The sequence below is a fragment of the Carassius gibelio genome, chromosome B16 (assembly GCF_023724105.1).
Source record: "Carassius gibelio isolate Cgi1373 ecotype wild population from Czech Republic chromosome B16, carGib1.2-hapl.c, whole genome shotgun sequence".
Classification (NCBI taxonomy): Eukaryota; Metazoa; Chordata; class Actinopteri; order Cypriniformes; family Cyprinidae; genus Carassius; species Carassius gibelio.
In genome coordinates this window covers 8,325,604-8,397,014 of record NC_068411.1, presented here as the reverse complement: position 1 = coordinate 8,397,014, position 71,411 = coordinate 8,325,604, and the positions used below count along the sequence as shown (strand labels likewise).

General features: G+C 39.7%; 4 protein-coding genes, 1 long non-coding RNA gene and 1 pseudogene across 7 annotated transcripts in view; 4 read left to right on the top strand and 2 right to left on the bottom strand.

The window, feature by feature from the left end:
- The window catches only part of LOC127975330 (protein SOGA3), a 10,520-nt gene extending 2,693 nt beyond the window's left edge, over positions 1 to 7,827 (bottom strand). For both annotated transcript variants that reach the window (XM_052579294.1, XM_052579293.1), the window contains exons 1-6: positions 7,728 to 7,827; positions 5,235 to 5,918; positions 3,834 to 4,058; positions 3,496 to 3,654; positions 3,063 to 3,131; positions 523 to 1,710 (exon numbers count right to left, since the gene is read on the bottom strand). In XM_052579294.1, the coding sequence (XP_052435254.1) occupies positions 523 to 1,710; positions 3,063 to 3,131; positions 3,496 to 3,654; positions 3,834 to 4,058; positions 5,235 to 5,885 (2,292 nt within the window). In that variant the 5' untranslated portion in view covers positions 5,886 to 5,918; positions 7,728 to 7,827. The remainder of the gene's footprint in view (positions 1 to 522; positions 1,711 to 3,062; positions 3,132 to 3,495; positions 3,655 to 3,833; positions 4,059 to 5,234; positions 5,919 to 7,727) is intronic.
- A 795-nt stretch (positions 7,828 to 8,622) lies between these two features.
- On the top strand, positions 8,623 to 11,153 carry LOC127974908 (uncharacterized). Its single transcript, XR_008157406.1, has 3 exons — positions 8,623 to 8,730; positions 9,986 to 10,069; positions 10,489 to 11,153. It is a non-coding gene; the product is annotated as an uncharacterized LOC127974908 (long non-coding RNA).
- A 3,823-nt stretch (positions 11,154 to 14,976) lies between these two features.
- LOC127974904 (elongation of very long chain fatty acids protein 4-like) lies at positions 14,977 to 26,451 on the bottom strand. Its single transcript, XM_052578478.1, has 7 exons — positions 26,198 to 26,451; positions 25,736 to 25,826; positions 24,208 to 24,395; positions 22,727 to 22,807; positions 17,733 to 17,904; positions 17,486 to 17,613; positions 14,977 to 16,979 (listed from the first exon to the last, which is right to left on the bottom strand). The coding sequence occupies exons 2-7, from the start codon at positions 25,800 to 25,802 to the stop codon at positions 16,677 to 16,679; spliced, it is 939 nt and encodes a 312-aa protein (XP_052434438.1). The 5' UTR covers positions 25,803 to 25,826; positions 26,198 to 26,451; the 3' UTR covers positions 14,977 to 16,676.
- Positions 26,452 to 27,080: 629 nt separating this feature from the next.
- Positions 27,081 to 30,871, top strand: dctn3 (dynactin 3 (p22)). Its single transcript, XM_052578489.1, has 7 exons — positions 27,081 to 27,275; positions 28,433 to 28,517; positions 28,604 to 28,690; positions 29,858 to 29,941; positions 30,074 to 30,132; positions 30,242 to 30,301; positions 30,439 to 30,871. Exons 1-7 carry the CDS (start codon positions 27,171 to 27,173, stop codon positions 30,523 to 30,525), a joined length of 567 nt encoding a protein of 188 aa, XP_052434449.1. The 5' UTR covers positions 27,081 to 27,170; the 3' UTR covers positions 30,526 to 30,871.
- A 565-nt stretch (positions 30,872 to 31,436) lies between these two features.
- LOC127974898 (dual specificity protein kinase Ttk) lies at positions 31,437 to 42,003 on the top strand. Of its 2 annotated transcripts, none has more exons than XM_052578463.1 (25): positions 31,437 to 31,630; positions 32,150 to 32,246; positions 32,542 to 32,764; positions 32,985 to 33,091; positions 33,181 to 33,324; positions 33,624 to 33,720; positions 34,120 to 34,201; positions 34,286 to 34,395; positions 34,881 to 34,977; positions 35,108 to 35,213; positions 35,304 to 35,523; positions 35,597 to 35,703; positions 36,010 to 36,153; positions 37,315 to 37,439; positions 37,529 to 37,659; positions 37,741 to 37,870; positions 39,427 to 39,519; positions 39,601 to 39,758; positions 39,842 to 39,993; positions 40,426 to 40,550; positions 40,637 to 40,708; positions 40,788 to 40,964; positions 41,044 to 41,140; positions 41,226 to 41,308; positions 41,500 to 42,003. In XM_052578463.1, the coding sequence occupies exons 2-25, from the start codon at positions 32,159 to 32,161 to the stop codon at positions 41,581 to 41,583; spliced, it is 2,952 nt and encodes a 983-aa protein (XP_052434423.1). In that variant the 5' UTR covers positions 31,437 to 31,630; positions 32,150 to 32,158; the 3' UTR covers positions 41,584 to 42,003. The 2 variants fall into 2 exon arrangements, with proteins under 2 accessions (XP_052434423.1, XP_052434422.1); XM_052578462.1 differs by having other exon boundaries at positions 31,495 to 31,630; positions 41,223 to 41,308.
- Positions 41,598 to 63,475, top strand: LOC127974300 (2-oxoisovalerate dehydrogenase subunit beta, mitochondrial-like; annotated as a pseudogene).
- The last annotated feature ends 7,936 nt before the right edge of the window (positions 63,476 to 71,411 follow it).

Genomic DNA, 71,411 nt, shown 5'->3' with positions numbered 1-71,411 from the left:
ACCTAACAAATATCAATTTAAGATTTTATTGAGGCAAACATCATAGTTAATTGGTTCCCAAACTAAAGAATAACCACTGGATTTACTAATTTTTGCTTACTTTAAGAGTTAACAAATGTTTATGCAGTTTTTTTTTTTTAATCGTGCATTTTATACCAAGCCTTCTGAAGTCAGACGATGGCCTTATCTGACATACAGACCAAAATGGAAGCCATTTTTTTTTTTATTCTCTATTCTCCACCATTGCTGTCCAATCAAAAGGCTATATTCAATGTCAATGACATCCGCAAACATGCAATATGCAAACAATATCACTGAAGTCAGACCTGATGCTAGATTTCATTTCATGGCAGAATGCAAGGATTTGCAGTGAATATATTTGTAGTGTGACTGTAATGCGATGAAAATAAACCTGTAGTATTACTGTAGCATCAGAATGACACGAGAATTGGTAAATAATGATTGAATGTTAATTTCAGACCAAATATTCCTTTAAACAGACTTGGGTTTATTCACACTTACTGACAGAGGCTCTTCAGTTTCTCGGTCTTCTGGTTTTGGGACTTCCAGGCGGTCGATGAAGTTCTGCAGCTCCTTCCTGAAGGCTTTCATCTGAGCATTGATGCGGTAGAGCAGCTCGTGCTCTCGTATCCGGCCGCCCTCGTCATCCTCATCCATTCTTCCGAACAGCTCTCCGTTGGTGGCGTAAACACGAGCCTCTGCGATGATGGTGCTGGTGTCAGCGATGAGTCTGTCGATGGTCCTGCTCAATCTCTCCGCCTCCATGCGGATATCCATCATCTGCTGGCGGTCTCTGAAACCTCTGGATAAATAACGTCCCTCTGGGGTGTAAAGAGAGCGGGTGGGAGTCAGGCACCGGATGTTGAGGACCTCATCGGGGTCACTTTCTCCGCCGACGGGACCCTCACGTTTGCGATGCGGCGTGAGACGAGAGCAGTCGTCGTCGCTTTCCCTGCGGCCGCAGTCGCTCTCTGCGTCGCTGTCTCTCGGGCTGCTGCGGATGCCGAGGTGAGACGCCAGATCATAGCGCTGCATGTTGGACAGCAGAACACGGTTCTCATACTGCAGCTGCATCACTTTCCCACTCAGTTCGTTGATCTGTAGCCTAGCGGCTTTCAGCTCTTCCTGCATGGCTTCAACTTTTGCCCCATCGACTGCTCCACTGCTAAAGCGCGATCCCTCGTGTGACCCGGCCTTGTATTTGAGCTTGTTGAGCTCGTTGGTCATCTTCTTATTCTGCTCTTCCACGTCAGCCAAGCTGCGGCGCAGGAGCTCAGCCTCGTCCTCCACCAACTGAAGCTGCTGACGGAGTTCGGAGAGCGCCGCGCTCTGCTCTCTGGACGAGGGGTCCATCGTTCCTCCAGACAGCTCATCCCCGCGCATATCCTCCAGCTCCGCCTTCAGCCCACGGTTTTCCACTTCCAGCTCCACGATTTTGCGGCCTAATATATTGGCTTCTTCTTCCACCAGCCGCAGACGCAGCTTCAGCTCGGACTCTCTGGTGGTTGGAGGACCTCCGGCCTCACCTTTGGGGAGAGGACTGTCTACATCACCGTAAAAAGAGCGGTACTTGTGCAGCTCCTGCTCTAAACGGTCCTTCTCTTTGTCTATCTTAGCCATTTTCTTCCGCATTAAGATAGCCTCCTCTTTGATGAAGGCCAACTGGCATTTCAGATCTTCATTTTCCTCCTATGGAAGAAAACATGGTTTTGAAATGGTGTTTCATTTACTTTCAAATTGTCCATGTGTCAATGCAAACCAAAAAGTGCTATGCTCATTTACATTTACGCATTTGGCAGACACTTTTATCCTAAGCTACCTACACTCAGTGCTGTCAAGTCTGAGGTTTTCCCATGGAATTGGGCTACTTTAGCCACGGGTTGTTTTCCATGTGTTGGGGTTTAAGCAAACCCAATAATGTGATAGTTACCCCCTCGAAACTGTGATTGAGCTAGTTTTGGGCTAGGTTTGAGTAGCAATTGGGCAGGTTTTGTTGTAAAAACCTGGCAACCCTGTCTACATTGCATCCAAGGTCAGCATTGCCAGAATGGAATGATTTCCGCCCAAATATGCCATTTTTTTTATTTGATTGTGCTGGCTAAAATTGCTTTGGTTGTGTGGGAAAAATCTGGGCTGGTTTGGGATCTATTTGGTGGGATTTGATAATTATCTATTACAAGTAACATGAGTTACTTCATTAGATTACTTTTTAAAGTAACCAGTAAAGTAATGCATTACTTTTAATTTGTCATTTCACTTTTAGTGTGAAAGAGGCTTTACAGACGGCAAAAATATAACCTTGGTTTTTTGTTTAAAAAAAAATAATGATAATAAAAAATAAAAAAAATAGGCAGGCCCAACACAGGTAACAAAGTAACACAAAATTAACGCAATGCATTACTTTCCATTAAAATAACTAAATTATGCAAATAGTTACTTTTTAATGGAGTAATGCAATATTGTAATACATTTAAACTGTACATTTTAAAGGCAAACTGGTTACCAACAAACCCTTAGTGTCCAAATATGCTAAAGTGGCATAAATATAGGTTGTGGCTACAGTAATATAAGTTTGAATATAAGTAAGTTTGTACTACAAAGTGAGAGACTGAACCCAACTTTTGTTCTGTTTGAAGTTAAAGCACAGAATGAAGGTAAGAATATTATTATTGTTGTTAATATTTTTAAGCATGAATGAGACACATTTTCAGCACTTTTGGCGTGTGCATGATCCAAAACGTTATCTTGGTGCACTAATTATGTTGCTTAATCTGATCACTTTTACTGATCACTTATCTTCATTTTAATTGGCTTGATTTTGCTGTTGAAAAAGATGCATGTGTGTTTCCAAGAGTTAAGGTCTGTTAATGTCTGTGAACATTTTGGGCTGGAAATCATCAACCTGGTGTGGCAACACTTATCAAGGTACACATGTTGTCAGTCCTTGCATTCCCTGGGAATCAAACCCATGACCTTGGCTTTGCTACAGCACCAAGCTCTACTGTTCGAAAGGCTCTGGATGCAAACAGCAGTGCTCTTACCTCTGATGGGGTTTGAGGAGTCCTCTTCTCTGATTTCTGTGCATCTTTTCCTCTTCGTTTCAGAGAGAGCTGACAGAAATAAGATCGCATGTTCATAATTTGCAATATATTGGAAATACAAATGAAGGAACTTCATCATTTATACAGAAAGTATCTGTATCCTCAAAACAAATGATGCTTGACGTGTCTGTGCATATGTTAAATGAGTATAGGGAGACAGGTTGTTTTGAAGTTGTAAATACAACAAAGAATATATTTTACAAGAAAATACAATGACAGTCTCTCTGCTTAAAAATGTCATACTTAATTCAGTAATCAGTATTTGTAATTTTAATCCTAGCAATTGAGTGAAAATTGGTTAATTATATACCTTTTTTTTCATTGCACTGACAGTGGCTTAGTTTGTCATCTGGATACTTCCAGACACTCTCACCTCTTTGGTCTTTTCCAGCTCATTTTGTAAAGCCTGTTTGGTCACCTCCACTTCAATCAGCTGTTGCCTCAGTCTATCATTCTCTTCTTCTGTTTTCGTTCGCTTCTCCTCCACATTCTCCAGTTCGTTGTGTAGACGCACAGACACATCCTTGGCCACCTGGAAGAGGAATTAACTCTTTAGAGATGATGTTGTCTTTTTACTGTCACCGTCTCATTCATTGTTGATTGTGGTTTTTAGTCTTTTTTGACACTGGCAGCAAAGTGAAGAATGTCATATCTGAGCTGTGTATTATTTGTTTGCATGCATTATAGTTTGCCTTGAGGATCTGACTCTACCTTTAGGTCTTGCTCCAGGCTCCTCAGCAGTTCTCCGTCAAATTCACCGGTTTCTGCGTATCGCATCCTCTTCCTCTCTGCCTTTCGCAGGCGATACTGAAGGATTCGGCAGTTCTTATGGGCTCTCTCCAGTTCACGCCGCATGTCCTGCAACTGACAGGCGTCTTCCTCATAGAACGTGTCCCTCATCTCATCCATCTCTGCTCGCATTTCTTCAATTTCATGCTAATAAATCACAAGTTCACGTCAGTTCAGATGCCAGCACACAAAAATATGCATAACTCTATTCAATAAGCATAGTGCTATGTTGGTCAGTGACAAATAATGGTGGAACAATAAATTTTTTGTTAAATTGCCAATGTTTGTGGTGTTCCCACATGGCTTTGATCAATGTTTCTGTTGAGCTTATGAATGCAATAGCCAATCAGAGGTGTTCAGATGAGTCATCGCTGAAACAAGTTGTGACTGCTGCTGACTGAACTCTAAACTCTCCTGAATTCTGTCATCATACACAACAAAGTAGAAATGTACATACGATATAAGTAAGAGATTCATTTGACATTGTAGCCAGCTTTATTGATTATAACGGGGGAGTTTTTGAGCATGCTTAAACTCACACTAGACTGAAGTCAGTTGTGTTCTTTGCTTGCGCTGTTTGAATAACCGTGGAAATGAAAGCGTTATTATTTGTAACTTACAATGTTTTTATTAAATTATGATCATGTTACATACCAATTCAGACGTATTAAAACTATTTTGAGACCTGACGCCCATATCTGGTATTTATGGAAGCTTCTTTACGCCACTTAAAAATAATAATTGGACAGAATTAGTCAGAATTATCTATGAGATATAAACTCACAATTGCGAGAGTAAAAATTCACAAAGTCACAAAGCTTGTTTTATTTTTATTCAGTCGGTAAGCCTACCCTATGTGCTTGCCTAAAAGACAAGGTTATGATGTGCGAGTTAATAGGATTATACTAACATTAGGCAAATTTTAGCCTTACCCTGGAGTTGGTTAAACCTCCCCCAATGCGGGCTACAATAGAAATAATTAGGGAATAAATAAAAACAGTTAGCACTATACCATTTTCAGCACATGTTGAAGTAGATTTATCTCTCGCCGTCTCTGAGAGACAATATGTGCACCAGATGCTGAAGGCTCCGTCATTCTGTTTTCACTTTCAACAACTGACTGAGATTAAGACGTTCACCAACATAACGCAAAGTGTGTACGTTGCTTAGTCCTGTGGGATATCATTGGCTCGCCTTCATGGGTTAAAACAGAATTATTTCCAACATTGTGACGTAAGCAATTACCCCCCATCCCCCGAACCATGACTTCGTGTTATCGAACCGAACCGTGAATTCTGTGAACGTTACACCCCTACATCCTACCTTCAGGTATTCGTTCTCGTCCTCCAGTCTCTCGATCTCCTCCTGCAGCTCCAGGTTTGGTGGCGGTGACGCCTCTGAGGGCCGGTTTGTGTCGGCGGACGGCGGCTGCGGCTCTGTTAGCGGTGAGCTCGGCGTCTTCACCGGCAGGCCGCTTTCTTTCTTCAAGCTCTTGTTCATGTGAAACTGTATGAGCTCCGACTGCAAGCACCCCTCCCTCCAGAAGCCCGGGCCGCAGCCTACAGAGCTCTTGGCCGTCTTGCCTCCATCGGCTCTCGCCGCCTCTCTCTTGCCCTGAGAGGATTTGGTGGAGCTCGGCTGATCGGACACCACCCCCAGTCCCGACTCGTCGGTGGTGTAGGGTTCCTCGGTGGAGCTGCTGCGATCCTCGATGCTCTTGCTCTTCTCCGCGCGTCTCAGAGTCGGGCTTTCTGCTCCGCTGCCGTGGACAGCTGCCGCGCCTCGGGCCACATGCCGCTCTTTGCTGGTGACCGGAGAATTACTGCGGCTGCTCTTACCACTGCTTTTTGACGTGCCGCCGGAGGCTTTGCCAGACGCGCTTTTGGAAGCCGCTTTGGACGGCGAATCTTTGAGTCCGGCTGGCGAAGAGGATGCACGCTGCTGCTTCATGCTGCTGTTTTCCACAGAGTCCATTCTGTCATCTGTGCGAGTTATCCATCGGTGACCCTGGAGCACGAAACCAATCTTAAGTAGCGCAGGTATATTTGTAGCAATAGTCTACAATCAAAATGATCGATTCTTCTTTTATGCCAAAAATCATTCGGATGTTAAATGGATAGTTCACCCATTAATTACTCAGTCTCTTGTCTTTCCAAACCCGTAAGACCTTCGTTCATCATCGGAACACTAATTAAGATATTTCTGATTAAATCCGAGAGCTTCGTGGTGCTCTTGATAATGTCAGAAGATGGTATTTGGAGGAGAAGAATCGTTGAATAAAGAATAAAGTTATTTTTATTTTCTTTGCGCAAAAAAAAATATTCTCGTAGCTTGATAAAATTACTGTTGAACCCCTGATATCACATGGACTATTTCATTGATGTCTTTACTATGTTTCTGGGTCTGGGAACATTTCAGTTGTGTTGCTGTCTATGGAGTGTCAGAGAGCTCTCGGATTTCATCAAAAATATCTTAATTTGTGTTCTGATGATGAACGGAGGTCATACTTAAAGTAAAGATCATGTTCTGTATATTACCTACCGTAAATATATCAAAACTTTTGATTAGTGATATGCATTGCTACGAATAATATTTGAACCACTTTAACGGTGATTTTCTCAATATTTAGATTTTTTTGCTCCCTCAAGATTCCAGATTTTCATATAGTTGTATCTCAGCCAAATATTGTCCTCATAACAAACCATACATCAATGGAGAGATTATTTATTCAGCTTTCAGATTGTTTAATCTCAATTTAATCATTATATTGGATAACCGAGTTAAGACCATAATGGAAGTTCATTATTAGCTCAGAAATGATCTACCAGACACAATGACCAGCATGGACCGGGAACAGTAGAAACCAGCTAAAACAGATTTCCCAACCCATCGCCCAATAGCCCAGTCCACTTTAATATGGACATTAATGGGGATATGTCTTTTGTCAAGTATTATTTTGTTTAAAAATGGTTTGAAGAATGTCACTGCTCTGGTAAAGGGTGTCTGATTGCCCTTATGGAAATTAGCCATGGTTTCACTACAAATTAAACCAACATTTTTTTTTAAACCACAAATTAACCATGGTTGTGCTACACTAAGCATAGTTCAACCGTGGTATTTGTAGTAAAACTGTGGTTAAAATGTTAATCAGTGTGCCATAAAACATGGTTACACTTTAACTACAATAAAACCCTGGTTAATTAAAGTTGATTAAAGGGTGATTGGTCTGAAATCCGGATGATATAATGGCAGATCAGATGTTGTCTTCATTCAGTGATGGTGAGGCCTAGTCTTCTCCAGTAATCTGATCTGATCAAGACACACACACTGTATTATATCAGCTCCGAGTCTTCTTAATAAACACTTTATTACTCTGTTCCGGTTATCCTTCTATGGGCCCGAGTCATGGACGGCGAAATAAATATAAAATAACAAAGACATCGATCATGTATGTGGCAGCAGATGAGATTCAAAAATGAATGAGAAGCATCTTAAATTATTATTAACTAACGTTATATGCGGAGACGATGCGAAGCACCAGACTCATTCATTACGGTCACATTAATTCAGTTAGCCTTGGGCTATTATTAACATTTTGATTTTAAGATTGCACAGCTTCGTGTCCATGTAAACCAAGACTTTATTTCTCTCATTCTTACACAGACTGGGTTAATGTTGTCGTCGCGGTGAGGTGTTTTCTTATAACCTTTCCAAGGTGAATGAATATTTGAAGCCTTTCTTTGTACCCAGCCGAGTAACAGACGCACTGACAACACGCTAAACCATCCCATAATAACAGACGAACACCATTCTTACCTTTTAACATCTCATCTTCTCATCCTCATGGTGCGGGGAAGAATAATGGCAGCGCAGAGCGTCTAAAAACACCATTAAACTGATCAATATTCACGCGGTGACGTCATCGCGGGGCGGGGCCTGGAGCATCAGAGGCGTATCTATCTGTCTATCTGTCTGTCTGTCTGTCTAATCTATCTATCTATCTATCTATCTATCTATCTATCTATCTATCTATCTATCTATCTATCTATCTATCTATCTATCTATCTGTCTATCTATCTGTCTATCTGTCTGTCTGTCTGTCTAATCTATATATCTGTCTAGATCCTGTTATTTGTTCACCTTAAAAAGTAAATGTAATATTTTAAATAACATCTAATAATAGGCTAATTGTATTTAGCTCAGTTTATTTAACACAGAAAAATACAGTCTGTTGTTATTTAAAACGAAATTTAAAAAAGGTTTGCCTCTTGGAAATTTTCTTAAGAAGGATAAAAAAAAAGATTTTAATGCAACTGCATTGTTCAAATTTGAGAAAACATGCATAGAATCTTAATTTCTACATAACTTTTTAATATACAGACTGTGCCAAGTAATTTTGTATTTAATAATAAAGTAAAATAAATTCATTTTACAATGATTCAACCACTACCACACTGAAAATAATGACTTTGTGGTGTGGTAAAATCTATTACATTAATTAATGTAATTTATACATTGTAAAATCAAGATTAAGTTGGAACTATAATATCTTAAGTAAAAATTACACTATTTATTCATGTAATAACATAACTGAGAAGAAAGAGTAAATTGTATTATATATTTACAAGTACTATTTAATGTTTTATGGTCACAGCACATTCACCTAAAAATATTAAGTAAATGTTAATCTGAAAAGCTAAGTGCGTTTGAATCCGCGCGCTTTTTTTTTTTTTTTTTTTTTTTTTAAACAAGATCCTTCTGGCAGTGGCAGAGACGGTTGGTTTGGTTTGGGCGGTCACTTTTGGCTGACTTATCTTCGGTAAGTTTTGACTTTTCTACTTTAGATTTGTGATAACAACTATGTGTTCATTTTCATGGTTTGATTATTGCATAGACGTTACGGTTCAAAATTATCTGAACGTAAGTTTTAATCACGCCATTATCCACTTCTATAAAGTTGAGACTGATGGTTAGTCAAAACTAAATGTAGTTAGCCGCGTTCTTGTAGAAAAAGTCACCAAGTCTGGTTAACTTCAGAGTAATTTAATGTTAGCTGGCCGTGATTAAATTCAAACTGTCATGCGTTATGTAAGGAAATCGATGTAACGTAACATTAACGTGCTGACTGCCTGTGTGTGTCCTATCTAATGTTAGCCTTATTTAAAAGTGTCTAACGTTAACGTTAGTCGTTTTAAATCCACTGAAAATTTCGCAGCAAGTAACGTTAGCTTATCAAAGTCTGCATCAAAGAAGGAACTTTGGAAAAATGCAGTAACGTTACTATGGCAGGTGAACTTCGCTACTAATTACGTTAAACATTGATGTGTAGCAGCAAGTGCTTGTATGAATTCACTCATTTTATTTTAATAAGCTAGCGGTATGAAGGTACGGTCATCAAATCCTAACGTTAGACCACAGCCTTTCACGGCTTAAGTGAGGGAGGTTAGCATCAGTAGCTTCATCCATGTGAATCTCCGTCTAGGAGATGAAGCAAGAACCGTTATCTTTTAACGCAATGGGCGGCAAGCGTCTACGCCTCGTTGCCATGCAAATTCATTTCCAGGCACAAACTCGTAACAAGTTCATTGCTGTATTAAAAGCAATTAAAACAAAATGTAAATGAGATCTCAATGACACAATTAGTTTCTCTCAACAGGTAAAAGAACAGTACAGGAGTGCGTGCGATATCTATCTGGTCTGACACGGCAACATTCAAATATTTGTAATAATACTATAATATTGCTGCTCTTATTTCTCAAACTTACACACCAAGGAATCTTTTCAAAAAATGTCTAACAAATATATAAAAATGTGACAAATAGATAAGTAAATGCATGTTTTTGACAGGTCATAAAACTGTAATGGATTGGAATATATATATATATATATATATATATATATATATATATATATATATATATATATATAAAATTTTATTTTTAAAAACTTAAATTTAACTTGTTAAAATCTGCAGAATACTGCACACAAGACAAACTGCATGCAGGTATATATGCAGAACAGCTCCTCCTGCTTGTAATTCACACAGTATTGACACATTATCAATCTGTTCACAGTACCAAAGCAGACGTGAAACTGTCATCCGCAGCCTTATCCTGTACCTCAGTGAGAAAGAAGAAGAGCTTTTTGAAGATTGCCTGGTAAAGCATGATTTTTTTTTTTGTCATAAAAATCATTTTTAAGCGCAAGTGAAAAAGTAAGACACAAACATGAAGATTTTCCACTCAGCAATTGTCCAAATTATGTGCAGTCACAACTTAAACGTAGTCTGGATATTAAAAAGGGTTTCCTGGCACTGTAAAGGTACAGAGCCACACAATGTATGGTTTCGCACAACATTCATTTTATGGGTACAATCTGTGAATTGCATCTGTCTTGCGCAATGTTCTACTAACTTTTTTACTTATGTTGACTCAAGGTAAAACACATTATACTGAATTTAACAATGTGAGTTATGTTAAGTAATTTTTAGCGAGCATGTTTGTTCTGCATTGATAATTAATCTCTTTTGTATTTGTGTCTCAATAGAATTGTGTTCTTTCTTTTTTATAAACTGTAGGAGGACACTTGTAGTGATGCCGCTGAACACACCCTTAAGATACTGGTCATCCATGGTGCTGATCAAGAGGATCCAGTCGATGTGTCCATCATGCGGCAGTACTGCTAAAGCTTGCACACTGCTGATGGGGCTTATTTATGCCCTCAACCTGGCATACACCCCAACACTGCTACACCTTTGAGGTGTTCCAGAAACATTTCCTGGACCTGGATGGTGTTAAGATGTCCCCAAAAGTGCAATCTTTATAGTTGAAGTTGCTCTCTTAAATGCTATCAACATGGTACATGCTGTACAATCGAAGCTGTTGGTAGACTCCAAGTTACATCTCCAGTTCAAATATTTTTTACAAAATCTTGACTAATTTTTACTTCTTGAAATGTTTTAATGTGTTAAGGTTTTAAGAGCATAAGGAGCACTTAGTATCGGTTTGAATGTTGTTATTGCATTAAAGGGTTAGTTCACCCAAAAATCAAAATTAGGTCATTAATAACTTACCCTCATGTTGTTCCAAACCTGTAAGACCTCCATTTATCTTCAGAACACAGTTTAAAATATTTTAGATTTAGTCCGCTCTCAGACTAGGACTTTATTCATCATTGTCTTCTCTTCCGTGTCTGTTTTGAGAGAGTTCAAAACAAAGCAGTTTGTGATATCAGGTTCGCGAACGAATCAATTCGATGTAACTGGATCTTTTTGAACCAGTTCACCAAATCGAACTGAATCGTTTGAAATGGTTCGCATCTCCAATACACATTAATCCAAATGAAATCAAATGACTTAAACTGTTAACTGATGAGTCAGTCTTCTGTTTGTTATCTAGCTTGGCTTGGTGTTAATCTTCAGTTCTCTCTTCACAGCAGTTCAGTCAGTTTACTGTTTGAGTACATGAATTACTCCGGGATATTGGTTTGTTTGAACTCAGAGGGAGTGTCAGCCACATTAAAAAAGTGAACAGCTTAAGTCATTTGTGGATTAATGCATTTTGGAGACGCGAACCGTTTAAAACGATTCAGTTCGATTTGGTGAACTGGTTCAAAAAGATCCGGTTACATCGAATGATTCGTTCACGAACCGGATATCACAAACTGCTTTGTTTTGAACTCTCTCTCACAACAGACACGGAAGAGAAGACAATGCTAAATAAAGTGGTAGTTTTTGCTATTTTTGGACCAAAATGTATTTTCGATGCTTCAAAATATTCTAACTGACCCTCTGATGTCACATGGACTAGTTTGATGATGTTTTTCTTACCTTTCTGGACATGGACAGTATACCGTACACACAGCTTCAATGGAGGGACAGAGCTCTCGGACTAAATCTAAAATATCTTAAACTGTGTTCCCATAATAAACGGTTTGGACTTGTTTGGAATGACATGAGGGTGAGTTATTAATTACATAAATTTAGATTTTTGTGTGAACTATCCCTTCACCTATTTGAGAAAATATAATCCCAGATATGTGTTGGATGGAGTAAAATGGATTTTCCTTTATCTTTAGGGGAAATTGTTGGTTAATTCTTATTGTAAATGATCCGAGAGGTTACTGAATGTACCTTAACTACTTATCAGTTGATGTGAATATGTGAATGTTGACATAATAAACTGTTAAACTTTATTGAATTTATTTGTGATTTGTGAGAAAAGTATTTGATGCATAGAAAATAACTACATTTATTTGGTAACACTGAAACAAATTATGTAACAGTTACATAATAATAGTGAGTAATAAAAATTCATTAAACTAAGTAATTCAAAATGTTAAATGGACAGTCTAAAATCTACTTAATTAATTCATAACAGTAAATATAACAGATTTATAAAATTTACTTGATATTTTCACATTTTAAAATTAAATTTACTTAATTACTTTTAATAAATAGAACCTGCTAAGTTAAATATAATTAAGTAACATGTACTTAATGTCTTCACAAATGTTACATTTAGAGTTAAGTAAATTTCACTTGATACTGGCAAGTAAGTTGTACTTGATATTACAGCAGTAAAATTTACTAAGAAAAATTGAGTGCAAATTGTTACAATGATTTTATCAAGTAAATCCTACAAGTTGTTTTTATCAGTGCAGTATTCTCCACTATTAATCTATAAGTATCTTTATTGCAATTTGACCATAATATTTCTCCACCCTGCTCTTTCTGCCAATAGGAAGAAGAATCTAGTTCACATTAATTCTATTTCTGTTATTATTCTAAACGATTCTGGCTTCAGATGTCAGCTTCTGTTTCTTGTGTTCCAGCAACTCTGTGGTATTTCCATCAACAAGGCTATTTTATATTCTGATATTTCTGACAATAAGTAATTAAACTTTAAGGCCTGGTGTCACAGACAGGGCTTAGACTAAGCCAGGATTAGACCATAGTTCAATTATAGGAGATTTAATTCATTTTTATAATCGTGCCTTAGAAAAACATTACTGGTGTCCAACTTGAGACAAAACATAGTTATTGGTATATTTTAAGATCAATCAGTGCAAGTTTCTTTCAGTTGAAACTGTGTGTGTGTGTGTGTGTGTGTGTATGTGTGTGTGTGTGTGTGTGTGTGCGTGCGTGTGTGCGTGCGTGCGTGTGTGTTTGTGTGTGTGTGTTTGTGTGTGTGTGTGTGTGTGTGTGTGTGTGTGTGTGTGTGTGTGTGTGTGTGTGTGTGTGTGTGTGGGGAGGGGGTGGACAGACGTGACCCTCTCTGTCCAGCTGCTATCTGAATGCAGGCCATGCAGCAGCTGGGAAACGTAGAAAGGTTTCTAATTGCTGCCATTAGCAGAACGCATCAGTGACGAGTCTGTTCAGTGTAATGGATGGGTGTTTCACAGCTGGGAGTCTGTAATGATGAAGTGTGCAACCATATGACAGAGAACAGTGTATTTAATGTGAGCATAAAGACACCTATGTCATGGACTGAAACAAACCCCAGCCTTAAAGGGATAGTGTCACCATTTACTCACCCATGAGTTTCTTTCTGCTGATAAACACAGAAGGGGATCCATCAAAAGTTTGTTTACCGACATTCCATAAAACATCTTCTTCTGTGCTCAGCAGACGACAGAAACTCACACAGGTTTGGAACGAACTGAGAGTGAGTAAATGATGACAGAACTTTCATTGGGTTTTTTGGCGAGCTATCCCTTTAAGTTTCTGCTACAGACGTCAGATTCACATCAGCAGCACCCTGGGTTATGTGTCACTACCGTTTCAACGTTTAAAAAACAGTGGCATGGTGAAATATTAGTTTTTCTTTTTTTTTGTTTGTTTGTTTGTTTTTATGTGAATATCTGTTAAACTGTAATTTATTTCTGTGATGCGCAGATCTTCAGAAATCATTCTAATATGCAGATTTGCTACTGAAGAAACATTTCAGATTATTATCAGTGTTGAAAACAGTTGTGCTGCACTAAATTTTTTTCTGAAAACGGAAACTTTTTTAAAATCAAAAGTTCAAAAGAACAGCATTTATTTGAAATAGAAATAGTTTGTAACAGCTGTGTTTACAGTTTATTTTAATAAATGTAAAGCATCCTTGCTAAATGAAAACATACATTTCTTAAAAAAAAAATAGAGTAGTTTTTTACATTAGGTCTTTATACATGTTTATTGTCTGTGTGATCTTCTTCTCTCTTTGTTGTCTGTATTCTGCAGTAGTTTACTGCTGTCTGTGGCTGAACTGAACGATGAGAGGAATAAAGAAGAGGATCTGAGTGTCTGAGAGCCAGGAGGAGGATTGAATTAGTGTGTCCTCTGTGGAGCATCAGGGAAGAACAGAGACGCCTGTCTGCTGCCCTGTGAGCTCTGATGGAGTCCAGACACTCAGACACATGCTGGGCTTGACTTCTAACTTCTGTCTGACTATGAAACGGGTGTTCGTTTGGAAAGGCGACATTTCCATGATTTTAAAAATTCTATCAGACAAGGATCTTTAATTCTTTAAATATTCATTTTTATGTGTGTTTTGTGCACTTCATCATAGTCACAGTCTCGTCACGTGTCATAATCACTTCTTCTGACTGTAGCCGAATGAAATGTGTCACATTAAAGCATCAGACACTCGTTAGGAAGAGCAGATGGTGCATCATCCCATCAGTCAGAGAGCAGGTGTGTACCGTTACCATGGAAACCTTTGTCTTGTGGAGGAGGAGAGGCGGCGCTCTGATTGGTCCTCTGGGAGTTAATGAGGGGGCGGAGCTCACACAGGAAACAGCAGAGGCCTCTGCACTGCTGCGACTGAACAGAAGAGGCCTCCACTGGGGAAGACGTCTCTGAAACACACTGATGTTTCTACTGAGGGTTTGTGTTTTGTTTTGTGTTTATGATTATCATATGTGGGTTGATAATATACATAAACTTGTTTTGAAAAGAAATATAGTAGCCTATATATATATTATACTCTACTTACTAGACTAAGATTTTTTCACAGTAATATTGTTAAATATTTAACAGTATATATATTTGAGAAACTATTTGAAATGAAAGACAACGGCGTGGAGCTTAAGACTTTATTAACACACAATACAGTACAGTAGCTACAAACATATTTCCCAATCCTGTTTAGTTCAGTTTATGAGGTGCAGTCATTTCCCAATCAAACTAAAAGCCTTATTATCCTGTGAGACACTTGATAATTCAAACGCATCCGTCCGAGCCAATAAATGATCGGTTCTGGTCTGATTCATCTGATAATGGAAGCAGATATTAGATCTGTTTCAAAGCCACTGAACTGAAGTTTATCTTTCCCATCATTCATATCGCAGGTTTGACTGATTCTGAACACTGTTCTGTAACATCAGACAACACAATATAACTGTATATTCTCAGTGATTGGTCTTTCTGAGAGAAGCTGAAGCTGTGTGATGTGTTTTAAAGCACAGGACCAATGAAACAAGAAACATGAACGCTTCAGATAAACAGACATATGCTTTACATGGCATACAGTGAGGTCCAAAATCTGTCAAATGAAGATGAAACATTTCAGATTTCTATGTGACTATCAGTGTCACTGATCATGTGCCTCTTTGTACAGACGGACAGATCTTCTTCTTCCAAAAGGTTTTGGTTCTCAGATCACGCTGGAGACACTTTTCATGTCAAGAAATCTCACTGGATGACTTTTGGATCTCATTATAATAAATGATGAAAAACCCATCATGAATTCTTTCTTATAATCATCGTACACTGATGAGACGCGGGACTTTTCTGGCATTCGGACAATGATGTAAAAAGGGTAGACACATAAAATAATGTGCCAAACTTAAAGGGACAGTTCACCAAAGATGACAACTCTTTAATCATTAAATCTCTTCACCCAGTTGACAGTAGCCATTGACTTCCACATAGGGCTGCATGATAAATCACGATCGATATTAGCCAAAAGCTGCGATATTCATGCTCGCATCCCGTCAGTGAAGCACGGTTCTGTGATCAGCAGTAAATCTCCATCCGAAGACTGCTTTCATTGATTTAACATGACTAATAAAGGTTTTTAGAACTTTCCTTGTAATAAAGTATATAATAATGCAGTGCCTTTATCATACTATGAAATATGTTGCGTGCCTTATTCAGTGTAAGGAGTCACATGATCTCTCAGAAGGATTTATTTCAAACACTCGACTGACGTTGTGAAGTGAGTTGGGAGTAAAAACATGTTATTAAATGTGGTATTTTCAGATGGAGCAGCGTTTCCTACAGAGCCGTATAGTAACTGAGATGAGAAGCTACGCAAATCACAGAACGTTTTCATTATATCAACGGATTTTTCCAGTGAACTATGGCTCTGTGTAGTAAATGCTGCTCCATCTGAAAGCACGGGATGGAGATTTACTACTAATCACAGAACTGGCTTTATCGATTTATCGCACAGCCCTACTTCCATAGTATTTTTTTCTGTACTATGGAAGTCAATGGCTGCCGTCAATTGTTTGTTTACTAGCATTCTTCAAAACATCTTTTTTTTTATGTGTGTAACATAAGAAAGAAACTCGTACAGGTTTGGAACAACTTGAGGGTGAGTACATGATTTTTTGGGTGAACTGTCCCTTTAAGGAGGACGGAGAGGGAAGATATTGTTCAGTCTCTCTACATCTAGACTTGTGTCTCTCTCTCTGCAGTCCTACTGTTTGTTGGTAACCATTGGGGTTTGACCACAGGTGTGTGAACAGCTCCTGACCTTTAACCTGTCAGCCGTTTTAATCACGCTTGGCTCTGCCCTTCCTCCTCCTCCTGCCGCTCTCGGACGCAGCCGGTTTCTCGTCCGTCTTTCCGTTGCTGGAGCTCAGGGCTCCGTTGGAGGCTCCGTTATGAAGGGCTTTGCCGGGTTTGGCCGTGGTCTCACGCCGGGGCTGACGACGGTACGTCTGGTAATAGAAATTCCCGAAGAGGATGATGAAGGTGAGGGCGTATCCGATCAGACACCAGTGCATCCACTTAGGGAACGGACAGTCGGAGTACAGAGACAGAGCCGTGTGGCCGATGGTGACGTGAAACTGGACCTGAGGAGGACAATACCACACAACTGATCAGCTCTCAGAGGTTGAGCTGGAGAAATGACATTTATTTAACACACACTATCATTAAAACATTTTGGGGATGGTATGTTTTGAATGCTCATATACAAAATAAAAAATACAGTAAAAACAATAACAGTAAAAATCATGAATTATTATTATTATTATTATTCCAAATAAATGGAAAATATGTATTTTGTGTTGTGCAAAGACAATACATTTTATAAAACAGTTTATAGATTTTACAAAAGCACAATTTATCTGGTTGGCAGAAACAAAAAAAAATTGAGAAATTCTGGATATTGATAAAGTAGACATTTTGATATAATTGATAATTGATATAATACTTTGACATAAAAGGTTACTTTAAAATCAGAATCATATTTATTTCTTAAGTACCCCAATCTGCAGAATCACCCTTAAATTACACATCATTCTCAAACGCGCAGTGTTTTTTTTTTCACAAATGCTTGTAAAAGGTCAGCATTTACCATTTGGATGATGGTCAGATACTTCTTCCACCACAGATATTTCTGTATTTTTGGACCGAATGCGGCCAGCCCATAATACAAGTACATCAGGACATGGATGGCTGCATTCATATGAGCCCCGAAGAACGCTGAGGAAGAGAGACATACACATCTACAGTGTGTTCTTGTAACAATCTGAAAGGGAGTATGACAGAATGATAGTTTTTTCTCCATTCCTGTGTATGGTGCTTATGAATTTGATACTCACACTGTCCACCGGCGACCCATTTGATGCCGATCCACCACAGAGTGAACATGGTGCAGTGGTGATAGACGTGCAGGAAGCTGATTTGGTTGAACTTCTTGCGTAAGATGAAGAACACCGTGTCGAGGTACTCCACACCTTTAGAAATAAAGTACCACCACAGAGCTGCTGCCACCTGCCAATTCAAAAGATTATTTTAGACTTACATGTAGATTCTTAATAAAAACACTGGAAGAAATTATACGTTTAGACTTCTGAACTTAGATACTTTAAACTTAAAATTATTACAACCGAATGTGTTAGTTTTTCAAAAAAAAATAAAACTTCTTCAAATCCTATAGTTTAATTTAATATTAATAAAAGAAAATTCTAGTAGACTTGACATTTTTCAGAATTCCATTAATTAAAAGCGATGAAATCAAGTTTAGAAGAGAAACAAAATTTTGTTGTGTATCACAAATAATATGATTAATCAGGAAATAAAATCTGTAAATCAGACAATCTCCTGTTTTTCCATTTTTCTTTTTGTGTAACTTTTTTTAGACCCAAGCCATGTCACTTATATATATATATATATATATATATATATATATATATATATATACACGCACACTTATATATATTTCACAAAAAATAAAAGCTGAATTAAGTATAATATGTGTTGCAAGGGGGGCGTGGTTCAGTTTGCAGTGGGAGAGAGTTGGGAGGTGAGCGGTGAGTAAGTGGGTCAAATGCAAATGACAAACACCTGTGTCTTATTCCAGTAATTGATGTGGAGTGACCCTATAAGAGCTTTGTAGAGAACGACAGATGGAGGGAGGTGGGTGGGAAGACCGTGCCTGCTCTGGAGAGCCCTAGTGGCGGAACGTTTTGTTTGGCCGGTGTGCCTGATACCCCTGTTGGGGAAGCACAGGTGGCTGCTCAGCAACTGCCCATCTGGATCCTCCTGGTTTTTGACAACCTTAAAAGGGCCATCATCCAGCAGGTCAGCTGAAGCCCGGAGCAACATCTCCAGTGATTCTGTTCACTGGACATGGAAGAGAGCGGCCGACCCTTCGTGATGGCCCAACAGCTCCAGGACTCATCAATGTGCGCAGGTGGTGCGTGTCTTGTCGTGAATGTCAGTTGGTAAATCCACCAGCCTCCCCAAAAGCGCCATTGTGCCCTCTACCGCTTCGAAAAAATTGGGATGAACCTCATCAGACCATTGGAGCAATCCACAAAAAGGCATCGTTTTGCATCAGTGCTGGTCGACTATGCAACACAATATCCTGAGGCAGTGGCTCTCCGCAGCATCTCCTCCAAGAGTGTTGGGGACTATCTGTTTCAATTAATCCCCCAAGTGAGGATCCTGAAAGAGATCCTCACAGACCAAGGCATGGCTTTTATGTCACGTACATTATGCGAGCTGTATGAATTATTGGGCATTAAGTTGAGTCGCACCAGCCTCTATCACCCACAAACTGACGGGCTGTTGGAGTGATTTAATCGCACTTTGAAAGCCATGATTCATAAGTTAGTTCACTGGGATGCCAAAAATTGTGACAAATGGCTGGAACCCCTCTTGTTCACTATGCGAGAGGTCCCGCAAGCCTCCACTGGGTTTTCCCCCTTCCAGCTTCTATATGGACGTCATCCCAGGCGGGGTTAAGACGTCCTAAAAGAATCTTCTCAAAGTAAACATTTTATTCAATATGTAATGGACCTGAGAACAAAACTCCACACTTTGGGGCGGCTATCTATCGAGAATTTGTTATAGGCTCAGGACAAACAAAGCCGGTTGTACAACAGGGAACCCGCTTAGAAAACTTTTCACAGGGAGAGAAAGTACTTTTATTGCTCCCAACTTCGAGTTCTAAATTACTTGCAAAGGGGAAAAGACCGTTCGAGGTCATACGACATCTCGATTATGAGGAGGTTTGAACAGATAGGAGCAGGGCACATCAGATTAACCACTTCAACCTCCTAAAAAAATGGAGTGAGTCAGTGATTCTGGCGACGGTAATGAATGGAAAAGATTTTGGTCCAGAAGTGAGCACTAAATCTCAATCTCTTGCTCTGGCCCCAGGACAAGATAATCTCTCACCCTCCCAGCTCTCTGATGTAGCCAAGTTGCAGGCAGAGTTTGTCGATGTGTTCTCGCCCCTACCTGATTGAATGGATCTCATTCGGCACCTTATAGAGACAGAGACAGGAATACTAGTGTGCAGTCACCCGTATCATTTGCCTGAACACACGAAAAAAGTGGTTCAGACCGAATTAGAAGAAAAATGGGGGTAGTAGAAGAATCCAACAGTGACTGGGCGAGCCGATAGTTTTAGTTCCTAAAACGGATGGCTCGGTTCGGTTCTGTGTGGATTATCGCTATAAGTAAATGCTGTGTTGAAATTCTACACATATCCAATGCCGCAGATTGACATTGCTTGACCAGCTGGGCACAGCTCATTTTTATTCGACACTGGATTTAACAAAGGGGTATTGGCAGATCCCCTTATCGCCGGTATCTAAAGAAAAGACAGCTTTCACAACACTGTTTGGAATACAACAATTCTTTACGCTTCCGTTTGGCTTGTTCAGGACCGGACACTTTTCAGCGGACCGTATTCTTCGACCCCATGCCCCATGCCGCATCTATAGCAATGACTGTCATATGGAGCGTTTGAGGGCTGATCTGAGAACGCTGAGAGTGGCCGGGCTCACGGTCAACCAGAAGAAGTGTGTGTTTGGGCAAGTGGAGGTCAGGTACCACTAGGGTCACGGGCAGGTGCGTCCCCAAATTAATAAGATGGCAGCGATTGCAACTTGCCCGAGACCTAAGACAAAAAAGAAGGAGAGACGAGATATTATAGACGGTTTGTTCCTTCATTATTCGGACCTCACCAGCCCTCTGACTGATCACACTAAAAAGGAAGTATCAGATCCGGTCCAGTGGGCTTTTTTCCCAAGTAAAGGCTGCTCTGTGTGGCCGACCGCTCTTATATTCTCCTGACTTTTCTCTCCCCTTCTTGTTGCAGACTGACGCATCGGACAGAGGGCTGGGTGCAATCCTGTCAAAGGAGATGGAGGGATAGGAGCGGCCGGTGCAGTACATTAGTCGCAAGCTCTCGAAGAGAGAGACTAAGTACAGCACCATAGAGAAGGAGTGTTTAGCCATCAGGTGGCAGTGTTGGGAAAGTTCTCTTTCTACATGAACTAGTTCAAAGTTCAATTCACAAATTTTAAAATCAACTAGTTCAGTTCATAGTTCAAACTTCAAAATTTTGAACTAAGTTCACTAAGTTCCAAAAATGAACTAGTTCATAGTTGTTTTTTTCCATATGTTGCTGCGAGCTATTATTTTTCAAAATTATTGCAACAGCCCATATAGAATCACAGACACCAATTATTTTATCAGTTTTAACAATGAAGCTATGCGTCAGATTTCATCTTCATATCCAAGGGTTAACATTAGCATTGAGGGGACAGCATTGTTGCTTTAATGCTTTGTCTCCCATTCTCACCGACCTTGTCATAAACATCATAAAATTATTTTAAATGAAGATACGCCTTCTTGCTACATGCTGCTATCGCCTGCATGCTTTTTTTTTTTTTTTGATGACGCGTCACGCATGCGGCGGACGGCGGTGTGACACTGGTGGCTGGTGTTGCCAGATTGGGTGTTTTTTCCGCTACATATTAAGACCCGTTTACGTTTTACGTTACGTTTTATCTTTTGGGATGGAATTCACTCTCTGTTTGGACCACACCCCTCTGCAGTGGTTCCACCGCATGAAGGATAACAATGCGTGGATCACTCGTTGGTATCTGGCCTTTTGAGTTCCAGGTGGTCCACAGACTGGGTGTACACATGACTGAGCCCGACTTCCTCTCCAGGAATGGATCCCCGGCCTGAATCAGGTGGTGGGAGTATGTGGCGAGGGGAGCATGGTTCAGCGAGGTTAGCAGTGGGAGAGAGAGTTGGGAGACGAGCGGTGAATAAGTGGGTCAAATGCTCATGACAAACACCTGTGTCTGATTCCAGTAATGGGCGTGGAGAGACCACATAAGAGCCTGGGAGTGAGAGACGGACTGCTAGCTGGTGGGAAGACGGTGCCTGCTCTGGAGAGGCCTGTAACATTGTTGTATACAAATTGTGCTATATTTAGCGCTGGTAGAGCAACGTTTTGTTTATTTACTGAGTACCTAATAAAGTTCACCAGAAGCAGTCCCTCCAACCCCGTTCTCTTCCTTCCTATTGATCGTTGACTTTTTACAATATGAAAGTAGAATTTTCACATGAAATAAATCTATTGTCTGATTTAGTTAACCTGTTATAAATAAAGATAACTACGAAACACCTTAACAGTTTATTTTGAATTCTTTTTAAGAATTACACTTTCCTGCATCATATTTCCTGCATATATATATATATATATATATATATATATTTTTTTTTTTTTTTTTTTTTTTTTTTTGGACTAATGAAGAGGTTTTGAGCTCAGAAACGTACAGGATGTTTTTATGGCAAAAAGACCTCTTACATGTCCAAAGATCAAGGACAATTACATTTCTTGATTCAAAGTTATGACCCCTTTAAATACATGACACAGTCCTTAGACTTTTTTTCAGTGCATATGGCTAAAGATTCAGCTGTTTTCAATCATCTGTGTCCTCACACAGGTACGACTTAATATTTGCACACTGAAAATCATAGCTGGGCAAATTCAGAAATTAAGAACTGGCTCCCTCTCAGTTCCTGACTGTGTTTAAATGGCCACAGGATCATTAATTGGAATGACAGCAAGAAATTATTTGGTATCAAACTAAAAATACATCAATGCTTCCTAATTCACCTCAAATTCAGTTCAATGGTGCTCCGTCTAGCTGTAATGATTCCATGTATGTGAGTGAAAGTGTGTTAATGTTTTGTGACAGAGTGAAACCCAAATCCCCAGTTTTCCCGCTCCATTAACACACTTTGGGAATAATGCTTGCCAGTCTGTGCTAGGCTCACTCACCCTCACTTCATTGGGATCATCTGAGTAGTCCACAGGCTGACAGATGTAGCTGTAGTTAGCCGCTCGTGCAGCGAGGAAGAGCTGGAACACAAAGAGACGTTTGGAAGATTTTAAATGGTTGGTCCTCATCATTAGCTTCTTCATCTAATGCCTAAAACCGACAGCAACTCTGACAATGCCATATGTAAAGACAAAGACTATCACTGAGAAAGATGTATGTTGAAGGAATGGTTCACAAAAAAAATGTGTATTTGCTGACAATGTCTTCACTCTGAGGCCATCTGAGATGTAGGTGAGTTTGTTACTTCATCAGTTTTGGAGAAATGTAGCATTGCATCAGTGTCTCATCAGTGGATGCTCTGCAGTGAATGGGTGCCGTCAGAATGAGAGTCCAAACAGCTGATAAAAACATAATAATAATCCACACCAATCCAATCAGTCATCTGGTCTGAATCAGGAGAGAAATCTGCACAGATTTACATGATGAAACCGCTCTAACAGGCTGGATTTTGATGGATGTTTTCACTGGAGTAAGTGTTATACTTGTTAAATTAGTTATAAACGTCTTAATGCTGGATGTGTTTAATCTTTTGTCTTCTCCAGATGTTCACTGATGGACTGGAGTGCTGGGGATTATTGTGGTGTTTTTATCAGCTGTTTGGACTCTCATTCTGACGGCACCCATTCACTGCAGAGCATCCATTGATGAGTCACTGATGCAATGCTACATTTCTCCAAATATCCAAACTCATCTACATGTTGGAAGGATGAATACATTTACATCAAATGATAATTTTTAGGTGAACTACTCCTTTAATGAAAATAAAAAAGTGACTTTTCAAAATAAGTAAGAAACCAAGGCTATGAAAGTGCATTACAATAAAAAGGAAGCTTAAATCAGAAAATAATGTTATTTTTCTCATTTCAATCTATGTTGGCTGGTCTCATTTAATTCATTTCTCAAGTCTGACTTCTGTCCATCAGTGTTTCTGTCCAAATGAAGTCATAAATACCCTGAGTGATGGCTGCTTCAGTTCACTGCTAAATGCAGCAGCGGTACATTTATAACACATGTAATGGACAGCAGTTCTCTGGTGTGGATCAGTATGTAGTCTCTAATAACACAGGTGTATGATTATAGAGTTAACAGACAAGTCACCTTTATTTATAGAGCGCTTTTAACAATGCAGATTGTGTCAAAGCAGCTTTAAAGTATCAAATAGAGCTTCAACAATGCAAAAGGGAAATAGTTAAAGGCATCATTCAGATGGTAACATGGTTTTATTTCTATCACTTAATATTGTGGAATCAGTCAAAATACATTCATTTATAACACCAAAAGTGCTTTCTCTGGGTGAAACCAGGTATGTGCACTGAAACATAACAAGTCTAAATGATCATTTTCAAAAATGATAAAATAAATGACTAAAGGCTAAATTTAAAAACACAAGAACTGGTGCCATCTTTCTGTGTGAGCTCACCTCTTTGAATATGAATAAGTTGAGGACGAGCATGCTGAAGTTGTAGAGGATGAGGGTCTTCCTCAGCTGGAGGGGCTCTCGGCCCTGCATGAACCTGGGCCCGAGCCAGAGGAAGAGCAGGTACGAGGAGCTGATGGCCAGCGTGGGCAGCGGAGAGTCCATCAACGGCCATCTCTCCACACGCTTGTCTACACACACACATCAAACCCCATCAGCACACTTTCTACTGCCTTCTACTAATGCCCTTGCATTGCACTGGCTTCAGTATTTCCTGGCAAAACATTTCAAGCATAGAACAACACAGTCCTTGTTGAATTTACATTACAAGTTACTTTTCAAAGGGATAAACTGCATAACCTTTCTATGTGTTTACTGTACAGAGAAATACAAAAATGTCTCTCTTTCCCATCATGTAGATAGATGCGGTAGAGGAGGGCTTAAGTTCACAAGCATTGGGAAGAATGTCTTTTCAAACTAACCTTAAGGGTCGAGGATGATAACTGTAATGATAACCCTAACTTACATTTTGTTTTATTAATCGTTCAATTTCCATAACACTAGGGAAGTTAACATCAGAACCAAAACAGTAGGAGTGATAAATCACTGACAGTGATATATATATATATAAATAAATATATTGTTATCATCCTCAGTGTGAACCTGCCTCAAGATTTGGATTTGAAAAGCAGTAAAAAAAAATCTAAAATATTTGTTGGCTTTACATTATAATTAAAATAAGTAAATATTAATCTGAGAAAAGACACTTTTGTCCAAATAGAGGATTGTTTTTTTTTTTTTTTTTATTGGAGACTGTGCTCAGGATGATAAACAGCAACTGGTCTAATAAACTCTTAATTATTGTGTATTACTGTAATAGTAGGTCGTTGCTAAAGTTGGGTTTAAGGATTAAGAGATCCTTGAATTATTTAATTTTTTTCAGTATATATCTTATATCATTATATGGCTGTATATTAGTTTAACATGTTTGTTGTGATGTGAACACTCATATTAGGTGCAGCAATATAAATATATATATATATATATATATATATATATATATATACAGAATACCTATTTATTATTATTAAAAAAAATTTTTTAATTAGTTATGTTATTTTTATCACTTGTCTTGGATGATGTTTCTTGTGTTGTGTTTTGTGAAAAAAAAATATTATATATATTGTGGATATGTATATATATGGATATATATATATATATATATATATATATATATATATATATATATTGTTTAAAAATATAAATAAAAAGTTCTAAAAAATAAAAATAAAAGGATTAAGAGATCTAAGATATGGTAATGTAGAATAAAAGGCCATGAAACCCCAAAACACATTTTTCAAACATGCATATTGGTCTGAATTCGAGAATCTGCTCTTGTTCAGCAGAAGTGAAATCTGCAGTCTCTGTCTCATGAGAGATGTATAATAATATAGAATATAATAACAGCCAGTGCTGGAGACTCCAGAGCTCCGGCTTCATTCATCACAGCGCTGATATCAGGAGCAGTTACCTGCGATGGTCAGGCTCCATCTGTAGAACTCAACCGTGTCGTTGATTATATGCTTTATAATCTCCATCACCGAGACTCAAATCCTGATCGTCTGAGAAGAAGAGAGGTCAGAGGTTAAAGGCAGGGGGAAAGCCATGCGGTGATGCTGGAACTGGGGAAGGGTTTATTATGATATTGTGTAATTCAGTACAAACAGAACAGCACAAATCTGCTCAACAACATCTGAATCATTATGTTTATCGCCGTGTTATTGCTGGAGGGATGCACTTGCATCAATAGAAGTATTCGGTCACACAATGGCAGACCCATCACAGCCTCTCCCAAACCATACCCTCCATCAGAAGAGCCCAGAAGACTTGTGTTAGTTCAGCTGAAGAGAAGCAGCAATCACACACACAGCATCCACACAGAGTCACAGATGTAGCGTTTAACTGACATTTACAACGATGAACGCGTTCTTACCGTAGCGCGATGAAAACCCGCTTCTAATGACATTCAGCGCGAGGTCCGGGATCCCGTTATTCCGTGCTGAGAACAACACCTTCGTCCCAGATTGAACCGGATCCGCTCAAAGGCCCGGGGCAGAAGCAGACGGTGATAAACCCATCCGTGTACGGAGCATCCAGAGGGTCTCTGGCATCACTGCGACTCGATCAGCGCCACTGCGCATGCGCAGAACAGGTGCACCCTTCACTCCCGGACTCTCGAGCTCAATAAACACGGCATCTTTTCTTGATTATCATTCCTAAAATTATTAATATCTTATATTAAAGTTTTTTTTTGTTTGTTTGTTTTTGCTATAGCACATACCACTTAGGATCTGATCTTATCTTTCTAGATAAATATTTCTTATCTAGATCTTTCTAGGATCTAGATAAAATCTTTAATTTTCATTTCTACATTTTTTAAATAGGCATAATGATATATTTCTTCTACTCTTTCAAATTCTTACTAAAAGTTTAAGGCCATAATTTTCATAATTGAAATATATATATGGATGTCTGCGTTTTAACTGTTCTTGCTGCTGAAACCTCAATAAAAAGGATTGAGGAACAAATGAAAGCATCAAGACTCCAAGACTGAATCATAATATTCCAAATGTTAGGCATTGTAATGCTTTGTTTTCTTTAAGTGTCAAAATAATGTTGAGGCACATTCTGTTTGTGAAACAATAACGTCAGTAAAACACTTTCTAAAATTAAAACCAGTCTGAGCATCCATGTCAAATGTAATTGATCTCTGCTCAAGTGTAAAATATTTCACCTTTTATACAGTGTTTCTAAAGCTGTCAGAGAATATAATAAATATCGGTTGAGCTGGAGGACCCATAGGGAGGACCGTGGCGGCAGAGGCGGCGGCATCGTGACGCGCAGAAGAAGACGCTTCCCGATACGTCATTTCCGGTTTAGAGAAGAGCCACTGGACAACAACAGAAATGGAAGGAAAAAACAATGTAGATGAGCTAGACGCTCGCCTTCAACTGCTCGAGAAGCGCGTTTATGGCGAAAGAGGAGGAGGAAGAACCAATAAACCAGTGAAGGTGATTCGCCCTCTGAGCGCTCTGTGTGTGTGTGTGTGTGTGTGTGTGTGTGTGTGTGTGTGTGTGTGTGTGTGTGTGTGTGTGTGTGTGTGTGTGTGTGTTTAATGAGGTTGATTTGACAGACAGATGATATTTAGATCATAATATAAGTCAGTCTCGCTCTTCTTATAATATGTGCTGTTCTCGTAATGTTCTCTATCTGTGTAGTGAGAGCTGGTCACACCGCGGGCGTGGCTCTGGCACACACAAACACCGTGGATTCCTCTGTCTACTAGTTAGTGCTCTAACCAGTGCACATCGAGCGCCCTTGAGTCCCTTTAACAGCGCTCCATCAGTGTCTACTGGTTAGTGCACTCACCAGTGCACATCCAGAGCCCTTGAGTTCCTTTAACAGCGCTCCATCAGTGTCTACTAGTTAGTGCGCTCAACAGTGTACATCGAGCGTCTAGAGTTCCTTTAACAGCGCTCCATCAGTGTCTACTAGTTAGTGCGCTCAACAGTGTACATCGAGCGTCTAGAGTTCCTTTAACAGCGCTCCATCAGTGTCTAGGGGTTAGTGCACTCACCAGTGCACATCAAGCGCCCTTGAGTTCTATCAATCAAGTGTGTCTGTATATACTCGTGCAGTTCACATGACATTTCAGCGGTTACTGAGTCTCAAATCAGCTACTGAGTGGTTCAAAAGAGACATTTGCAAACTTGTAAACTGAATTCAATTACATTGTAATACATTCTAGTACTTGTGTGAATGAATGCCTGATGGAAACAACTGGTCTAAATATAATCACTAACAAATTGAATACTTGCTAATTAAAAATGGCATAAATACATTATGAATTGCAAAATAATCACAAATGCATTCACAATAATTTTTGTGCTCAAAAGTAACAGTTGATTAAAAGTGGTGTGCTCAGTAATGATAGTATAAATATATTTAATATATAAACAATTGTTTTCTGAAATATATACATGCATATGTGTTTATATATACATAATAAATGTATGCATTGTTTATATTTATTATGTAAACAAAAACTGTTATTTTGTATGCGATTAATCGTTTGACAGCACTACTGGAGATCCTTCTGAAATCTATCTTTTAGTTTAGCAGCTTGTGTGTGTTTTGCTGTATTTCTCATCTGTGTTTCTTCCCTCAGTGTGCTGAATCCCTCACAAGGATCAGTGCTGCTCTGGCAAACACCGCAAACAAGAGAGAACGAGTCAAGATCCTTCACAAGAAGAGTGAGAAGCTCTCCCTTAATAACTGTAATCAAAACACTGTTGATGTTGATGCATTAATGTTTCCTCATCATTTTTCTTTCTGTCAGTTGAAGATTTGCTGAAGTATTTGGACCCCCAGTTCACAGACTTCATTTGTGTGCCAGATGCAATGAAACTAGAGTTCATTCTGGCAGGTTAGTGCTCTGATTTTCACACGTGTCGACAAATATCAAATCAGTCCTTAAGATTGCATAGGCCCAACAATATGCAGTTATTAACATTCTGGCCCCATTTACACTGCATGGTTCAAGTGACCCAATTCCGATTTTTTTCCCCTCATGTGGCACAGATCAGATATGACCGGTGAACGTGTAAGCAGGAAAAAAATGCATGGATTGCGATTTTCTCAGATCGGATTCAGGCCTCATTCATATGTGGTAATAAATCAGATATGAATCAGATACGTGCATTAGCATGTGCCATGTAAGCAGACAAATCAGATATTCCCCAGTAAATGCAAGTCGTACGTCATTAAAAAAAGTGACGTCAACTCAGGTGGACACCACCGAGATCACATGACTTATTATAGACGCGAAATTTGCCCAGGCTGCAACAAGGCTCTCCTCTCTTTCTCCGCTGTACGAGACCAATGTTCTGCTGATTTTTTTTGTTTACTTTTCAAATATTGTGGAAAGCAAAACACTGTATAATTTTATTTGCATCCATTATATTTATGCTGTTTTACTTCATTTTCTGGGTCAGAACGTCTACGTTTGGTAGTTTCAGCAGTGTATCGTGTAAATCAGATACGGGTCACTTTTAAAAGATGATGTAAGCAGGTCGTCAAAAAAATCGGATATAGTCAGAAAATCGGATTTGGGGATCAAGACCTGCAGTGTCAATGCAGCCTATGTATAAAAAAATAAATATAAAAAAGGGTTTTTCACGCACACACTGCACAAAAACATGTTATATTTGGAACAAACCATCATTGCAGGTGAACCTTTTTAGTTTGAATAGTTTTTTTTTTTTTTAATAACCTTATAGTTTGGATCATGGTTTGTAAGAATAAGATCAAATGCTGGAAAGTAACAGATGAATCTGCACAAAAATACACAATTCTGACTTTTTCTTGCAGTTGCAATTGTGAGTTTACATTTCACAGCTCAGTTCGCAATTCACAATGCTTTTGTTCTGTCACAGTCTAAAAAGGTATTCTGACTTAGTTGTGAGCTAGAAACATACATACATGCATACAAAGAATTTATTTTTATTTTTTTTCACCAGTGGAGAACCACTACACATGTCATATCTGTGAATGGACTGATCTAAACCGTCTGAACCTCATTCTTTCTCCACAGAGGAGGAGTTTCTGCGATCTCAGGCCACGTTACTGGAGCAGGTGCACAATCTGCAGCCTCTTCTGGACAGCAGCCACATCAAAGGTCAGACACTCCTGACAAATATTTCACAGATATATAAACAAGCCTTTTCTTTAAGTCTGACTTCAGTCATCTGCTTGTATTCATAACAACACTGTTTTTCCCCTCTTTCATATATTCTCCCTCACATCACAGCGGTCCCCGAGCTGACCACTAAAGTGCAGCGATTGTCACAGATTCACATTCAACAGCAGGTGACACAAATATTGCTCAACAAATGCTCTCAATAATCACAACATGTCCAGAAGCTTTCTGATCTGTATTCCTCTATAAACCTGTGTTAATCCTGATTGACTTCCACAGGACCAGAATGAAGAGTTGTCTGCTGAAGTGAAGAAGCTGTTTGAAGAATACAACAAAATGGTATCCTTCCTCGTGGTGAAAGTTATATTTAATTCTTGCGCTGCTTGCCATGTGTTAAGATCCCCCTGGAGCTAAACACAGCACACAACGAGCTGAATTTATTCACATGAATGCCTTATCCTTAACTTCCCCCACAGATGTTTCTCTTATCGAAGCAGTTTTCACAGTGGGATGAAACTCTCCGCAAGCTGGAAGGACCCAAGCAAGGCCAGCAGATGGACTAATGCTTAGATGTGCAGATATGATTAATAAAACAGCACTGTCATTCCTAAACATACCTTGTTTATTAGTAAGTGTTGTTTAAGGTCTTCGATCTAGCATATATCAAAATTTTGAGTCATTATGTACCAATGTGGTCAATATTATAAGTAATTAAATGCTCATTACATTTGTGTACATTAACATTTCTCTGCCTGGAAAATGTATTCCAACCTTTCAGTAAACTCTTTTTGATTTCTATTTAATTTATTCCAGCAAGGAATGATTTGTGTATGAGCTTGTTTTTTTTTAACACCTTTAGAAAAGTTTCACTACCAGAAATAATCATAAATAAAAGAAAGTGCCGCTGTATGTTGTATTTGTCTTTTATTTATTCACAAAAATGCATCTAGTTTTTACAGTTTTACGAGTGACTGTTAAACATAACCGCACATTTATTAAATAGTGTTACTGGAGACATCTTTCAGGTTGTTTACAGTGTTATATTGAACTTCAAACACTAAATTAAGAATAAAGATATTAAACTTGAATTGTCAAACTGATTTTGGCACGAAAGATAACGGAGCTAGCAGATGTTTTAAATAAATTATGAGCAACATTTCTACCAATTTTTTATGGTAAACTAAAACTACAGTTTAAAACTACATTTACATGGATTGAATAAAGCTTATTTTATTGGATGTATGTGGAACTCTACATGATAATAAGTATTCTATAAAAAATGCTTCTCACATCTCTTTTAAATTGAAAACATTTAATATAATTAATCATTATATTAATTCCACATAGTTATAAATATTTTGTTTATGTCCTATCAATTCTACACATCTTTACATCTACATAGGAAGTAGTACTTTATATTTAACAGGATGAATTCTGTTATTTTATATATGACACGGTTTTTGTTCCGTCATCCGCGCTTCTCCAAATCTCTCTCAAAGAAGGAAAGACGACGGCTGCTGAAGCCCCGCCCCTTAAATGTGAAGTGGTCACGTGGAATACAAATGGACCAATAGGAACGCGCGGTCGGGTGGAAGTCGCGGATTTTGAAACGGTTTTTTCAACAAAACATTCGCTCGATCGTCAAATTTGCCTGCTTTCTCCGTCTCTGTAAGTATACTGCTTTAAAATACTCTATAACATCGTCCAAAATGCCAACAATGCGATTTAGTGCGTCTATGTTTAGGTGGGTAATACTTAAATCACTAATACACGATTGTCAACGAGGAATTTTCTGTTGTAAAGTAAGTTTAGCCGGGTGGCTAAGTTAGTTAGCATCCGGCCACGGGTTAATAATCACAGCAGGTTAAAAACTATTCCGTCATATGATACATGTGATGAGAGTTAAGCTCTAGTTTAGTGGATAAAGAACTAGCTCAGATGCTGAAAGGGCTCCAGACAGGGATGACGAACTTTACGTTAAGTGTAATGTCATCAGAACAAGCTTTGAATGTTGTCTTGGCAAAGCCTGGGCCTAGTTATTTAGGTTTGTACACTTGGAATATATTAAGATCCATTAAGGCTTTGGTGAGACATGTTTGTAATGACAGGCATAGACTGAACTATCCTGTCATCTCTCCTGAGAGGTCAGTGCAGTACACTAACTGAAGTGTGTGGTGTGTTGTTCAGTGTGCAGAGATGGATGAAGAAGAGAGCACAGAGAGACAGATGCAGATCGCCATGCTGTGTCAGCGGCTGGCCAAGATCAAGAAGTTATACACTGATGGTAAGAAGAACCTCCAGACTACGGTGATACATATGCTTACTCGTATCCCACAGTTTAAAACACGGATACATCAGGGAAATCCAGACCTGGGAATGTTACGGAATTGAACACAATCTTGAAGAGATTGCTGTAGTTTCAACATAAACGTTTGTCTGAAATATTCAGTCTCTGAAATGTTTTTTTAACAATCCTAATTATGAAAGAATGCAAAAGGCATGAAAATGAATTGGCCATAACAAGGTCCTGGGTTGTTAGTCGAGCAGAGCAGAACATCTCCAGCTTTTCCTCTGTACAGATGACACGGATCACATCAACCAGGCCATCAGCTCTCACTCTCCGGACACCTGCCGGACGCTTCTGACCAATCTGGAGAGGAAGGGCAATCCTCAGACAGACCCCGGCCTGCTCGCTAAACTCATCGACGGCTACACGCGTGTCTTCTCCAGCATGCCGCCGGGCAAGTACAGCCAGATTGAGAGCTACGCCCAGATGCTGGTCAGATTCGCAGAGTTGAAGGCGTAAGTCTCTGTTTCACTGGGATCTGAAATGACTTCTAACAGTCTTTCATCAGCATGGAAATTCTGTTTATAATGATCTTTACAGAATAGTTTTGTTTATCCATTATACAACATACTAAATATATGCTTTGAAATGTTGCTTTAGGTGAACTTTTTCTTACTTTCTTTCAACTGGCAATATTTGAATGCATTATCTAATTTATTCTCTCTCCATCAACAGCATCCAAGATGTAAATGATGCACAAGCTAGTTTTGACATAGCGAGATCCTACTGTAAGGATTTTGCCTTCGTTCACGTTGCTTACGCTCAGTTTGAGCTTTTACAAGGTGAGGAGACTTCAAAACCTGAGGCATGTGGTGAGCTTGTGCCTGATTGAGAGGAACACGAGGTCATTCATTGCTTTCACTCTCTCCAGGGAACATTAAGAAGTGCACTTTGATTCTTCAGAAGGCTTTTGAGATGAATGCTAAACCCAGACGTGTTCTGGAGGCTGCGCTGAGGAATCTCAACACGGGCAAACACCAGCTCCTCTCGCATGAAGATAAGGAGAACTTAACAGGTTAGTTTACATCATGCCGAATACTTTATACTGTGGTGTTGAATGGAAGCCTGTTTCCGATATAGAAAAAAAGGTAATTGTGACTTTCTCACAATCTGCTATACAGAGGGAAAAAAGCTGGCACCTATGACTAAAGTGTTGATTCTGTGTCCAGTTGTAAGTCCAGTGAAAAATGACCAGTGCATTATTAAAAAATGTCAGTAACAGAGGTTGGAGCTAGGAACAACACGAGGGTTTTCTATTTGATTGAAATCCTGTAATGTATTCTTCTTGTTCTGTCTGTTAAATGCCCCGTGTAGTGTCTGCACACGACGATGCGCACGAGTCTGTGAGCAGCAGCTCCAGAAGATCTGAAGGAGCATGTGACCTGCAGACCAGCGGCTCTTCTCTCCTCGGGTATGATGAGTTCGGCTCTTTAGGGGAAATTCATGACCAGTTTGCAGGGCATGTTAAATCAAGCAATGAATTGAAAATAATGAAAAGGCTAAGAATAACATTAACATATAACAATAACATATAGTAAAAAAAAAACACATCACATAATAATGCCACATATTGTAACAAAAAAAAATGGTTAGGTCAGTACAATTGTTTTCTTTTATTTTTTTTTCAGAAAGGATGCATTAATGATCAAAAGTAACATTTATAATGTTACAAAATTATAAGAGTGACTGTTTTTAACACCGTTTCTTGAGCAGTATTTATTTTCTTTACGCTCAGATAGAAGTTATTTTAAATTGTAATAGTATTTGACAATATGACTGTGTTTCTGAACGAGTGTCCCCTGCGTTCCAGGAGCGATCAGAAGTTGAGTCCAGCAGAGAACGTGAACATGCCTGTGTGGAGAGCAGGGTCCCAACACAGAAGAACAGTCATGGTAAGACGAGAGAGGACGTCAGTCCGGCAGCACACAGCACGCCAAAGTGGACACTGATGTGATTGCTTGTGTTGCTTCCTGTAGGCAGAAAGAGTTCCCATGGTGCCTCTCTCTATCCCTGAAAACGAGAGCAGTGACTGTGACGGTGCTCAGAAACCAGAAGCTCCTGCTGCACACGCCGCTGCTTTCTCCAGGTGAGAGAGTGTCTCAATTTATAGTCACACTAGCCGTGTTTCCACTGTCGAGCTTAAACCTGGCCTGATGATAACCTTGGGCCAAAGCGGGCCAGCTGGGGCTAGAGGAGGGGTTACAAACAAAGGCGGGGTTTCTCCGTGTCTGGAGAGCGTCAGCACTGGGGATCATTTCAGAAAGATAACAGCTTTAACACCAGTATTAAAGACTTTTTAAAGTAAGTTGAGCTCAAAACTCACTCTTAGTTAGCAGCAAGTGTTTGAAATAACTTGATCCAATGTGGATTATAATCACTAAACAAGGCAGAAATATTTATAAGCGATGCAAAAGTCTCCTGACTGTGGAGACCCTGCGCTATTCTGGCCTCGGTGCTACTGGCTTTGAGCCCGCCCGGCCCGCTTTAAGCCCTGGCTCACACTGGCCCGACAGTGGAAATGCGGCTACTGTTTTCAATTTAAATCAAGCTCTAATGTTTGATTTTCTCCAGGCAAACAAGTGGTTCAAATGTGCGCTCTGCGTTCCCCATGTGTTCCTCAAAGAAAGGCACTCCAGATGGAGACTCCTACAGTCTACTAAACCTGAAGGTATGAGAGGCTTCCGGCCTGAAGAGAGACTTCAGCTCACCAGTGCTGAGAGTCACGAGTCATAGGTACAGCGTTCAGAAAGAAGGTTCACTGTGTGAAGCTAATAATCCTGATGGTGTTGTTTGTTCAGCCTCCTGTGATCAGTCCAGATCATTTGAGGAGGAACACTGAAGAAGGCGACACCATCACAGCACTCCTGCAGAGAGCCGAGAGAAGAGAAACCGCTCGGACTGAAGGTAGCTCTTCACTATTATCATATCACTTTTTTCAAAACTATCTTAAGGTGTTGGGGTTGTTTTTTTCTGATATATTTCATTCTTTGACAGAAACCACTGACATCCATCAGCTCATCAGCACCAACACTCCTGAAAGCTGTCAGATCTTCCTGAAAAACCTGGAGAAGAGAGGAGACCCTGCTTCAGACGCCGCGTTTCTCTCCAAACTCCTGGACTGTTATTCTAAAGTGTTCGCCAGGTTTCCTTTGGCCAATCACTGCAAAACAGAAAGCTATGCTCGAATGCTGGTGCGATATGCAGAGCTGAAGGGGTGAGTGGACTGCACAAAGTCTCATATCCGCAGCTGATAGTCCGCAGTCATTTATTCTTGGTCTCCTCTACAGGATCGAAGATCCAGAAGACGCTCCAGATCATTTCAGTATTGCCAGATCGCACTGTAAAGCTTTTGCGTTTGTGCATATCGCACACGCTCAGTTTGAGCTCTCACAAGGTAATGCATGACGTTTGTTGGTTTAGTAAGAATATAGTACCAAGTCTTTTAGCTTTGAGATCATCTGCATGCAAGTGTTCACCTAGAATATATCCAACTGTTGAGTTTAGCATCTTGTTTTTATTCTAAGATGATGTACCACATATCTGTGTGCGTGCATCGTTTAATCTGAGCTGTCTATTTGTTCTGTCCACAAAGCATTTGATTGTGGCAGGCTCATAATTGTGACCTCAGAAGTATGAAGTGTCATTAACAGTAAGGGTGTGATTAATGCCTGTATGATTACATGTGTTGATCATCTCTCAGGTAACTCTAGGAAGAGTAATCTGATTCTTCAGAAAGCGCTGAGCTCAAACGCACGGCCGGTTGAACTGCTGCGGACCGCCATCAGAAACCTCAACTCTGGTAAAGCTGGTCTGCTTCCCTCGGAGCATGAAGAGAGCGCTGCAGGTTCGTCTCACACTCTTTAGTGTTCTCCTGCTGTGTATCTGTAAGTGTTTGGCTGGAGATCTGTCTGTCTCTGATCTACAGTCACTGTGTTTGTTCGAGGTGGACTTCAGTGTCGTTCACACAAGACTCATATATGTGACCCTGGACCACAAAACCAGTCTTAAGTGCCAATTTTTCCAATAAGCTGAATAAATAATCTTTCCATTGATGTATGGTTTGTTATGATCGGACAATATTTGGCTGAGATACAGCTATTTAAATAAATCTGGAATCTGATGGAGCAGACAAATCTAAATATTGAGAAAATCATCTTTAAAGTTGTCCAAATAAATTCTTAGCAATGCATATATTTACGGTAGGAAATGTACTAAATATCTTAATAAAACATGATCTCTATTTAATATCCAAATTACTTTGGGCATAAAAAAATACTTTTGACCCATACAATGTCTGTCTGTCTGTTGCTACAAATACACCTGTGCTACCTAAGACTGCTCCGGGGTCACGTGTGTGTCCTGTCATAAAGGGTCCATAGAAATCCGTGAGCTCCTAAATACTTAGATCATTTTTACACTGAAAACCTCTTCTGTGTCGGGACTGAATGTATTGCTGTTGAGTTGAAATGAAGAGACCTCATCATTTTTAATATAGTTTTTTTTAATATAATGCATAAAATAGTTCTCCAGTAACCTCCATAATTCATTGAAGTCATGCTATATTGTGGTAATATGGCCATTGTAAAACCATATTGTCTGCATGAGCCATTAAAGCAATCACTGTTAGTGGCTACAATTGAGTTCATTATTATTATTTTTTAATTATATACTTAGTCTGTGTTCACATGCAGACTGACATCTTTTCTATGTTTTATATATGATTACTTTCTTTAAGAACCTTTCTTTCTTTCTTTGAAGTTTAAACATTTTTGTCTTCACATTTTTGTCTTAAATCCAATGGGAATTATTATTATTATTTTTTTTTTTAAATGATTGTTACATAAAACCACCCTAAGCCTACACCTAATGAGACATTTAGCATTTTTAGCATTTTGTTTTTATATACAAACAAACAAACATTGACTAGCTTTGAGTGTGTTCAAGGGTTAATGTGAAAAATGGTTGTACAAAAAAAAAAGATTGATACTAATGTTTGGTTTTGCAGAAAGTGTGGAAGCAGTGCGTAACAGAAAGGAAGAAGAAACTCCAGTGAAGGCTCCTGAGGAGCAGCGAAAGCCTTCTTCAGACTGGAAGATCCCTGCTCTCATCGACAGACATGAGTCTCCTGAGGTCTGCACACAGCTCATGTGTTTGTGTTTGAGACTTGAGCTCAGAGTGATTCGAGTGATTCATGATCAGTCTGTTTGTGACTCATTCAGGATCACAAAGCTCCCACAATGCCTGGTTCCTCTTCATCTTCACTTCATGCTTTGAGGACACCTGCTCCTCCCAGATCACACCCTTCTTTCAGCTGTCAGACGCCCAACTACAGAGACCCCAATGCAAACAGGTGAAGCCCAGCCGAGCTCATGCCCCAGACGTGTCCTTCATGTGTTAAGCTCATCCATGCTCTCCGTCTCTTCCTCACTAGTTTTGTGACTCCTGTGGTGAAGCAGCGGCCCGTGGTTGTGTCTGTTCCCTCCACGGCTCAGAAGATGGGTCACGCTCCGTTACCCTGCACCCCTCAGAGCCGGGTGTCCAGCGTCCCGCAGCCGTCACAGGTGAAGACATCTCACACATCAGGAACAAAGAGAGAGAGAAACCCAATGCTTTTTTTTAGATAGAAAACATGCAGAGCAGATCAAAGAAGGGTTATTGTTGTTTTATAAAAACTTTTTCCATTAGAAAACAAACATGAGTTGAAATATTAAAATATACTTACACTTATTTAATTTAATTGCAGAGAATGAATTTCTCATTTTAGTTCAATTCAAGTAGATGTCCTAAAAAAAACTAAAACATCCAATACAAATGACAAAAACAGAAAAATACTAAAACTTTAACTGGAATCACTAGAAAACAGAAAATTAAGAATTAAAAAAATTTAAGAAAAACTATGCTAGTAGTTTATCAGAGATACTAAAATAACTCTTTCTTAAAATCAGTGTGATATGCCATGAGTAAATAATTAATGTTTTTTTCCGTATATAACTTGTATTTAAAATTAACATGCTTCTTTGTCTGGACATTAATTTTTACTTTTAGTTTTCACTTGTTAAAAATGGCTAATTCTTGAAATCAGAAATAGATGTTTTGCTCACATTTTTACTTGCGTGGATAAAATTTCCTTATTAAAGGGATACTCCACCGTGTTTTCATATGAATCTATGTTTGACAGTAATATCTTCACCAGAGGGAGAGGATTTTGTGAAGATATTACTGCGAGTGAAGATATTACTGCGCCAAGACGAAGTGCTTACAAGCACTTGCCATGGTATTCCGCCATACAATATAGTTATCCATTTTACATGCTTAGAAAAGCACAACGTTTTGTTTTGTCTTACCGTCCTAGGTCGAGTTACACTACGCGAGTAACTGTATTTAAATAGGGAAAACGTGGAGGTGTTTAGTAGCTTCTCTGCTAGGCCCATATTGAATGAATGGACTAAGCTAAGTGCTTTCAAAGTGTCACCGCGCGCCAAAGCGATCGAGTGCACGCACTGAGATGAGAGAGGTATGTATCAACTCGTCTTAGGTAAGGGAAAAACATAGTTTAATATGAAAACACGGTGGAGTATCCCTTTAATAGTAACCGCAACAATGACAGAGATCAGGAATGTTTGTCGTCACTAATGACAACTGAATTCCTGAAAAACGTAATTTTTTTTTTTTTCTCATAATAATTCAGTTGTTCAAGTCAAGAATATGTGAATCTGAAAATTAAACTAGCAAGAAATTATTGATATCTGTAATTGCATTAGAGTGGCAGTTCATGGTGATACTTAACTAGCAAAAATGCAGTTACAGATATCTAAAATTACTTTTTTATCATTATTTATTTTTTACGGTTTCAAAATCATTTGGTGAAAGTTAAGAATTCATATTTCTGAAAGTGATTGATTTTTTTTTTTTTTTTTTTTTTTTTTCAATAGTAAAAAATCCATTCCTGATATTTAGAGTTAACAATGATATAATTATATCTGGGAATGATTAAAAATCAAGTATTGATGGATCATGAAAAGTAACTGCTACACAGCAGTATGGAGTCAGGCTTAATTTCTGCCTCCCTTTGTGTGTAATGTTAATTAAATGAACAATCTGAATCTTTCTCGCTCAGACCCCCACCTCTGCTTTCTCAAACGAGTCCATCACAATCAAGGGCAAACAGTTCTTCATCTTCAAGATGATCGGCCGCGGCGGCTCCAGTAAGGTAAGAAATAAGACGTATTCTGTATCATTTAGCATTTCCTTTGATCCAGAACTAACTGTGTGTGTGTGTGTGTGTGTTCAGGTGTATCAGGTGTTTGACCAGAAGAAGCACGTGTATGCTGTGAAGTATGTGAATCTGGAGGAGGCCGACGCTCAGGCCGTGGAGAGCTACAAGAATGAGATCCAGCACTTGAATCATCTTCAGCAGTACAGCGATCAGATCATTAAACTCTACGACTAGTGAGTGTGTTGTGCTCAGAAACACTGCCCTCGCTGATCATGTGACTTCCTCTCCTGATCATGTGACTTCCTCTCGCTCGCAGTGAGATCACCAGCAGCTACATCTACATGCTGATGGAGTGCGGTCACCTGGATCTCAACACCTGGCTGCGCAGCCGCAAGTCCGTCAACCCTCTGGACAGGAAGTGCTACTGGAGGAACATGCTGGAGGCGGTGCACACCATCCACAAACACGGTGACCTTTCATCATACATCATTTGAACAAAGCATCCAGGGGGGGTTCCAGAAGACAGGTCATGTGACATGCATATTAAAGCATTGGTCTCAAATATTTCTGGTTTTCTTCACTGATTAAAATTATGGAAATATTCTTAAATCAAGAAGTAAAACAACGTGTTGCTTCATGTTTTCTGAAACATCAAAATTTAGTTTATGCTCTAAGAAGAATATACTTGTTTTCCATATGATTTATTTGTTTTTACCCAACATATTTTTCTTTTCTCAATTAATTTGTATTTCTTTATTTTTTTATTTTTTTGGGGGTCTCATGTAAGAAATAAGAATGTTTTGTACCAGAAAACACCAAAAGCACTGTATGTATTTTTATGTTTTATTACTATTATTGACCAGTTTATTTGATGACTTTGTCTCTATTTCTCATCTGAAGGCATCATCCACAGTGATTTGAAGCCAGCTAACTTTGTGATTGTGGACGCGTCGCTGAAGCTGATCGACTTTGGGATCGCTAACCGCATCCAGCCTGACGTGACCAGCATCATGAAGGACTCGCAGGTCTGGACACCACTGATCTCGTCTCACACGAGGTATATCTCGAGTCTGTTCTGTGTTGATTTACTCGCTCTCTTGACGTCCGTCAGGTGGGGACTCTGAACTACATGCCACCAGAGGCCATCAAAGACACGTCCTCCAATGGGAAGCCAGGGTCAAAGGTGAGGAGACTTAGATGTATCAGGAAGTGTGTATAGTGTTAGATTACACCATGTGATCCCATCATCCTCTGCTCTTCAGATCAGTGCTAAAGGAGACGTGTGGTCTCTGGGGTGTATCCTGTACTGCATGACTTACGGAAAGACTCCGTTCCAGAACATCACCAATCAGATCAGCAAAATCCATGCCATCATAGACCCGTCCCACGAGATCGACTTCCCCGATATCCCCGAGAAGGACCTGCTGGATGTGCTGAAGGTGTGTTCGGCTGTGCTCCGCAGTGGTTTAATGACCCCTAGTTAGTGCTCACTGTCTGTATCTCTGTTCTCTGTTTCAGAGGTGTTTGGTTCGCAATCCTAGAGAGAGGATTTCTATCTCCGAGCTGCTCGATCACCCGTACCTGCAGCTGCAAGCTCAACCTGCTCCTGAGTCAGGTACACACCACAGCTTCTTCACTGATCACACATGTACAGGTGTATGAAGATGAAGATGAGTATGTGATGAGTGTTGTATCAGCAGAAGCGAGTGCTGGTGATCTGAAGAGGATCCTCAATGAACTGGCAGCTCTTCGGTCTCCCAACAGCATCGCCAGAGCTGCTAGTGTAAGACTCATTCACACACAGATACAGAGAGATGACCTCACTGGGGGTTGATGAAACGCTTATTATTAATACATAAAAACCCCTTTTACTTGATAAAGTTTAAACCATCAATCGGATCTCAAATATGATGCAGTAAGCTTTTTAAAAATATTCAAATGTTCTCTTTCTGTCTTTCTCTGCCACCGCTGCAGAACCTGGCCAAGATGTGCAACAGCGGGAGGAAGTTAGATGTGTCCGAGTGTGTGAAAACCTCCAGTCAGACGCTGTTTAAGTGAGGAGGAGGATGAAGATGGTGAAGGCTGCAGGACTCAGAACCACTGTCCCAAACGCTCAGGAGCCACAGAGACCGATGTCTCTCACATCTAGCTGCCATCGAGCTTAACACTTCCTTCTAGATACTTACAACAAATGCGTGTTTGCTGTCCCATTTCTTCCTGTTCCTGATTTTATTTGACCACTAGATGCCATCTAAGACCGTGTACATGACAAATATACATACTTTTGTCAGGTAGATTGTAAATGTGTTGTTCTTTTCTAACATATAATAATGCTGTTTCTTGGAGGTAACTCTAATTTTGCAATATGATAAATGTTTGACAGCGGTCTCATTATTCAATGCATTTATTGTCTTGATTCAGTTTCATCAGAATGCATGATTACTTTTCTGTGATCATCAATAAATTAAAATACTTTTATACTGTTTGCATTTTATAAAATGTTCTTGAAGGCTCCTCCCAGAATATTCCACCATAACATGAAGCCAAATATTCTGGATTAATTTGTCATGTAATTTTATTAAATATTCCGAGATCAAATTATGTTTAATTATTGGCTACGATAAAACAAAGTAAAACGATTGGTACATTATGGACGTGTCTCAAAACCTAGTGTGAAGCCTAACCAGACAGCATTTCTGTGCTGAAAAATTCTTCTATAGCTTTTATAAATGCCCCAAAGTGTAGAAACACTGCCCGTTTGTTAAGTACGCTGTCAATCAAAGCTCCTCCCACGCCTCCAGCCAATCAGAGCAGCGCTGACGTCAGCGCGCTCTTCCTGCTCTGTTTGCAGCGCAATGGCGTCGACACGGCTTTTTTTTGAGAGCTCCACCCGTTATGTCTTCGTTAACGGGTGGCGTGCACTGCAGTGTGGGGTTAACTCTGCTTAAAATGTGCCCTGACTGCACAGCCCACCCGACAGCGCCGAGGAGACTTCAGCGCACTTCAGCTATCAGCCTGACCCCGTGCCCACTCAGTACTGTAATGATCTGAGTACACTACACAGTGAGCACTGAAGAGACTCTGACATCAGTCATCGAGAAAGACTAAAACTAAACCAATATCATGTCATTTTGAACAGTGACCACAGAAGAGCACATCATTTCATACAGGCTGGATGGTAGAAAAATTAATAAATAAAAATAAGGTTTAAATAAAAGGTATCACGATAACAAAAGCTGATGAAAATGAATACCTTCAATTAAACACAAATTGCCAGTTTTATGAAAAGTGTATTTAGTTGTATTAAAAGTTATTCAGAGATCTTAACTGTTACAAAAAAAAAGCTTTTTAAGTAAAAAAATTTTAAAAATCAAAAAATTTCATTTATCTGCTTCCATCAGCTAAAATTTTACTTTATGAACTGATGTTTAAGACATTTTAATAATCCCCAATTACAAAAACATATAAAATAATACTGAAATGCTCGTATTTACAAAATATTTGCATGGCATATTTGTTTTATGAGTGCAGTATCCATCACTGCACATCAGTATAGTCCTTATTATTGCTGTTTACTTGAAAGAAAAGTGCTACAAATGCTCAAATTTCTAATTTAATCAAATAATGCGTCTGCATATTTATATATTATGCTATTTAAAAACAGAAGAAAAATCTCAGTGGCTGGTAGTTTTTAGACCTGTTTTGTAAAACGATTATTTATTGAGTCTTTTATATTTCATGTGTTCCTTGAGGTTCACTTACAATGTTAATATTATTTTCTCAGTATGGTGTGTGTGTGTGTGAGCTGACACTCTCTGCTCTGTGATTGAGCAGCAGTAAACTCTGAGCACTGTTTGTGTGAATGACTGGAGTGTGTCCGCACTCAGGCCCCACACTGAAGATCAATTTATTCCAGTCTGTGACCAGTCCCCTGGACAACACGCGGCTGCTGACCCCACCGCAGGTACGACAGCAGCTTGACCTCTCGTGAAGGCTGGTGTGATCTATTAACCCTTCTGTGTCCTGCAGTGATCTTCAGCGAGGATGTGGCGTTCAGTGGGGTGTTTCGCTGCACAGTCAGCCTCAGAGATAAATACGGTGAGTCTGCATGCTCAGAGGTCACATGAGGCGAAGTGTGTGTGTGTGTGCGTTTCTGTGTGTGCCTGTGAGTGTGTGTGTGTGTCTCTGTGTGTTTATCCCTGTGTGTGTGTCTGTCTCTGTGTGTCTCTGTGTGTGTGTGTGAGTGTGTGTGTGTGTGTTTATCTCTGTGTGTTTATGTGTGTGTTTGTCTGTGTCTATGTGTGTGTGTGTGTGTGTCAGTGTATGTGTCTGTGTGTGTCTCTCTCTGTGTGTGTGTGTCTGTCTGTGTGTGTGTGTGTGTGTGTGTGTCTCTCTCTCTCTCTGTGTGTGTGTGTGTGTCCACACTAGATGGCAGCACATGTTAAAGAATGAATACCTGCCTACTGTTCTCTGTGTAGTGCATACTTCACAAATAAGCAGCACACTGTGACTGTGTATTATTAATATAGATGTCAAATGTCTTGATATTTAGTTTTAGTTAAACTGGTTTTAGTTTTAGAAATTTGAAATCAGTTTTGTGTAAAAAAAATTCTGTTTTTGTGAGAATGATCAAATCCTAAATGAGACATAAAAATAAAAAATGCCTGAAATAGGGTTATTTATTAAATAAAACTACAACTCAAACCACTAACAACATATTCATTACCTGAAATAAAATAAACATTAATTGACATAAAAAATAAAACATATAAATATATTTCAGCTAGATGCCAATGCAACATTTTCTCATTTTAGTTTAGTTTATATTTGAATTACTGAGATAATTCAAACAAAATAAAAAATGATAAAAAAATCATTAAACTATATATAGATGTATTTTGAAATAAGCTAAGAAAAGTTTAGTAAAGCAAAATGACTAGACCTATAAAATTTGACAACAGAAACCCAAAGAATATAATCTAATTCAGATGATCAACGAAAGTTAGAATAGTAGATCTGTGACACTAAAATAAGAGCTGAACAGGAAGCTCAGGCTGAGTGCACTGCATTGTGTGATGCATCGTGTCTGTTGTATTCGGCACATTTGGACATTTAGTGTCTGTCTAGATGGTAATTATTAGCTTTTATGTTAATTGGTCATATTAAGAGGTGTTCACATTTGCATCTAAATTTTAAAGCATGAGCTTAACCTACACTGAGGTGTAAGTCATGTGTGTAAATAAAGGAACTAAATGAAACCAATAATTCAAGACTTGTCTATTGTTGTATGTCTCTGAGTTAAGCAGAAGTGTGAGGGTGAAGGTCAGCATGTGACTCATGTTTTGTGACTAAGTTGAGTTGACTGTAGATGAGTCCAGGTCAGAGTCTTCCTCAGACGAGGCTTTCTTCAGCTGTTTCTATTCAATCTGGTTTGACTCTGACTCAGCCATTGTCACAGCCACACCTTCTACACTCCCGGAATCGGACACTTACGCCACACCCACTCGTCCCCAATCACCCGAATTCTGAACTCCTGTGCATCATCACCAGAACCACATATAAAGCCATCAGTCACCATCACTCATCGTCTGGTCTTGCACCGATCTCCTCACTTGCCTGAACGCCATTATTAAACCTACCTGAACTCTTGAACCCTCTTCATCCTCGTCAGTCTTCCTGTCCTCATCGTCTTCATCTGAGCACCATCTGGATCACCGTTCACCATAAGGGAAGTTGTGTTGTCACCGTTCTATCCACGTGTCAAGATTCACCTGTGTCTGAAACCTCTGATTCACATTAAACTACCTTATCACTGAATCCTCTGTGTCCTCGTCTGTGTCTGACAGAAGACCAGACCGCATGCAGAGCTCTTCGGACACGGGCGAGGACCGCACCGCGGATCCCTTCACGCAACTGGTTCACGCTGTACGGTCCTCACTGATGCAACAAACTCCCCCTTCTTCACCGACTGTCAACAACTCAAACACCGCTACAACTCCGGTCACTTCTTCAGTTGCCCCTGCGAGTCCCATGGCCAAACCAGCGACATACAGCGGCAAGGCGGAGGATTGCAGCGGGTTCCTGCTACAGTGTTCCCTCTATATGGAATCCAACTCTCATTTATTCACCTCCGAACGCAGTCGAGTAGCCTTCATCATCAACCTACTCTCAGGTAAGGCCCTCCAATGGGCTGAATCTCTCTGGGACTCGAACTCACCTGCCCTTGGATCCGTCACTAACTTCTGTTCCCAGTTAAAATCCGTCTTTGGCCATCAAACTTCTGCATTGTCTGTCCATGACCAATTATTTACCATTCACCAACAGAGAGATGAATCTGTGAGTGATTATGCCATATGCTTCCGTACTCTCGCTTACATAAGCGGCTGGAATGAAACTGCCTTAATTACAGCATATCGCCACGGATTGAATGACAAGATACAAAGTTTGATAGTTGTGTACGAAGACTCACTAGGACTAGAGAATCTCATTCAGAAATCCATTCGAGTTGCCCAGAGACTCACTGCCTGTCATCCGCTCACTCCCGCTGTACTTCCTCCGCCCGCTATACCATCTGTCGCTCCTCCAGCACCTGAACCCCTGCAAGTGGACTCTCACCATCTGTCCGCATCGGAACGTCAGCGGAGGATCAACGCCGGGCTATGTCTCTATTGTGGGGGAGATGGACACCTCTTACCATCCTGTCCAGTTCGACCTCCACGCCCAGCGGTGAGTACCATCCATATACCTCCTCAAACTGCTCATCTAACTAAGACCTGGGTTACTCTAAGACACCTTTGCTCTTCTGTTTCAGTACAAGCCCTCATCGACTCCGGTTCGGCGGGGAACTTCATCAACCGGCAAACCTTAACTCGTCTCAACGCCAAACATCACCGAAGCCCTGTCGAACTCAAAGTTACCACCATACAGGGAAAGCCGCTGGGCAAGGGTCGTGTCCACTATTTCTCCCCCACAATCATCCTCCGCGTGGGACTCCTGCACGAAGAAGACATCACGTTCATGGTGCTGGAGGAATCCACCGCAGACATCATCCTGGGACGCCCCTGGCTTAACCTCCACCAACCTCACATCCATTGGCCCACTGGCGAGATCCTGAAATGGGGATTGTCCTGCCATCATACCTGCATCACTCCTCCAGCTAAAATCCCCAAGGTCAGTCCTCCCTTAAGGAAGTCTTCCCTACCGGTCCAGTCCACATCAGTGGAGAGCCCCGACACGAAGATGGATCATATCATCCCTCCTGAATATCGGGCGTTCCAGGATGTGTTCAGTAAGCGGTTGGCAACGAAGCTACCAACTCATAGGCCATGGGACTGCGCCATTGACCTCCTGCCTGGAGCAACCCTTCCTAAAGGACGAATCTATCCCCTGTCCATCCCGGAGCAGAAGGCCATGGAGGAGTATATACAGGAAGCCCTCGCTCAGGAGTTCATCCGACCATCTACTTCCCCTGCCGCTTCCAGCTTCTTCTTCGTGGCCAAGAAGGACGGAGGCTTGAGGCCGTGCATCGATTATCGCCACCTCAATTCACAAACCGTCAAATTCAGTTATCCTCTTCCCCTGGTCCCAGCGGCGTTGGAACAACTACGCGGAGCCAGGATCTTCACGAAACTGGACTTGAGGAGCGCCTACAACCTAATCCGCATCCGGAAGGGGGACGAATGGAAGACCGCTTTCATCACTCCTTCCGGGCACTATGAATACCGGGTCATGTCGTATGGGTTATCCAACAGTCCATCCGTCTTCCAAAACTACATGAATGAAGTCTTCAGAGATTACCTTAACAAGTTCGTAATTGTCTACATCGACGACATCCTCATCTACTCCACATCCAAGCAAGAACATATCCATCATGTCATCCTCGTACTCCGAAAACTCCGGGAACACCACCTTTACCTCAAATCCGAAAAATGTGAGTTCCATACGCCCTCAGTCCAGTTCCTAGGTTACATCATCGACCCTTGTGGCGTGAAGATGGACCAGGGGAAGGTGGATGCCATCACACACTGGCCTCAACCCGGCTCCTTAAAAGAACTTCAACGCTTCCTGGGCTTTGCCAACTTTTATCGAAGATTCATCAAGGACTACAGTTTACTCAGCTCCCCTCTAACTTCTCTCCTCCAGAACCAGCCCAAGTCTCTGTCCTGGAACCCCGAGGCCACTGGAGCTTTCCACCTGCTCAAACAAGCCTTCAAGACCGCTCCAATCCTCATCCACCCTGATCCCAGCCACCAGTTCATCGTGGAAGTGGACGCCTCATCCACCGGGGTCGGAGCAGTCCTCTCCCAGCGGCAGGGGAATCCACCACGACTCCATCCATGTGCCTTCTTCTCGAAGAAGCTATCCCCGGCGGAGCAGAATTATGACATCGGTAACCGTGAACTACTGGCCATTAAGCTGGCTCTGGAAGAATGGCGTCACTGGCTGGAGGGAGCCCAGTTCCCTTTCGAGGTGGTAACCGACCACCGGAACCTGGAATACCTCCGAGAAGCCAAAAGACTGAATCATCGCCAAGCAAGATGGGCCTTGTTCTTGACGAGATTGAACTTCAAGGTCAACTATCGCCCTGGCTCCCAGAACAATAGAGCCGACGCCCTCTCCCGTCTCCGTCAAGCAGATCCCGAACCTGAATCTCCAGAACCAATCCTCCCTCCAGCCATGATAGTTAGTCCTATCCAGTGGAGTATTGATCATCTGATTGCACAGGAAAACCTTCAACACCCTGCTCCGCCGGGAGGTCCAGAAGGGAAACTCTTCGTCCCCCCTCAACATCGGATTACCCTTCTGGACTTAGCTCACACCTCTCCGGGCTCTGGACACCCAGGCAGGAGGCGGACCCTCTCGCTCCTACAACAGCGTTACTGGTGGCCATCGATGGCTCTGGATACGGTCCGCTACCTCAAAGGATGCTCCGTCTGCGCCATAGCAGACACCCCTAGAAGACTCCCGGAAGGTAAACTGGTGCCTCTGCCCATTCCTGAACGTCCATGGACCCATATCGGCATTGATTTCATGACTGACCTCCCTCTCTCTCAAGGCTACACCTGTGTACTGGAAGTGGTCGACAGGTTTTCAAAATCATGTAAACTCATCCCTCTCAAAGGACTCCCCACTGCATTCGAAGCGGCAGAGGCACTATTCCACAACGTCTTCTGTCACTTTGGCATCCCAGAAGATATCGTCTCCGACAGAGGCCCCCAATTCATCTCTAGAGTCCATGGTCGGGTGAGCCCTCGCAGGTCCCAGCGGTAGATCACTGGTTCCGACAGAGCGAGAGGGTCTGGGACTCGGCTCACGTGCATCTCCAGCGGGCAGTGCGGAGGCATAAGGAGCAAGCGGACGCTCGTCGAGGACCCACGCCGCAATACCAACCTGGACAACAAGTCTTGCTCTCGACGAGGGACTCCCTGCACAGTACCGTATCTCACCTTCATTCCATGTCTCACTCCTCAAACCCTTCACTGAACCTTTGTCTCCTCCATCCACAGAACCTGGTGATGATGCCGTACCTCCTCCTCCGGCCATCGAAGACGACAACGACATCTTCCGGGTGAGAGCTATCCTCGACTCTCGACGACGGGGTTCTCAACTGGAGTACCTTGTGGACTGGGAAAACTACGGCCCGGAGGAGCGTTGCTGGGTTAATCGTAATCGTCACTGACTTTCATCAAGACCATCCAGACCGCCCCGCTCCCCGTGGCCGAGGTAGACCCCGTTGTCGCACAAGATCCCAGCCGTCAGGAGCCGCCCGTGGAGGAGGGGGTACTGTCACAGCCACACCTTCTACACTCCCGGAATCGGACACTTACGCCACACCCACTCGTCCCCAATCACCCGAATTCTGAACTTGATCCCTTCACGCAACTGGTTCACGCTGTACGGTCCTCACTGATGCAACAAACTCTACCTTATCACTGAATCCTCTGTGTCCTCGTCTGTGTCTGACAGCCATTAATCATTACTTTTCTTTTTCTGTTTTAGCCATTCACTTCAGAGTCGTAGACCCGTATCTTCAGAGTCTTGCTGCAGGACAAAAGTTAAAGATTTATTATTATTATAATTTTTTTATAGAGATTAAGATTTTTATTCATCAAGGATGCATTAATCTGATCAAAAGTGACATTTAAGACAGTTATAATGCTATGAAAGGTATCTGTTTCAAATAAATGCTGTTCTTTTGAACTTTTTATTCATCAAAGAATCCTGAAAATGATTTTCAACACTGATAATAATCAGAAATGTTTCTCGAGCAGTAAATCATCATATTTTCATGATTTCTGAAGATCATGTGACACTGAAGACTGGGGAGAATGATGCTGAAAATACAGCGGAGCATCACAGAAATACATTACAGTTTAAGAAGTAATTTGAAAAATGTAAAATGTTTATAAAATGTAAAAAAAAAAAAGTTTTAAAATAAAAATAAAAATATTGGTGTAGATTCAAATTGAGATGAGTTGTACTTGAGGTATGTGCAACTCTCAAAAGATGCATCATTTAAAAAAGAAAAAAGAAACTGTTAATGATGAGATTCTTGTTTGCCTTCACCACTATATTCATTAAAGGTTTAACGAGGTTTCATCTGTCTTGTTGAATATAGAAACAGCACTGAAGCAGGCCACTTTCATGCTGCACCTTTTCTAATCTGGTGTGATGTGCGTTTAACATCTTGATTACTTGTGTTCTCCATGAATAGATTGCTGTTCAAGCTCCTCTAAATCAAATCTACAATGCGTCTGTGCATTCGAGCTCTTAGTCATTCATCCTGTTGCACTTCATCAATTATGCGAGAGTAAATGAGGTCGATTCAGATTGAACAGGACACCCTCTGCAGGTTTCACAAGCCATCGCTGAATGATTCTGCCGTGGAGAGGCAGGAACGAGGAGGAAAACAGACTAATGATTAAGAGAAAACAGAAGCGCTATATATAGAGACACTGGGTGATGTTTCTTAATAAACCGCGGTCCACGACTCCTGTATGACTCCAGTGCGTGGGTGCTTTTGTTAGCTGTGGACGTCACAGGTGTTGACCTTTGAGAGGGATCATTATTTTCCGTGCCGTCTCGTTAGACGGGAACGGGGTTTTCATGGCACTGGTTTGAGAGTCTCTGCCCTCGAGCGCAGGTCAACACATGAAGCGTGTGAAAGATGACCGTCTGAACACACGGCTCCTTCTGTCTGCTTCACATCGCTTCTGTGAAGAGCGTTACAGCCAGTAAACACTGTATTCTCGCTCAGAAGTCTGGTGAATACATGCTTTATTCAACAAAGATGCTTTTTCATTTCAAGGACAGTGAGCGATTGACTGAAACCTTTTGAAACAACCAGTAAATTCCTCTTCTTTTGTGTTATTTCCTAAGATTTCGTTCCAGGTTTGAAATTAGAAAAGCTTGATGGACCACACAGAATCATTTGGACTTGTTTCTAGGTTTGTAGAAGTGTTAGCAGCGGAGGTGAAGACGTGGGTCAAGGGTCTGATGTAAGAAGACGTCGGTGGAAGAGGAATAAAAACATCGTTCCACTCTGAATATAGCGACTATTTAATGTGGTTCTCTACTGCATTAAAGACTACAGGCTTTGTATTTGTGTTTCCCTGACGTTGTGTGTTTATCCTGATTTGTTTTGTAATATAATTCAATCATGAAGGGGTTTTCTGGTTTGAGGTTGATACTTTCTGCTTTGCACTACATGACATAAAAACCATAAGAAATCTCTACATTAAGAGCATCACGGCCCATGTTTGCGTCGGCTCCTGACATCTGGTCACACATGCCCTTGCTTCAGATGAACATCTCAGACTTGTTGTGAAGATGCGGAGTAAAGTCTGATTGGTTTGGGCTGGTCTGAGTGTGGAGGAGTTTGACCTGTACCTGTCCTGTCCTCAGGTAAGGACCGTGTGTTTAACACCCCGCTGTGTGAGTAAGGCATCATGGGTTGCAGACAGGAGCGTCGGACTGGGGGGGGGGGGGGGGGGTGGTGGGGTAAAGGGTACCGAGTACCCAGGGCCCGAGGCAGGGGGGGGCCCTTAAAAGTTAGTTTTCTATACATACATATAGATGCACTTACATTTGTATAGCATTTATGTACAAATAAAAAAGTTCCTGTGCAAAACTAAACTTGTAGTTAGGCACTGGTTTGGTATAACAAAGTCATTTTAATTCTGTGCAGGGCCCCACCACCCCTCTCGAATCAATGTAAATGGTACGACCCGCAGTTCAGGTGCTTCAGCTGCGGACCAGCGGTGAATCAGTAATGAGACAGGAGGATAGACAGTAAAATAAGACAGGAGCTGGAGTTAGCCGTGATATGAACTAGGAAGACAGGGGAAGAGTCATGTCTTTCCTTAATAAAGGAAAATCAGGGGCTCAAAAACGAAAAGAAACGAAGATTAAAGAGAGAAAGGCAAATGAAGGCAAGCAGTTGCTCACTCAGTTTTTTTAAAAGAAAGGTGAGCTCCAAATGCATAATCGAGCATTGACATTGTTTTAACATAAATATCTACTCTTGGAGGAGTTCTCCCCAGAGTCAGAAGTTTAGATGAAAACGCTGTATATTTCCCTCCATTGTCAAAATCTAAGACCCGCGAAAACACAGATCGTTAGCGCCTATTTTACCGCATTGTTATGCAAATTAGCTCGCGCACGCTCAGGATTGTTCTCAGTTTAATGCACATCTTAATGATTGAAAATTACTTATTGGCAATTAAACAGTTGCTGGTCCTCATTGACTTCCATAGTATTTTTTTTCCTACTATGGAAGTCAATGGGGTCCATCAGTCGTTTGGTTACTGACTTTCTTCAAAATATCCCACCCATTGGTATCACTATGGTATTTGGTAAGGGGGCCCAGCAAGATGGTTTGTACCCAGGGCCCGAAATTTGGTGCTACGCCCCTGGTTGCAGAGATTCAGTTTGCTGACTACATTTACCCAGCATTTGATCAGGTCAGCTTGTTTTCAGGGCCTTTTCTTTCTAAACATCACCAGTGCACATTTTTTATAACGTGTGCTTACCATCAGCTGTTGGTTTTTTTAGTGTTAGTTGACCCAGAAATAAAGAAAATCATCACTTACTTATTCCAAACATGTATTTCCCAACCCATAATACTTACATCTAAACTCCGACTCATCAGAAAGTCGATGAAAGCTATGTATCCAGTTGAATTATTCCTCTATTGAATGCACGTTCACATCAGTAGCAGTATGAGAGCAGCTCTGTAGGTTTGGGCTGTTTGTCTCTTTCTGTTGGTGCTCCACGTGTCCTCGTCTCGCTGAAGATGGATGAGGTTTCCTCCGTCGTCTACACAGCCCAGTGCCAGAGACAGGAAAAGGGGAATATTTGACAGGAACTGATGCATCATCATGAGTCACTCTGTCAATCTCTATTTATTTATTGTAAAAAGATCGGCATAAATGGCCTTTTAAACTAAACGCATTTTATGAGAGGAGTTTTGGACGTGTAGTCGGTCTTTTCTTGCACACATATGTGAGTTGTAAACGTAGAGACCTCTTTCTGTTCTGTCTGGTGATGCTGTTGAAGATGGTGAACGAAGCGGCCAAGGACCGCTACCGCTCGGGGAACATGTTTGACCGCGGGAGGCTGACGGTCAGATCTCGGCTCCATCTATCACTCCCAGAGTCCCGAGGCCTTCTTCCCACACTGTCCTGGGATTAAGGGGAATCTCATCTTGTGATATCAAACTTGTGACCTCTGCCTCAGAAAACTCCTAATTTTCTGCCAATTACAGGTTGGTAGTTGTCAAGAGATCTTAAACATGGAATCAGATGTTATTATGTTCTTTATATAAGCCAATGTGCAAGCTAAACTATAGTTAATAGTGAGTAAACACAGTGCAGTGTTAACACATCAGAAATGATATTTCGGTGGCACAATGAAGCCTGTTTTTTGGACTGTTTTAGAATATTTTGACTTGTTTTTGAATCTTAAAATTCTCTTGATTCTCATGATTTTAGACATTGAACATTTGTATTTTTTTTAACCCTTGTGCATTGTTCAAATTCACTACCCTTTCTTTATTTGCGGGATGAAAACATCCACTCAATTAAACTGCTGTAAAATGTATCAGATTCATTTTTTTTTTTTTTTTTTTTTTTTGCATAAATCTGTTAATCAACTTCAGTCCTGATCAAAACTACCAAATGTTTTTAAAAAATCTAACATTTTAACTCTTTAATTGCCAAGTTCATATATGATGTCACTGATTTGGGGAAAAGAAACACACAAAATGACTTATTTTCAATATAAAAGTAATTGTGGCTGGAATTTTTTTTTTACTTGTTATTACAGTCTTGGGCATGTCAAAGATTAGCAGCAACATTGGCTTTGATGCATTGTTAGTTTTTGTGCAGCATTAGATTTAAATTGTTTCTCCCTCATTTAGTGTTCGTGGCTGTTTTTGCCCTATTGACTTCCATTATATTGACTTCCAACTTTACCCCCTAGTGGACGAAAATGTCCCCAACAATGGATAAGGGTTAAAGAAGGAAAGTCCTTAACCAAACCACAGAAATGGTTGTGTTCAGTCAGTCCATGGCTTCCTCTATCAAATGCACCATGCACATGTTTTTGAAGGAAGTCTCTTCTGCTCACAAAGGCTGCGTTTCATTTTGGCATCAGCAATGCAGTCAGAACTGTAAAACATTTTATTACCGTTTAAAACAGCTGTGTGAATATTTTCTAAACTGATTCATCTTACACAGTTCTGCAACTGAACTGAATCAATGCTGAACTGACTCGAGCTTCAGAAGGACACCGTTGACCTGTTAGAGCTGATCTACAGCCGGATGGGATTTGATTCTAGTGTGAAGCTGCTGTGAAACGATCTATATTGTATATATTGTACTACAACACATTTCTCAAGCTACATTGAAACGCTCAGACAAATAGTTTGCATTAAATTCAAAGCAGGTGGATGTTTGACTCTCTGCAGGCCGACATATGGATTTATCATCTGATTCTCTGTGCATCACCAGTCTTTGTTGTGTGCAAATCTTCATCTGTGATGTCTGTCCCGTTAAACGGGTCACTTAGAAACATCATTGGTGCTGCTGGGAACACATGGTCTTTGAGAGTGAATCACTCTTTCCATCTGGAGGCATCTCTAAAATGAGCCCAATGGGGAGACACAGCGTCGCCTCTGGAGTCTTGTGTGTCTTTTTAATGAAACCAATAATAGCTTTCTGTGTCTGTTAGATTGTGTCGAGAGGTCCAGTCCAGGCCAAGGGTCTGCTTCTGTCCGGCATCGCTGATCAAAACCCCTGCTTCTTCTTTGAGCCCAAAATCCTGTACAGAGCAGCAGGTGAGAGGTCACAGGTCACAGTGGGTTTATGGGTATCTGACACGGGTTTCTTGACATTAGATGTCCTGTCCTTCAGCATAACATGCTTTATAGTAAATACTTTTAAAGCCACATCTTCCTGCAAATGATTATGCATGTAGCTTTTATAAATGAAGATGCTACATGGGATATTATGTTATATTCACAGATCATTATATTGTGTATTGGGTGTAATGGAATATGTTAGCATGCTTTAATGTTCAACAAACACAACATTTCACATACTGTATATTATTGTAGCTACTCTCTGTATTATTTAATTTATCTGTTTTACTGAAGAGACCTTTTTGAAGTATATAGTGTAGTTTAGTTTTTGTTTTTTTCAATGTGTTGGATTCAGATCAGCTCCTTCTTGTTTTTGTTAATGTTCTCTGTGTCTTGTCTTTGACTTTTTGTCACTTCCTGTCTCTCCTGTAGTCAGTTTGTAGTCCGTTTGTTTACTGCTTCCTCTTGATTAGTCCCCAGGTGTGTCTTGTGATCTTATTAATCCCTGAGTTGATATAGCCCCAGCGTTTCTTTAGTTCCTTGTGAGTTATTGAATGAAATGATTATCTGTTTGCCCGTTATTCTGTTCTTTGTTCCCTGTGGTTTTTAATTTATTGTTTGCTCTAGTTTTTCCATTTTCCATTAAATATCAAAATATGGTGCTTTCCTAGTTCTATACAGTTTATGTTCTGTATTATACATTTTTAGGTTTTGTTTTTAATGCTTTTATGCACAGTGAAAACTAGTGATAAACACTACATGGATAGATGTTGGCCAGAAATAAGTTTTTTTTACTCTGAAGAAGTATGCAATTAAAGAAAACCCTAGTTAGCAGTATCAGATTAGCGGTTCAGTCAGTCAGTCTGTGGTGTTTACTGATCTCCTGAATGGCTGTTTAAGCTCCCATTGACCTGCTCATAAATCAGTGTGGTCCATTGAGCGTTTCGATCTTTCAGACAGATCATTGAGAGGCTTGAATGCTCTTAATATTGCTTGATGCTTTGCAGCTGTTGAGTAAAGACATGCTGTTTCTCATTTCTCTCTCTCTCGTTGCTTTACACTGTACATGTTTCACTGAGGTATGGCTCTATTTCTGTCAAACGCTTCAGCACAGAATGGCTCTCCTGTTCAATCACGAGTCATGAGAGGAATGAGAAGAGGAGTCATCGAAGTCACTGTTTTGAATAATGTTTAGTCCGTTTAATGTTTAATCTTCCGGTGAATGACAGACTTCTCCAATCATTAGGTTTGCTCAAACTCCGCTCCTAAATCTCACCTTGATTTGCATATGCATTGGAAAGCCACACCCACATCTCATCATCCAATCAGTAACCATTGTATAGCCCGAAGTCCCGCCCTACACCTTTTTCTTTTTTTAGGTAGTTCAATACACTTAGTTTCTTTACAGTTTGTAAGAAAAGATCTGACACTGTTTTTACTACATTATGACATTATGATCATTTTATTACCATATTACAAGATATTACATTAGACTTAAGATCATCTAACTGTTAAGAAGTCAGATCAGACACCATCTCACTCTTGTTTGTTCAATTTTTTTTTTAATTGCTTAATAGTTTTTTTTTAATTATTAAAAATACATTGTAATTGTATTTAAAACATGCATTTTATTTTATTGTATTTATTTATTTTTTATATAGCTGATCCCGTGCATGGGTTTAGTAAAATCAAGGTCATGGGTTGGATTCCCAGTGAATGCATGAATTGATAAATGTGTATCGCAACATTAGTCGCTTCTAGTCTTCCAAATGCATGAATGTAAATAGAGAAAGTCTTTTCTTCCACAAATGGTTAAAAATTGCAGCATCTCTAACCAGGGCTAAAGTAACCACTGCCGAAAACGAACCAACCACAGTTTGAGTCTTTGGTTATAAGAAGAATATTTGGTGCAGTTTAAAGCAAACACAATTCTCATATCCATAAAAATGGTTTATTAATGAAATGAATGAAAAATGGAAAAGGAAATGCATGCACTTTTAAGGAAGCCAATGTGAGTGTGGTTTGCCATGAGGATTAGAGCACATTCATCTCCTGCATTAGATCTGCTCTCTGTCTGTTGCAACCCTGACTTATGTGTCTCTCAAGAATTTTGCTGAATGACTTTAATTTCCTTACTGAACACTGGAGCTTGTTTTAGGATCTTTGGCTCGTTATCATTATTTGGTTTTAATTTTACAGTTGTGCTTTTCTTTTTTATGCAGTTATTCTTGCAAGATGGGAATAAATCATTCGATATTGAGCTTGTATATTTTTTGTATAAAAAAAGAAACATTTATTTGATGGTAACGTGGAATTTTCCACTTTCTTTTTTTAATCACCATTGAATGTCATAAATTGTAACTCTGGCAGGTTTAGTTGGCCATAAATATGGTGTTGATTTATTACATGATATTTAGACGTTCACAGCACCTTCTTTGTTGAATTTGGTAGAATTTTCTGAAATACATGTTAGTGGTTTATAAATCATCCATGGGGAGGCAACCTTTGCTGTGCTGTGTTTTGTTGGTTGCTAGGTTGCTGCTGTGCAGTTGCTAAGGTGTTTTTAAATGCGCAGAAAGTGATTTCTGAGAAACGCTGTTGAAAATGGACCAAGCACCAAAACACACTTGTAGCTAATCACCAGTCCCCTTGTGATGGGGGAGGAGACATAACATAGTATGTTCATGAATTTGGGGATTGAGCTGTGAAGATGGGGTGTGATCATTTTTGGTGGAGGTTAGTGTTGGGCAATATGCTCTATAGTCATATCGTCCTATTGTCACCCTGTGAGATCATTATGATAAAATCCTGCTAATTTATTTAATTATGTACAACCTTATTTTCATATTTTTGGAGACTGAACCAACTCCATAGCTACAAGCAGTCTATAATGTAATAGTGTAGTCTATCAACCACATATTATACCTTTTTAGTCAAGTAGCATATGCATATTTTTAATATGACTATATTTAACATGGTAACAATTGAATACAAACTTTTTTAAGTTGCTAATTATAATGTTTACATTTCCTGTTATTTTAACAGCAGCTACAGAAAACAAGCAGAGACAATACCTCTGACTATCATTGATACACAATACTATCATCAAGGCGATATCGATACCGATAATGGGGAGTTAAAAAAGGCCGATATCAATATATATTTGCGCTAGTCTGTCTTCAGGGTAATGTGTGACGTACCTCTGTAAATAAATACAATATAAATTCACGCCTTAGGCACTTTAATGACATTTGAATGTAATGTGTACATACCCTTGGAACTGGAATCATGGTGGAATTTCATGTTGAGTCCACTTCACAGGGCACTTACAGTCGAATAAGACAACCCTTGAATACTGCCTGGACGAGACCTCTTTACTGAAGTGAAAGTGTTGACTGGTGTCACTAGCAAGCAACGTAATTAATTACACCATTACATGTTCTGTAAAAAACAAAAAGTTAACATCGGCATCATATTCACCGATACAGATATATCGGTGACAGAATTATATCGGCCGATAATATTGGCAAAACGATATATCGGTCAGGCTCTACTATCGTCTGTTGGCACAACCCTAGATGTGGTATGTTTGTTTCAGTGAATTAAAATGTCAACACCATTTCCATGAAATCCCTTACTGCACCTTTAAGGCTTTTAGTTGGTTGCTAGGGTGGTTGCCAAGAGTCAGATGGCAAGACTCTGGCTAGTTGATGTTAGTTGATGGGGTTTATAGGGATTTAGCATTGTGACGAAATTCACAACCATTATAGTCATCAATATTGTGTACACTGCAATGGATGTCTTCTGAAATATGATATTGATGTCAAGAATCTTTGATGTCTTTGGCATAAACATACAGGGATTGGCTCCAAACCCATAAGATCTTCATTCATCTTCAGTATGAAAGGTAAGATATTTTTGATGAATTCAGAGAGCTCTCTGACTTTCCATAGACCTCAAAGCAACTATCTTGTCTATTTAGGGTCTGAAAGCTCTCGGATTTCAACAAAAATATCTTTATTTGTGTTCCTAGAATGAAGGAAGGTATTGTGGGTTGTGGTATTGTGGTGGAACAATAGAGGGTGAGTAATTAATGAAAAATTTGGGAGAGATATCCCTCTAACAGTCCATTTATTTGGTGTTTTAATCAGTAAAGAAGATATCAATAGAAAGCCATAAATTAATAAAAGGGACAGTCAAATCCTCGGAAGGATTGAGACCAAACACCACCGAATTGCTGCAAGTGTTTCCACCTTGAAGATCCTTTTCCCACAAAAACCGAGCACAAAGCAACATCCATGAAGGAGCTGCAATAGCTAAAACTTCAATCACAGACACCAATGCTAAAATGAGTAAAAGATTGTGATGTTTATAAAAGCTGGACAGTTGGAGCATCAAGATGAGCTTCATCGTCTGCCCTGGCCAGACAAATCACCTGGCTTCAATATCAAACCACTGTAGACAGTTTTGAAGAGGAAAGTTTGAAGTGGATTTCCTTACATTCAACATTTCTGAAACAACAGGCGATGATAGATGACATTCAGCTGGAGAAAATACAAAAGCCTTATGAATCTATTCTGAGAAGGCCAGAGGTTGTATTAAATGCAAATGGTGGTAAAACACCTTAGTTATGAAACATTGCCTGTTTCCCAGGATTTCACATTGTTTTATTCAAGCTCTGAACAAAGTTTCCCCGTCTCTGAATTATCTTTTTATGAAAAGGTGGTTTCACCATTAGTTCCTGCAGTAATTTTAAATGACAGAGCACTTGTCAGCTGAAAGCACACTTCAGGCATCCAACGGTCTACTACTAGCAAGAGTCTGGGGCATTAGTGATGTGTTTCTACTAGGCTTCATCAATCACTCGAACCCTGGGGTGAAACTGAACCACACACCAGTCAGCTCAGCCTGAACCACTTTCCATTCAGTGTGGGGTAGCTTTATTCATTTTATTTTTTGGCTGCAAGAATCTTGCTGGTGTTGGAATACAGAACCAGGTTGTGAATGAACATTAGGAGCTGCATTTTATTAGGGCTGCCCTCCTAAAAATCGACTAAACGTTAGTTGATGAGAAGGGGCCAAAATCGACCAAAATTGTATTAGTTGGTTGGTCACAGAAAAAAACAAAAGTCAGTTTCTGTGATTGATAGATCATTAACGGCTGGTAATTGAGGTAATAACAGTATATTGGGCATTCACCTATCGTTCATCCACCTCAAATATTGAGTAGCAACTTTACATGTTAGCCTAGATAAATGTGGGTTATTAGGCTCATATCCAAGTGTTTGTGCAGATTATCAAAGCTGTGTTAGTGCTGCCACTGTGGAAACAAGAAAAAACAAAAAAACTGCCAATTTTTCGCATTCAGATAGGAGTGAGACATCATTCGAAACTGTAAAGGGTCTACTTTTAATTGTATAGACTAACAAAATCAACAAATCATTCTGCTTAAAGAAAACCAACAGGATGTGCTTTCTGCCGTCTCTGTCTGATTGAATTGGAGCGCATCACAAAAATGAACTGAAACTCTGTGTATAGGTTTCTCTCAAAATATAGACAATTTAGTGTTAGTTCCCCCACAGTAAACGTCTACAAATTTACTTGAAAAATTGTTAGTTGGGTCAGCCCTGCATTTAACACTGTTAATTGTGATGTTCGCATGAGAGATGGGTGTCTAAATCATTTAGAGAGAGAGAGATGTTTGAGTCAGATGTTGTGTAGACCTTCAGCTTCACAGTCCACCAGTTCTGGTAATTGAGGGCAGTAGTAAAGTTTAAGCGGACCTTTCATTTTCCTCAGTCACAATTCACAACATCTTGGGAGTGTTTTATGTCTGTTTCATTCCTTGCTCTTGACCAGTATATAAAATGTTTTATTACTTTACTGGTTTATGTTTTTGGAGGTTATCATTATCTGATGTGCTGCAGAGAAACTGCAGTAAAATCCTGGAGTGATTGCTATATGTGTAGCTGCTAAACATTACTTAAGGGTTCAGACACGGTTCGAAGAAAACAATGGTTTCTGTTACTCTGCCATCTGGTACAGTTCTCACTATCGCTGTCATGACATATGAACTGAATTGCTGCTTAGTTCAGTGCAATGTAAAGAATAATTATATGTTATATCTTTCAAAATATTGCCGAAATAATTTAATACTTTTCCAAAAAATATAGTATTGAAACTTGTATATTTTTTAATAAATTTTTAATTGCATTTATTTAAATGCTCAGTATTATTTTAGATTTTTTAAATTAAATTTTAAGTGTTTTAGTAATTTTCTATTTTATTTTTCATTTTTAAATTTCAATTTCAAAATTGTTCATATTAAATAATACTATATATATATATATATATATATATATATATATATATATATATATATATATATATATATATATATATTAATTAAATATATATTGTATATATATATATATATATATATATATATATATATATATATATATATTAATTAAATATATATTGTATATATATATATATATATATATATATATATATATATATATATATATATATTAATTAAATATATATTTTATATATATATATATATATATATATATATATATATATATATATATATATATATATATATATATATATATATAATATAGATTTTTTATGTATTTTATTTCCAGTTAGCAATTTTCATCTCAAAAACGTTAAAATGTTCCCTTGGCATTTAACTGATATAAATTTAAGTTTTTCATCTAAAACTTAAAATGCTTTGAGTACCCAGAAAAGCGCTATATAAATGTAACAAATTATGAATTATTATTATTATTATTAATAGTAACTGTTAGGGTCATAAGATGCATTAAAAACAGACTTTTAGAAGGAAGCTGTGACCATCTGGATCTGTGCTTGATGACCATTAGCTTTAACACTTAACATTAACGCTTTAGTTTTTTTTTTTTTTTTTCAGATCTGCGGTCAACAAATAAATAACCACTGTACATTTAAAAGCACACAGTTTCTGCTCCCACTGGTTTTCCAAAGAAAGTTTTTACTCCTAGTACAGGCCAGAAATAAATGCATGCTGGTATAGAAAAGATCATAAGGAGTTTTCACAAGCTTCTGTTTCTAATTCTAAGCAAAAGTACACTCCTAACATCAACTTCAATGATTTTCAGCTAAATTGCTTTAAACGCATTTTCAGAGCTGCAAGATTTCCCAGAAGACCACAAAAACAGTGACTTCAATGAGCATATAAACTCGGATGAGGAAAGTGGCTCTAATTAAACATAATTTAACCGTAAAGATAATTCAGCATTTAAGATCAGAAATGACATGAGATGTGACAGCTGTGAAAAGTTATTTCTTCACTTGTGCTTTATTTAGCTAGTTTCTTTGTCTTGTTTCTTACAGCCGTGCAAAGCTTGTCCTGATGCAAGCTTACTGTTCCTTACTTGTTCAGTACTGCCAGACTTTTTTTGATTCTCCATTAGTCATTCTGTAGAAGAATCTCAAATCTAATCAGCTTGTCATCACTGGATTTCATTGCAGTATATGTTTTGATCATCAAAGTAGGCATTTAAATATCATCTTAATAACTTGTGTTACTGGAGATATAGAGTGAAGACTGGTATTTTTATTTTATGTAAGTATCTGCTATGCATTAATAAAGATCTCTTTGATTTAGATTCCAAGCATCAGAATTTCATCTTGCTTTTTGATCATATAAATATCAGCATCTGCACCAAATTCCACCATATCCCCTCTTTATTCTCACTGTATCACACTATTTGACCCAGAAAACCTGATGTATCAAATATGATATTCAACAAAAGAGCATAATTCTCTCTCTCTTTATGTATTCATTATTTTTTGTTGTTGTTGTGGTGCTGAGGTGACTGGGTGGTGATGCAGATCAGGTGGATGTGATTTAGAATTCCGGTGAGGGTGTGCAACGTGATTGCGTGGAGGTGGAACCTGGCGTGTTTGTAACAGTACCCCCCGACGACGTGGTGGACGTCCTCTTTCCCTGGGAGCAGGTCGGTCAGGATAATTGGAGTGGAAGGTATCGAGTAAGGTAGGATCCAGTATGTTGTTGCGTGGGACCCAGCAACGCTCCTCTGGACCGTATCCTTCCCAGTCCACTAGGTATTCCAGTTGTCCACCACGCCGCCGGGAGTCCAAGATGTCATGGACTGTGTAGGCTGCGCCGTCATCTAGGAGGAGTGGAGGGGGGGCTTCAGCTTCGCCAGGTTCTGTGGAGGGAGAGACAGAAGGATGGTAAGGTTTAAAGGGACACATGGAATGTGGGGTGAATCCGGTACTCAGGGGGTAGCTGGAGTTTGTATGTGACCGGATTGATCTGCTGGATGATGGTGAATTGGCCAATGAATCTGGGACTGAGCTTGCGGCAGGGTAGACGCAGGCGGATGTCCCGGGTGGACAGCCAGACCTTCTGACCTGGTTGGTAATTCGGGGCCTCTGATCGGCGAAGGTCGGCTGTCATTCTCCGTCTGCACAGTGTCCCTTGGAGTTGATGATGTGCCGCGTGCCAGACCCTCTCGCTCTCCCGGAACCAGTAGAGTAGTCGATGGCGGGAACATCCGAGGGTTCACCTGACCAGGGGAATAGAGGTGGTTGGTAGCCGAGTACGCACTGGAAAGGAGTGAGTCCGGTGGTGGGTTGACGGAGGGAGTTTTGTGCGTACTCGGCCCACCCCAGGAACATTCCTTTCTGTCTGCACTTTTGACTGAGGATGGTACCCGGAAGATAGGCTGATGGCCACACCTAGGGGGGAGTGGAAGGCCTTCCATACCCGGGAGATGAACTGGGGGCCTCGATCCGATACGATATCTTCTGGGATGCCGAAGTACCTGAAGACATGTTTAAACAGTAATTCAGCCGTTTCCATGGCTGTGGGTAGGCCCTTTAGAGGAAGAAGACAACAGGATTTAGAAAATCTATCCACTATGACTAGAAAACAGGTATTGCTATCTAAAGGCGGGAGATCTGTGATGAAATCGACCCCTAGGTGTAACCACAGTGATTGGAAACGGGCGGAGGATGGAGCTTGCCTGATGGAAGATGGCGAGGGCTCTTGGATATGGCGCAGCTGGTACATTCATTCACGTACCTCCTGACATCCGAGGCCATGTTGGGCCACCAGAAGCGTTCCTTCAGCAACGAGAGGGTTTCACTGACCCCCAGGTGACCAGTGCCAAGTGTCGTATGAGTGGAGTGAATGAGTGGAGTGCGCCGTGTCCTGGGGATATATTGGTGTCTCGGTGGGCAACCCGGCGGGGTGTTGGTAGTTGGCTCGGTAGGAGGAAGAGTCTCAGAGGACCAGGTAATAGGAGAGACAATGATACTTTCAGGAAGAATGGTTTTCGGAGTCTCAGGCTTTTCTTCGAGAGCGTAGCATCTGGATAGGGCATCAGCCTTTACGTTTTTCACCCCTGGGCGGTACGAGATGGTGAATTGGAAGCGGGTGAAGAATAATGCCCAGCGATCTAGGGTTGAGTCTTTTGGCTGCTCAAAGATACTCTAGGTTCTTATGGTCAGTGAGGGCTAGAAAGGGGTGTTTGGCTCCCTCTAATCAATGCCTCCATTCCTCCAAAGCTAGATTGATGGCCAACAGCTCCCGATTGCCTATGTCATAGTTAACCTCCGCCGGGTTGAGTTTCCGGGAGAAGAAGGTGCATGGATGGAGGCGGCTGGGGTTCCCCTGCTGCTGAGACAGGACCGCTCCCACTCCGGTGGTTGAGGTACCAACTTCTACTACGAAGGGTCGATCGGGGTCGGGATGGACCAGGAGTGGGGCGGTCGTGAAAGGCCTCCTTCAGGGTTTGGAAGGCTTCAGTGGCGGCAGGAGAGAGACTTAGGTTTATTGCAGAGGAGACTGGTGAGAGGACTAGTGATGGTACTAAAGTTGCGTATAAACCATCCGTAGAAATTGGCAAAGCCTAGGAACCACTGTAGCTCCTTGATGGTGGTTGGAGTGGGCCAATCCTTGACTGCGTTTACCTTCCCCTCGTCCATCCGGATGCCACTGCTACTGATGTTATAGCCAACAGAGGGGAATTATTCCCCCAACGAGGGGATGTGGATATCTGAACTTCACAGTAATGTTATTGAGAGCCCGGTAATCTATACATGGTCTCAAACCTCCGTCCTTCTTCTCCACAAAGAAAAAGCTTGAAGCAGCAGGGGAGGTCGATGGATGAATATAACCCTGAGCCAGCACCTCTTCTAGAACCATCAGATGGATTTCTTTGTGGTGGAGTAGTCCGGTTTGGAGGGATATGGGGCCCACACTATGGCGCACGCACCTCCTGCTTGCCAATTGATAGTGTGGACCTTCCTTGTAGGAGGAAACCGCTGCGTTCCTCCGCCAAACCAGAGTAGGGCACCGGCCTGGAATCTTTGGGGGAATAATTCCCCTGTATTGGCTATTTAGTGAGGGATGAGTGAATGGATGGATCCGTGCGGGCTAGGTGAAGACGTCTTGGAGTGAAGGTGAACCACGCACACGCACACAGGGGATCCGGGTCTTCGGAGAATCGCTGGAGAGAGTAGAAGAGGAGTTAGTCCTTAGAGTAAGCATACAGGAATGACCTTGTCGCGAACGTGACCGGACAAAGACTGAGTGCATGTGTTTGGGTTTTATGGTGCTGAGGTGATTTGGATGGTGATGCAGATCAGGTGGATGTGATTTAGAATTCTGGTGAGGGTGTGCATCGTGATTGCGTGGAGGTGGAACCTGGCGTGTTTGTTACAATTAAATGAAAAGTAAGTTTATAAAGAAAAATGTAACTATTACTGGGAAAATATATGATGTCTTCATAAAATAAATGTTGGTTACACTTGGAAAATGGAACACATACTCACTATTAATTAACAATTTAACCTAAAAATAATAATAATCGAAACTACTTATTAATAGTCAGTAGGTAGTTAGGTTTAGGTTTAAGGGTTAAGAGATCTAAAAGATGCTCATGCAGAATAAAACATTAATATGTGCTTCATAAGTACTAATAAACAGCCAATAGTTTAGTATGCATGCAAATAACAATCAGCTAGTTAATAGTGAGAATAGGTCCCTAAACTAAAGTACTACAAACATTTGTATTTGTGTATTAAATGAATGAATGGAAAGACGCAATAAAGTATAAATAAATTACCTATTTTTTTTCAGTAACACTTCAGATTATGGAACACTTAGAATGCATATTACTAGCGGTTTATTAGTACTTATAGAGCACATATTAGCGTCTTATTCAGCATGAGCATATTCTAGATCCTTAATCCTTAAACCCCACACCTAAACTCAATAAGTGCCCTACTGACTAGTGAGCAGCACATCAGGAGTTTGAGGTCTCTGACTGATGTCTGATATGATGTGTGATGTGTGGTATGTGTTTCAGTGGAGAGGTCCCTCTCTCGCAGGCCGAGGTGCTGCAGGAGGGCAGTGACCTCACGCTGGTGGTCTGGGGAACACAGGTACATCTGAAATAGGCTCCTTTCTAATGAACAGTGCTCTCCTGTTACTTTTCATTCATGCCATCGAGCCTCCTTACATGAGCGACACAAATCAGGCCCTCAAGATGAGAAATTAAATACTGATGTATGCTACAGGTTTTTTTTTATACAGAAATTAATACTTTTATTAAACCATTTTATCACTGTTCTCTGTGGTCCACTTATAATGCTGGAATATGACCAGAATAAGACATCAATATGTGCTTTGTAAGTAACTTATAAACAGCCAATATGCTAGTAATATGCATGCTAATAAGAGACTACTTAAAAGAGACTACTGCTTTACTTGCTCTTAATAGGCAGCACATTAAGAGTTTGTTCAGGGAGAACTATTAAGAGTAAATACATGTTCCCTATTCTAAAGTGTTACCAATTCAGCTTTACGTTTAATATATTCACATAAAAACAATAATTTTAAATTGTAATAATATTTATCATTTCACAATTTGCTGCTTATTAATAGTTTGTAAGGTAGTTGTTAAGTTCAATTGAACTTCTTAAAACGTCTTAAATAAACATGAAAGCCATTAAACTGCCCGCGTGAAACTCAACAGTGTGTTTACAGTAGAGCACTACAGTGTTCACCGGACTGCTGGGAGACCACGTGCTAGAATTTTACCCTTGGGATTATATTTTTGACTTTTCCCCATCAGTTTGTACCTTATCTCCTCTATTCGCTCCACACATGTGCGTCTGGGCTTACAATGTTTGGAAATGTAAGTTAGACGTAATAAATGAATGTCTTTACGTTAGATTCACAATATCAATTTGAGTGTTTGTCTCAAATGCAGCATCTTCCACTCTTACTTCACTTTTCTTCATTTTCAGCAGGTATTTGTGTGGTTTTTAATGAGTGGATTAACCTCATGTCATGTGTAGTTCATCACATTAGCTGTAGACATGTTCTGCTAATAACAAACGAATGTGAACTCACACAATACTGATCTTATTTCAAATTGTGCCGACTTTGTTGTATTAATAAATTCTGCCTTTTGAAATTGTTCAAATAAATGCAATTTGGTTTGCTAATCTAATGCAGTGATATTCATATGTGTCTTAACATACACGTCCAAACATGCTGTATGTGACACACGTGCCATTATTTGGTAGCACCTTACCTTACACCTAAAGAGTAACTTTGTAATTAAGCAGTTTGCCCTGAACTGGAACAACTGAAACAATGGAGGAATAGAGTTGTTTGTTCATGACCCAAGAGAATGCAGTTGTGTTGTATTAACTCCTATAAAGTCAGTTTCAAAGAGCAGAGCAGAAACATTTTGAATCCAGATGTGCATGGAGCATCACTGAACGAAGCGAACAAACACGCAGATCTCTGAAAGCTCTGTGAGCTTTGTGCTTGTTGTTGTGGGACCAAAAATGAACACATTGACCCTTTCAGTAAATAACAGGAGCATTTGAAGACTTTAAACTTTAAAATGCACAGGAAAGAGGCACAAAACCAAACTTGTTTTGTACCATGTTTATTCATTCACTGTCATTATACTAAAATGCAGAATGTGCTTTAAAACTTTCCTTTATGGCTTTGGAGCAAGTTACTATTTCTTGAAGTTTTGAAGAAATTTTTTTAATTATAACACTATGCAGCTACAGTTTTTGCAAGAAGTAAAAAAGCCACATTTTATTTTAGTGGAGTGCTAAATCAAATGATTTACTGCTCAATAAACATTTCTGATTATTATTAATGCTGAAAACCATTATATGTTGTTTTTGGAAACTGTGATACATGTTGATTATCAGGATCCTTTGATTAATATAAAGAAGTGTTTGTTTGAAATATAATTTTTTGTGACATAATTTATGTCTTTGATCAATTTAATTCATCCTTGCAGAATTAAAAAAAAAAAAAAATCTAAAAGAATCTAAGAGACCCTAAACTTTTGAGCCATGGTGTATATGACACAGATACCCATAAACACCACTAGATGTCCTAATAAGTTTCAGGTTTAAGTTTAGGACTCCTCACAAGCTTTAGAAATCATTTGAGGAGACAAGAGCCTTTGGAATCACTATTGGATTATGATTTATGTGTTACTCTGTGATTAATGTGCAATGAAGCCTGTTTGGATGAATATAAATAAATACTTGGGCCTTATTTCAAACCTGAAATCCAAAAAAAGAAAAAGAAAATTTAAGTAGGCTTGCAAAAAAGATGATGAAACCCTTTTTCATTTTAGTGTTATAGAACTGTTTGTATGAAAAAATTATAGTAATAAAAAAATGATGAATCTCAAAACATTCTGTTTGAATGCACTGTTTTATTAAAAAAAAATCTCATTTAGCACAGAGGTAATGTGATACGTGTATTGTCTTTCCACACTGAGGACAAAACTGCTGTGACACATGACAGATGCAGCCAATCATATGTGATGTTTGAAGTGTGATTTCAGACCAATCAGATTTCACGGTGGGCGGAGCTACCCAGCATGATGCAGTAGAAACAGAGACCAGAGGAGAGACATGGATGCAGCTAGTTTGAGCAAAGCATTTATAATGAAGGGAACTTACCAGTTTATGCCTGGTGTAATTATTATAATTAATGTCGCAGTGAAAAAAAAATGTATTGCCTAAAATAGGCTCCCTTTTCTTTGTGCAAAACTAATGTGAAATGTGGGTAAATTTAGTGTGTTTTCTTGAAGAATTTGCTATGGTAATAAAGTGGTAAGTGTGAGGTTTCTGTCTTTAAGAATAGATATCTGAGTTTTTAATTTCATCTTGAATTTCTCCACCAGAGAAAAGCTCCATAGATTCGTCACTTTATAAACACTATTTTAAAAAATGTTAATTGTAGCTTATTTCTTCCATGCTCCTAGTTTTCTTCCTCCATGTGTCCTCACAAACTATATGCTGTATGAAGTTTTACTGATGGCTCACACTTGATGCATGTCACCTCACAGTGTCATTTCAGCTTGCTGGAAGTCTAACGTCTCGTATAAGTCACATAGACCACTTCATTAACTTTTTATACAATTAATTTATTTTGATTGTAAATGGATAAAAAAAATTATAGAGAGCTATTTCTTGGCAGTGAAATTGACTTGACTTCATTAAATTCAAGGACAGTTTTGCATTTCTTTAACCATATATGTTTTATGAAAATCCATATATTTAGGCCTAAGTTTAGGATTTATGTATTTGAATTGCATATGCAATTTCCATCCATTTGCATTACACACATAAACAAACGAATAGACTTAATGTGATAAATAAATGAAACGGGGAAGTTTTCTGCACGTCAAAAAACAAAACAAAAAACACGTCATAATTTAACTATTTACATCTACTGTAAAAGTGATTTTTGTAAAAGTTGTAGATAAAACAGATTTGTGTGTTTACGAGAAAATACTAATTCAGCCATTCTTCATCAGAATTTTATATTTAATTCAATGCATTACTTGTGTCACTTTAATTGTGTTACTTGCCATTTCTGAGTAATTTTTTTACTACCTACTTGTCGGTCCATCTATCTGTCTTGTCTATCGGTTTCTCTGTCTATCTGTCTGTCTATCCATTTGTCTCTGTCTGTCTGTCTGTCTGTATATGTGTATGTATGTATTTCTACTTAAAAATGTACCAATGTTCTTTATTAGTAATTTTTTTTTTTGCAATTTCTGAGTGAAAATTGTTTTACTACATTTTTTTCCCTCAGTGTTAATCATTTAATCTGTTAATTGTGAATAGATTTTATTGGTTAAAAGTATGAATATGAATCGGTTATGGTTATATGAATATGGCTAGCAGTGAAACGAGTAATATTCAGTTTGCTCAAATGTATGAGAAATGTATGACTGACAAATACTAATCACATTATGTTCAGTAGTTGATGATAAAACTGTGTTATCCAGTGTATCAAACAGCCAGTGAAATACATTTGGCTGCGTGTGTCTCATACATATTCATCACGGCTCCTCTCTGTGGTCATTAAAGCAACACGTATCTAGAACATGTTGTTTTCGGTTTCCTGTTACTTTCTCTGGACGATCCACAGAACGGCTAATCAACAACTATGAGATCTATATATACACATACCGCTTGTTGACACAGGGAATCTGCTAAAAGTACAGTCCAACTGAAAGCTGTGTGTGTGTGTGTGTGTGTGTGTGTGTGTGGTGTCTGGAACCATTCAGTAAATGTAATAGACGTTCATTTAAAGGATAAGCAAAATGGCCAGTTTGCCCCTGCCAGACCAGAAGCCTAGATGATATAATGTGGAAAGTGTTTTTTCCTTCCGTTCGTTCAAATTTAGGTGGCCGGGACTTGTTTTGAAAATATTATAATGTGTGTTCTATGGTGAGCACAAATGGTTAGTATTGTAAAATTATTATATGTCACCTTCTTGGCCGTAAAGGAATAGATTCACAATCCCCTTCATGATGTTTCAAACTACAAAGATTAGAATCTGAAAATCTACATGCGGCCCTTTTGCCTAGGATGACAGACAGATCTATAGATCATATCTGTCAAGCTCCAAAAATGTCAATCAATCAGTCAATGCATACATACCTTAAGCAGCACAGCAGAAGCCATATGACTCGTGCTCTGTATTCCTGTCTTATTGTCTTTTTTAGTCATACAGCTGCAGCATGTGAAGAACAAATTTAAGTCATTAGTTGCTGATAATTTTGCTTTTCATTAAAGTTCTGAAATGCATGTACATTCAGATTCATGATCAAGGTTTTGATGTCTCTAGAATTTTAGAATGGAGAATGACTAAAGAAGACCTGAAATATAATGCAGAAGTTGTATGGAACTAGCCATAGATGCATACTAGGGATATGTCTGTATTTTTTTCTGTTGGGATTAATTGCTCATGCTTTTATCACGGTTTGCGGTATTATCACGGTATTTCCACGTTTTGTTTTTTTTTTTTTAAGTTGTCATAATACAGTATAACAGGTTAAATAACTTTTTTCTTATAACAAAAATAACTGAACATTTAAATACAGTAAATCAATACAAAAAATATATATAAAGTTAAAAGTTTTACAGATTAAATTTC

Coding starts and splice junctions, on each gene's coding strand:
- dctn3 (XM_052578489.1), top strand. CDS start 27,171: ATGGAAGGAAAAAACAATGTAGATGAGCTAGACGCTCGCCTTCAACTG. Junction 28,518..28,603: donor CAAGATCCTTCACAAGAAGA/GTGAGAAGCTCT, acceptor TCTTTCTGTCAG/TTGAAGATTTGCTGAAGTAT. Junction 28,691..29,857: donor ACTAGAGTTCATTCTGGCAG/GTTAGTGCTCTG, acceptor CTTTCTCCACAG/AGGAGGAGTTTCTGCGATCT.
- LOC127974904 (XM_052578478.1), bottom strand. CDS start 25,802: ATGGAGATTATAAAGCATATAATCAACGACACGGTTGAGTTCTACAGA. Junction 22,808..24,207: donor ACTTATTCATATTCAAAGAG/GTGAGCTCACAC, acceptor TTTGTGTTCCAG/CTCTTCCTCGCTGCACGAGC. Junction 17,614..17,732: donor ATGGGTCGCCGGTGGACAGT/GTGAGTATCAAA, acceptor TCTCTTCCTCAG/CGTTCTTCGGGGCTCATATG.
- LOC127974898 (XM_052578462.1), top strand. CDS start 32,159: ATGGATGAAGAAGAGAGCACAGAGAGACAGATGCAGATCGCCATGCTG. Junction 37,440..37,528: donor ACAGACATGAGTCTCCTGAG/GTCTGCACACAG, acceptor TGACTCATTCAG/GATCACAAAGCTCCCACAAT. Junction 40,551..40,636: donor GCATCATGAAGGACTCGCAG/GTCTGGACACCA, acceptor GACGTCCGTCAG/GTGGGGACTCTGAACTACAT.